The 72,089-nt window shown below is 39.2% G+C and overlaps 1 protein-coding gene across 2 annotated transcripts; it reads left to right on the forward strand.

Moving 5' to 3' along the window:
• The first annotated feature begins 10,193 nt into the window (after positions 1 to 10,193).
• On the forward strand, positions 10,194 to 14,639 carry LOC107781125 (pectin acetylesterase 7-like). 2 transcript variants are annotated; one of them, XM_016601772.2, is made up of 13 exons: positions 10,194 to 10,258; positions 10,354 to 10,505; positions 11,526 to 11,608; positions 12,324 to 12,439; positions 12,612 to 12,691; positions 12,800 to 12,886; positions 13,074 to 13,198; positions 13,289 to 13,349; positions 13,524 to 13,583; positions 13,667 to 13,744; positions 13,888 to 13,969; positions 14,105 to 14,250; positions 14,364 to 14,639. In XM_016601772.2, the coding sequence occupies exons 2-13, from the start codon at positions 10,452 to 10,454 to the stop codon at positions 14,454 to 14,456; spliced, it is 1,065 nt and encodes a 354-aa protein (XP_016457258.2). In that variant the 5' UTR covers positions 10,194 to 10,258; positions 10,354 to 10,451; the 3' UTR covers positions 14,457 to 14,639. The 2 variants fall into 2 exon arrangements, with proteins under 2 accessions (XP_016457258.2, XP_016457259.2); XM_016601773.2 differs by having other exon boundaries at positions 13,530 to 13,583.
• The last annotated feature ends 57,450 nt before the right edge of the window (positions 14,640 to 72,089 follow it).

Consider the following 72,089-nt stretch of genomic DNA (forward strand, 5'->3'; position numbering starts at 1 on the left):
AAGATACAAAAATTATAGTCAGATACTGACCCCAATGAAAGACGAGACGAACACCGCAAAAATCACCTTAATTGGATCTCTAGAACTCAAGATATGCTCAAAATACCAAAAGAATGCGGTCTGATTTTTTATTCATAGGGATTTCCGCTTTTATAACAAAAAAATACGCACTTGCGCATTTTTAGCTGTCATTTCTGTTTTTGCGGATCATTTCTCGCACCTGCAGGGTCACAAATGCGGACTCAAATTCGCATTGGCGAAACAACATCTCTCTTCTCCGACACTACAATGAGCATAACTCCATCATACGATGTTTAAATTCAACGATTCTTTTTGTTATGCCTCCGTAATTACGATACGTATCTAATGCTTCAATTAAATTGAAATTGGAGCTTATTTTCTTAATATGATACCATTTATGCTTGAAGAAACGATGTCAAAACATAAAAAATGAACGCACCATAACCCAAACCTATCAGAAACTCACACGAGCCCCCTCGGGACCCTGTTCAAACCTACCAATAAGTCCTAAGCACAATGCGGACCTGCTTGAGGCCTCAAATCACATTAAATGACATTAAAACTACGAATTTCATCTACAACTCGTACCGAATAATATCAAATCAACCTGGAAGGAAGTCAAATTTTGCATGCAAGTTCTAAATAACACAATGGAGCTATATCAACTCTTGGAATCTAAATTTGGACCCAATATCAATAAAGTAAACTCCCGGTCAAACCTCTCAACCTTCCAAACCGTCAACTTCCCGATTTTTGCCAGAATGCATCAAATCAACCTACAGACCTCTAAATCCAAATCTGGACACACGCCTAAGTCCAAAATTACTATACGAAGCTATTAGAATAATCAAAATATCATTCCGGAGTCGTCTTCATAAAAATCAAACTCCGATCAACTCTTTTCACTTAAACTTCTTAAATAAGAATTGTTCCTCCAAATCAACCTAAATCATTCGAAAATCGAACCCGGACACACACGCAAGTCATGATACACAATACGAAGTTGCTTGAGACTTTAAGCCACCGAACATAAAGCTAATTCTCAAAACGATAGGTCAGGTCGTTACAGTGACAACTTCATATGTTATATTTGTGTTGTTATAAGTTTTGATTGTGATTAGCTTGTTATGCTTCTTATGTGTACTCCCTGTTTTTTTTTGCTATGAATATGAGTTGCACTTGTTTGTTAAAGTGAGTACTTTTTTTATCAAACTCTCGCCACTACTTCATTGAGGTCAGTCAAAGTGCTTGCTGGTACATGTGGCCAATTATACTCGGAGTTGAGCTATTACGGAGTTTGAGAGGAAGCATTGGGGAACTCAATATCTTTCCAATTGTGAGCTATAGTTGTTCGCGGGAACGGAGAATCTTTATTTCCATTTTTGTATATTGAACATATGACTTCTTTTTAAAATTAGCAATGTATTCCTATCCTTAGTAGCTCATCGCTTGTGACACCAATTTTTGGATTAGTTTGTATTAAAATTTTGCACTTTAATCTTATTACTTATTACTTATAAGATGACATTCAGCTTGGGTTGTATTTGCGCTGGTTTGATTCACTTAGCAGGTTGGGTTAGATACTATTATGATTGGGCAATTTTGGGCCATGACAATTTTTGTGTTAAAATGGCATTTTCTTGTGCGATATAAATTTTGTTATGTTAAACTACAATGTATACGGTAAAATCGGAGGGTCCAATTTTTCATCGTTACGACGTCTCAAAGGCTCAAAACCACGGTCGAATTTCATCTCTCGAGGGTCATCGACGCCCGACCTCGGAGCAGTACGGACCGGTGGTTATGGGGAGAAAGTGGGGAGTTCCCAAGGCGTGTAGCTAGAGCCGACAAAGTCTGTCAGGCTAGTCTAAGCCCGCATTCATGGCAGTAACTAGCTGTCCCATCTCCATATCTTTGTAATAAATGTATTTGTACTATATTAGGGATTTTCCCTCCTATATAAAGGGGATCCCCATCATTTTGTAAACATCTATCACTCCATACAAAATACACAAGAACATTCTCTCTACTCTCTAACACATTCTCGTGATCCTGTTGCTTCATTCATTACTTATATTTATTGTGTTCTATTTATTATTCATCATTTATTGCTTATTATTGGCCATAAAAAGTCGTCATTGATCTTATTACAATTGTTAGTCGTCCATCTACTACCCTCGTTAGCTCCCAGCCGAGCATCCGACTCGACCTCGAGGCCTCGAATAAGCAATCTCGAGGCCCCAATTGACATCAATTCGGTTTGGTAATATCTCGTTTTTAAGCTCTTATCTCGCTTCTAAGTCCTTCACATAGCATCAACTGCCTAACAACTAGCATAAAAATAGATCACGTATTTTTAGAACCTCATAAAATCAAATTTAATTGTTATTACCATTTTCACGGTAAAAAATTTGGCGCCTACCGTGGGGCTAAAAATAATAGTGATTATTTTCTTGTTGGTTTAACTACATAACTCAAGTTATCTTTCACACTTTTTTTTGCCCAAGATCTTCGATTTCAGGCCAAAATGTCTTACTTAGTGAACAACAATCTTGAGAACCACGGGGAGAATGGCGTGGATGTTCCAGGTGTTGGTGTACCACCACAAAACCTCGAGAACGCACCAGGACCAATTTTTCTAGACGCGGTCTCACGCGACGCCCAACTTGTCGATGTAAGCTCCCACACTAAAATGAGCATGCACCAAGGGGACCAACAAGAAGCTCAGAAAACCCCAACTACGGAAGAACGAGAGGTTAGTCTTCACGTTATTTTTGAAATGTTACAGGCACAACAGCTGGCGATTGCTCAGCTGCAACGTCACCGGAAAACTCCTAGCACGATAGCACCAGGCACGGCCCCGCCAACCGAGCAGGTACCTGAGAGATCGAGCAACAACGGGTCGACAGCCGACCCGCCATTGTGAAGATGCTCGAAGACCTCACAAAGAGGATATAGTCGGGCGAGAAGAAGATAGAAGCCAACGACAAGAAGGTCGAGACCTACAACTCCAGGGTCGACCAAATTCCAGGCGCACCCCAAATCCTGAAAGGGATAGACTCAAAGAAGTTCGTGCAAAAGCAATTCCCACAGGAAGCGGCCCCAAAATCCATTCCAAAAAAGTTCAGAATGCCTGAGCTTCCGAAGTACAACAGAACCTTAGACCCCAACGAGCACGTCACTACCTACACTTGTGCAGTGAAGGGCAGTGACCTAAAAGACGACGAGATCGAGTCTGTCTTGCTAAAAATGTTCGGGGAAACACTCTCGAAGGGGGCCATGATTTGATATCATAGCCTAGATCCTAACTCCATAGACTCGTTTGCCATGCTGGTAGATTCTTTCATAAAGGCACATGTCGGTGCCATCAAAGCAGCAACAAGGAAATTCGACGTCTTCAAGATCAAGCAGAGGGAGAATGAGATGCTGCGAGAATTTGTATCTCGCTTTCAAATGGAACTTATAGAACTACCACCAGTCTCCGACAACTGGGTAGTACAGGCCTTCACTCAAGGTCTGAATGAACGAAGCTCGGTGGCTTCGAAGCAGTTGAAATAGAATCTGGTTGAATATCCGGCCGTGATCTGGTCGGACGTTCACAACCTGTACCAATCTAAAAACAGGGTCGAGGACGACCAACTAGGAGCCCCCTCGGACTCGGTATACCCAAGCAGGCTTCTGGCAAAGGAGCCAAAACCAAACAAAGAAAGGTACCAGTCATACACCGATGACAGGAGAAATGCCCCGAGGCGCAACATACCCCGTAACAATCTAAGGATGGACCGAGGCCAGAATCCTCGGGGACTCGTCAACAGAGCTGGGTTCGATAGGTACACAGGGCCGACAGAAGCACCCTGTTTGTCGGAGTAAAACTTCAATGTTGATGTATCAGACATCGTTTCGCCATCAGTAAAATTAGAGATGACAGGCGGCCTAGGCCTGTGCAATCAGATCCCTCGCAAAGAAATCACAACTTAGTGTATGAACTTCACACACACACACGGCCACAGGACCGAGGATTGCCACTAGCTCCGGGAAGAAGTAGCCTGACTACTTAGTAAAGGTCACCTTCGAGAATTCCTCAGTGACCGGGCCAAAAACTAGTTTAGGGAAAGAGAGGAGACCAAGAAGAATGAAATAAATGAGCCATAACATGTCATCCAAATGATCTTGGAAGGCATCGATACCCCATAGGATCCCACGATGAGAAGAACAAAAATATCTATCACTAGAGAAAAGCGAACTCGGGGTTACATACCTGAGGATGCTCTTACATTCAGCGATGAGGACATCGAGACCTTGTCTCAGCCACACAACGACGTACTGGTAATCTCTTTTCTTGTAAATACATTTCAAATTAAATGTGTACTTGTAGATCGAGGTAGCTCGACCAACATTATCAGGCCGAGGGTGGTAGAGCAGCTCGGACTGCTTGACCAAATCATACCCACCTCTCAAGTCCTCAACAGATTCAACATGGCAAGCGAAACAACAATAAGGGAAATCACCCTCCTAGTCAACGTGGCCGGCATAACCCAAAATGCCAAATTCCATGTCATCGAGGGAGACATGAGGTACAATGCCTTGCTCGGAAGGCGATGGATACATTGCATGAGAGCAGTACCATCCACCTTCGAAGGAACCGAAGGGTAAGCAAACAGTAAAATAGCTATAACAAGCTACACTCTCATCTATTACCAACTAAACAAAGCAGGGGACCGTACCGCATCCTCATCACGAGCGACTGAAATACATCAGGGCTCGAAACATCGTCGACACATTTTACACTAAGGTATGACTGTCTCCTTTCTCTTTCAATTACATTCTACACTGACCTGCGTGCAGGTATCCGATTGAAACGACCAAAGCACTCTCCAACTCGAAGGCCTTAGGTTTCAAAAGAATGTGTTGCACTCCAACTCGACCGGATTTTTATCCTAAAAAGGGTTTTACCGGCAAGGTTTTTAACGAGGCAACATCCATATGCTACCTAAGGAAGACTCAACAAGTATTCAAGGCTTCTTTTGCATTCAACCTCGAATACTAGGGGCATCCCCCCGAAAGGTCACCTACTCGGAGAAGGATATACACGCTAAGTAGGGTCTTGATAGAAAAATAATGTACCAGGCCAAACAGTCAAACAAACCGTATCGGCATAAGAACAACCAAGCCCGTAACAGCAAAGGCATGTATACTTGTACCAACTAATCGAAGAATACTTTTCATCAAAGCATTTCATGCTTCAAAAGAAACTCGGTATTTTTGCAAAAACGACTCCTTTGTCAATAGCGTCCCGAACACTCGGGGACTGGCGTCAACAATTCAAAACAATGTGACCCCCAGGTCGGAGCTCCTAACTCGTAAGCCCTCAATAAGGAAACAGCAAGATCACAAACAGCCCCATAGCCAAAAAATGTCTCGAACACTCGGGGACTGGCATCAAAAACTCAAGGCCGCATGACCTCCTTGTCGGAAACTGCAAAATCGTAAGCCCTCAATGAGGTAATACCAAACTCACATGTAATGGCTCCCAAGCTGAGAAACCCTCGATGACTCGGGGACTGCTGTCAATCCCCATCTCCATCGACTTATCAAAACCCGAGGCCATAAGACCCCAAGCGGGTAGACTCGGTCTCGTAAGACCTACATAAGGCAACAATAATATCTGTAAGACCTCAAGCAAGGCATGAACCATACTTGTACCAAGTATCCAAAACTGTAACACCTCAAAGGCATGTAAAACTTGTAAGACCTTACTAAAGGCATAAACTCGATCTCAAAGTTAAGGCTATATATCGAACTTGTAAGATCCCTACAAGGCATACCCTCGATATAGACGCCGAAACTACTTCACTCAGGACTAAAAATGGCTCCGGCCAAGCACAAATGACTACGTTCATAAGGCTGTACTAGCAAAACTAACGCGACTCGGGGACGCCCGACCGTCAGTACAAAAATCACAGGCCTTCAATTACTTCGAATCTACTTTGAAAAGAACCGGTTAAATAGGCTACCCTCGACATAGGCAAAAGAGCTTCGACTATGTTAGATCCTAAACACTGGCTTCGAGATACTCAGCCTCTAAGCCAAACCTCTCGAGGTGCTCAATCATCGCCATATAATGACTCACAATCGAGGTTTTATATTAAACCATCGAAGATTCAGGCAAACATTATTTCAAAAAATCCTTATCGAGGGAAAAATAAAGCCTATATAAAAGGTCGTATCGACCCAAAGTGTAAGAGCCACTGTCGCCAGCCCATACATAAAAGGTCGCATCGATCCAAGGTGTAAGAGCCACTATCGCCAGCCCACACATAAAAGGTCACATCGACCCAATGTGTAAGATCCACTGTCGCTAGCACATACAAAAGGTCGTACCGACCCAACGCGTAAGAGCCTAAGGGCCAGCTTTAAATTCAAAAACTTGAGGGTCGAATGAGCTCGAGTGGAAACCCGATTCGGAGACTGAACCCAAAACAGTTAACTAAATCTGCCTAAGAGCAAAAGCGTAAGAGCCGTTGTGGTCAAGAATCCTTCTCAGCTCCTAAAGGTCAAAGCCCCTAGCACAGATCTCCTCGAGGGTTTTCCTTCGAGACTTACACCGAGAATATTCCTTGCTCCTGTCCTCGTGGTCAAGACTCCTTCTCAGCTCAGCTTGAACATCGGCAGCGTCCTTCAAATAGACCGCCACCTTCTAGTCGGCCTTAGTTCGGCTTGTTACAGCTTTATCCCGGGCGTCCACAACCTCGACCTTTATCTTCAAAAGCTCAGACTCGAGCTTCTTAATAATGTCTGTTCGAACCGAGCTATTATCACGAGCTAAGCGAAGTTGAACCTTAAGAGCGGAAGGTTTAGCCAAAGCGCCCTTCTTGGCCGAAGCCTGAGCATTCGCCTGAGCCTTTAACTCATCATACTAGCACTTGGCTCGGCCAACTTTGTTTTGATGGTGCTCCAGGTCCTTCGTCTTCTTCTGCAACTGAAATAAACAAAACATGAGCCTCAGGAGCTAGAAGAAGGACCACACACTGCCTCGGAACAAATATTACCTGCCCCTTCAGGTAGCTCTCAAAATTCAAGCTCCGAGTCGCCTCATACCGTAAGCATGCCAACTCGACCTCCCTTTCGTCGCAAATGAGCCTAAGGGATTTCTCCCCATCCACAGTCTTTCCTTACCAACTCAAGGTGCTCCTCTCCTATTAAAGAAATGTACTTCGAGGTATAATCCCGATAACCTTGAATGTTGTGAGTCTCTTCTGGTGGGAGATTCCCTCCTAAAGCAAAGTGCCCAGAAGCGGAGCACTTTTCTCCTTGCCAAGGGATTTGGGTATAGCAGCCATGGCTATAGTAAAACGAAGAAAGGGGAAATGAAGAATTGGGCGAAAGCTTTGAGTTAAAGGAAAATTGGCGCAAGAAAGGAGAACTCTATAAAAGAGGATAACTACTCAGAATAGCAGAATCTCCAAAAGGGCGAAGACAACCTATACATGGAAAAAACGGCGACCACCCGCCTACCTCAAACGCCGATTAAAAATGTAGGCTAAAGCTTTTATCGCTTTGGAAAGATATGCCGGCGGAATCGCCACGGCCATTTCGTAACCATATCCTACACTCGACGTCACCATACGATGCTTCAAGGTCGAAAACCCCGCGTCAACCAAGTCCCGAGGGGGTACTCGACCTCGAGGACCTCCATCAGAAACAAGTTAGGCCCCAGGAAGCCATTGGCATCATTGCAAGTCCCGAGGTGGTACCCGACCTCGAGGACCTCCATCAGAAAAAAGTTAGGCCCCAGGAAGCCATTGGCATCATTGCAATTCCCGAGGTGGTACCCGACCTCGAGGACCTCCATCAAAAACAAGTTAGGCCCTAGGAAGCCATTGGCATCATTGCAAGTCCCGAGGTGGTATCCGACCTCGAGGACCTCCATCAGAAAAAAGTTAGGCTCCAGGAAACCATTGGCATCATTGCAAGTCCCGAGGTGGTACCCGACCTCGAGGACCTCTATCAGAAAGAAGTTAGGCTCCAGGAAGCCATTGGCATCATTGCAAGTCCCGAGGTGGTACCCGACCTCTAGGACCTCCATCAAAAAGAAGTTATGCTCTAGGAAGCCATTGGCATCATTGCAAGTCCCGAGTTGGTACCCGACCTCGAGACCTCCACAAAAGAAGACAGGCTCCAAGTAAACCATTAATATCACTATAAGTTCCGAGATGGTACCCTATCTCAAGGACCTCCGTCAAAAGGAGATAGGCTCCAAGAAGCCATTAATATCACTAGAAGTCTCGAGATTGTACCCCATCTCGAGGACCTCCACCAAGAGGAAGATTGGTTCCAAAAAGCCATAAATTTCATTAAAAGTCCCGAGATGGTACCTGATCTCGAGGATCTCCACCAATAGGGAGATAAGCTCTAAAAACCTACTCATATGGGTTCGGCCTCGAGGCATCCGAGCATATCGCCCCTCGAAGATTACCGCGAGGCCTAAAGGCTAAGTCTCGGTCTGAAGGTTCGAAGCCCTACTCTCATTCGACTCGAAGTCAGGGTCCCGACGACCCGAGTTTATCAGTCCGATCCGGGCTTCATCCAAGGAACGGTAAAGGGTTCTGCGGGGAGCCGTGTTAATCAATAAAAAGTCAGAAGAAATACCCGCACCAGGGCTCGATATTTGCACCAATCGGTGGGGTCATGCACTCAAATTCTTCACAAGTATAGAAAAAGGGGAGCATAACCTACAAGCCCAATCAATACTCTTTGAATAGCGTAACCGACAGCATCATCAATGTCTTTGAAAGACGTATCGGCAGGCGCAATCAATGCATTTTTGGAACTGAATCGGCAGCGATATTATCGCTTAGAAGGACGAGAAATGGTAGTACATTAAATGACACTGAAAAGACGAGTCAGCAAGATGCGTCGGTTGTCACAAAGGCTTATGTCATAAGTATGACATCATCACTATAACATTATCGCGGGAAATTCGGGAAGATGGTTATCAAGGTCGTTTCTTATCGTTCTACTCTAAGAAATGCCGGGACTATCTGTATGTGGTAAAATCGGAGGGTCCAATTTTCCATCGTTACGACGTCTCGAAGGCTCAAAACCACGGTCGAATTTCATCCCTCGAGGGCCATCGACGCCCGACCTCGGAGCAGTACGGACCGACGGTTACGGGGAGAAAGTGGGGAGTTCCCAAGGCGTGTAGCTAGAGCCGACAAAGTCTGTCAGGCTAGTCTAAGCCTGCATCATGGTAGTAACTAGCTGTCCCATCTCCATATCTTTGTAATAAATTTATTTGTACTATGTTAGGGATTTCCCCTCCTATATAAAGGGGATCCCTGTCATTTTGTAAACACTCCATACAAAATACACAAGAACATTCTCTCTGCTCTCTAATACATTCTCTTGATCCCGTTGCTTCATTCATTACTTATACTTATTGTATTCTATTTATTGTTCATTATTTATTGCTTATTATTGGCCATAAAGAGCTGTCATTGATTTTATTACAACTGTTAGTCGTCCATCAACTACCCTCGATAGCTCCCACCCAAGCATCCGATCGACCTCGAGGTCCCGAATAAGAAATCTCGAGGCCCCGATTGACAGCGATTCGGTTTGGTTAATATCTCGTTTTTAAGCTCTTATCTCGCTTCTAAGCCCTTCATATAGCATCAACTGCCTAACAACTAGCATAAAAATAGATCACGTATTTTTAGAATCTCACAAAAACAAATCTAATGGTTATTGCTATTTTCACGGTAAACATACCGGCTTACACAATGTAATCTACAGTAGCTCTTATGTATAGATTATTTTTTAAAATTTTCTACAGTAGCTCTTATGTATAGATTACTTTTAAAATTTTCAACAATATCTTTCGGGATTGTGGGATACTAATATAATTTAGAGAACAACGAAGCAGATCCTTTCAGGTAATTTTGGAATTACATGAAATTTAATCACCACGTATAAACGTTCGTTGCCCAGACAATAGACATTCCATATAACTACTCAACTAACTAAGTTGTTTACCTCTCAAATCTTGAGGTCTGAAGAAAATTAAGAAAACATGAGAATATTCAGACAAGTGTTGGGTTCTAGTGTCGTAGTCTTCTATTCTATGGCCTAATTTCCCGGTTCTCCAACTTAAATCGTTGGGGATCCTACTATATATACACAGTTTCGAAATTCATTAGTTAGGGTCAATACATCTTTTGCATCATATATTTACAAAGTACATCTGCAAATACTCTATTTTTTTCTCTTTAACCATATGAATTCTTCTTTGTCATAATTAACTAATCATTTCCTTAATTTTATGTTTTACAGGATGATGATGGTTACAAGATCTTTTCAACTTTTTGTCTTATTTATTTTCACTTTGACCATCGTCATAACCGAATGTGCAAAAGTAACCCAAAACCCAGATGTATACAATATCACTAAAACAATCATTCATAGTGCTGTATCGAAAGGGGCAGGTTAATTAATTTCGTCACTTATATGTACAAGGGTTGTACAAAGGAAACTGACAAACTGCACTAACCCAATAATCCGAGTCAAACCGAGAAAAAAACCTGACTATGATTTGGTGTTGGAAAAAAAAAAACCCGACCATAATTGGTTTGGTTCGGTTTTAACTAAAGAAAGTCAAACCGAAACCAAAAAAACCTGACATTATATATATAGAAAATTTGAATATATTTAATATATAAATATATTTATTGTGATGTAATTTATAAATATTTCTTAAAAAATTTCATAATTTTATCTTTTAAGGTATTATTTTAAGGTTGGACTTAGAACTTTTGATTGTTCCAATAAAGTTTTATAGTCATTAATATTAGTAAATTAAATAATGCTAACAAAAGCCCAAACCAAAATCAATTTAATACGAATGCTAACAAAAGACATTCAATTCAATAGTCAATACTACGAATGGGAATGTATTGATTATCTATTTTTTGTTTACAATAATTTAGATTTAAATGCATAACCTATTTTTATCTTTTCTTTAGCGTTTAGTCATGTAATTAATACTCCTTTATTAGTCTACTTACTTTAGCATGACTTAGTACTTTTAGATTATGTTTATTTTTATTATGATTTTTTAATTAGCAATATTTATATTACATAATTTTATTGTCTTTATTGTTGAATATTTTAGGATAATGCCATGAAACATCTCATATTTTGTATTGTTTTCTTGAAAAGTACTTTATATAGTTATATCTTACTAGGATTAAAGAAATATTTTGAGCACAAATTATATGTTTTGTCCTACGAAAATTTTACCGGAAAAAAATCCGAAAAACCCGAATTTTATTGGTTTGGTTTGGTCTTTAGATTTAATAACCCGATACAATTGATTTAGTTTGGTAATCGTAAAATCCGAACCAACCCGATCGATCTATGTACACCCCTATGTACAAGTTAAGCTTTGAATTTGAAAATCAAGTATTTTTAATTGAAGAGTTGTATTGACATAATCTATTCGGCAGTGTGCTTGGATGGATCACCTCCAGCATACCATTTTGACCCAGGATTTGGAGACGGAGTTGGAAATTGGCTTGTACAACTTTCGGTATAAGTCGTTTTTAACCCCAGATTGATTCTACTATTTTTTTTTTTTCTTTTTTTTACCTTGCGAGATGAAGCATTATGAGTGTGCGTTCTTTTTTCTCTAGATATAGGGTGTGTTTGGCACGAAAGAAAATATTTTTTGAAAAATATTTTCTAATTTTTCCATGTTTGGTTGGCTTAAATGTTTTGAAAAACATTTTTCTTATGAACTCATTTTCCTCCAATTGGAGGAAAATGTTTTCCTTATCAAGAGAAGGGAAAATATTTTCCAAAACTACTTTTCAACCTTCCCCACCCTCACCAACCCACCCCACCCGAAAAAAAGTTATTCAGTTTTAATTTTTTTATTTATCTGTTTAAAGGTTTAAAATTTCACAAGTTCCAAAATTATGAGTTCGGAAGTTTATGTGTTTGGAAGTTTACGAGTATAGAAATTATAAAGTTTACGGGTTCGAAATTCTGGGTTTTGAAAGTTTATGAAATTTGTGGGTTCGGAAATTTGTTGGTTTGAAAGTTTATGGTTTCATGTTTATTATATCTAAATTATTTATGAATACTCTTGAGAAGTCATTTTCCTTAATTTGCGTACCAAACACTGGAAAATGAATAAGATTACTACTTGTTTTTCAAGAAAACATTTTCCATTATACCAAACACACCCATACTGTTGTTTCGAAGATTTCTAAATTCTTTGAAAACTTTTACTCTGTCCTTAGGGAGGAGGATGGTGCACAAACGTCAAAGCGTTCCAAGTCCGACGTTGGTTCTTCAAGTTATATGCATCCACAACCATTTAAAGGAATTTTTAGCAAGAATCAGAGTGCAAATCCAGGTTCTCTTTGATTAATATGTCCTCTTGAAGTTTTAATGAATTTTTTTTATTTTTTATTTTTTATTTTTTTGTTGAAACAATAAATAGAAGAGGCATTATTGATGTTGCAGTGGTGCATTATTGTTCAGTTCTGGATTACGTATCATATTATTGCTGTATGTAATATATGCAGAATTCTACAATTGGAATAAAGTTTTTGTTAGATACTGTGATGGTGGATCGTTCACAGGAGATGTTGAATACGTTGATCCAGTATGTTCTATTTTAAGTTATAATTTTGAACTCCTATTTTAAATTACTTATTTTGTTGTAATTAATCTCAAAAAGAAATTATCACTCCTTACATTTTGCTTTGTTTAGGCTACCAAACTTCATTTCAGAGGGGCAAGGATTTTTACTGTAGTACTGGAGGAGCTGCTAGCAAAAGGATTAAAGAACGCCAAGAATGTATGTAAATTCCATTAAGATTAAGATAATTGACTGTAAATTATGCTAAATATCCTTCTAATATGACTTAGTGATAGACACATTGAATTTCAATGCCAAAAGCCTAGTAACCGTACAAAAATTTAAAAGAAAATTAATATTAAACGGAGTTTTTTTGTGTGTCTCAATTTGTACTTCACTATTGCAGGCTATTCTGGCTGGCAGCTCAGCAGGAGGATATCCAGCAATGTTGTACTGTGATGGCTTCCGCAATTCATTGCCAAATACCTCTAGAGTGAAATGTTTGGTTGATTCTGGCTATTTTGTTCATTTGTAAGATTGTAACAAGTTCACCTATATATGACCGTTCATTACAGAATGATCTTATGACCTAATTTTGAATATATATCTTTCTTATAATAGCAAGAATCCTGTGCTTGGAAGACCTTTTGAATCAATATATAAAGGAATCGCCACTCTACAAGTAAATCCTATCACCTTCTTATTATTCTCTCTTATTTTATATATAAGTTACTCCGTCAAATAAGTTTACATTCTATGAAACAGAAGGAGTACTTAAAGAAAAGGTCGCTTGATAGATAATTTTTTCCATATGTAGTTATTGGAGGTTGTTGTTTTGTAAACCTATTTATCTCAGTTGCAGGGATCTGCCAAAACGTTACCCAAATCTTGCACTTCAAAAATGAAACCAGAATTGGTACAAATTGTTCCTTGGCATGCATTCAGTTGTTTTCTTGAGTCTCTTGCCAATAAACTATAAAATCTTACAATTCATTGCAGTGCCTCTTCGCCGAGAACATCCAACAAGATATCAAGACACCAATATTTATTTCCATGTCAGCATTTGATAATATCATGGTAGGCAATTAGATATTATCAATTGTCATACTTTTGTTTACTCTGATGCAGAAAGGCGAAATTATTTCGCTAACAAAGCCTACTTAATTAGATTAGCTTTTACCATTTACTGTAGTGGCTTCTCAAAGTAAACTGTTTTGCAGACACAATATACTTTAGGAGGTGGAATATATGGCTGCATTCAAGAAGGGACATGCACAGCAAGTCAGAACAAAACCTTACAAGGTTGGTATACTTCATGACCTAAACAAGAAAAACTTTATTAGTTCCTCGTGGAATGATATTAATATAATTCGAAAGGTAGCTTAAAAAAATTAATATTTCATACTCCATCTAATATTTCCGGATTTATTATTCCAGAAATGAGGTCGGATTTCTTAAATGCAATACCCAAAGGAAATAATCCTAAATTAAGAGGAGTTTTCATAGACGTAGTCCATCATCATACCAGCCTTCAGAAGCAGACTAGGTGGTCTCCTGTAAAACCCATCGTGGTTCATAACCTGGTAAGAGACTATTTAATTTATATATTTATTTATGTTTTGGAAATGCAAATTTGAAATTCTTGCTGACTACACAATTTCCACCATTTGATTTCTTGATGGATTGTTTTGTGCAGGCCGCACCAAAGGCATTTGCTGATTGGTACTTTGACCGGAATTACACCTATTTGATAGATGAACGCAGCTTGCCACTCCCAAATGATTCCTAAAAGGCCGCCCCATTAGAAAGAAGATAATCTTTGATGACTTGTGTTAATTTATTGAAGAAAGTCCATTTATGTAAAACTTTTATTCAACACCATGTAAGCACATTATTAATTGCTGACAACCTTCTGATGTATATGTAAACTGTTGCCCATATATATCAAACCTAGTGGCTGTTTAACCAAAAATTGTAATTTCGGTCAAAGCTTTATTTTAGAAGAACTCGGGTTACTGATAATCAATATATAAAATGAATAAAAGAAATTGGCTTTGATAATAATCAGATGAACAGAAGAAAACAAAGTAAATCAGTATATTTTGGTGATATTCCGTGTCCTTACAAATGATCAATCTTCTCCTTTTATAGTTATTTCTAAGTGGTAAGTTTCGTTTCTTCCATAATTGAGCCATTATTGTCAATTAATGGCATTTAATAACATTTAATGTAACGTTACAATCAGCAATCATATTTGATTCAATACAGGTTCCTTAACGTTTCTGTATTTAATGCCCAATAGTTCGTATCTATTCCTTATTTTCTATCAGATTCATTCTCTTCCGTCATAAAGAGGTTCGAGCACCTTCCTTCCTTGCCTTTTATCTAAATGACTGCTCGTGCCTGTTGAAGCTCGTGCCTCTTTGATTATTCTTCATCACTTGTTCTTCTTTAACTGGTCCACGTGTCATGACGTGTCATCTTATAATGAATTCCATATATAAACTTAATTTTTCCCAATACAGATAGTCCCCCTACTTGTCATTTATTCATCAATAGAATATTTGGGAAGTGGGTCTTATTAAAGCGGGAATATTTGCCGCCATTTAATTTTTCCCTGGAACTGACGCTTCAACTATCTCTTCCATTTAATGTCCATGACACGTGGCGTCTCATGGTTGGCTTTGCAACCTTTCAGCGCCTTTTAAGGCTTTTTTACAGCTTCACCAATTACGAAGCGTCAGTTTTCATTATGACGTTTCCATCATTGCACCTTTTCCTTTGACGGTTGCTTCTAACTATAAATATAACTTTTTACCCTTGTCCTTTTCACAAAGTTCAGAATATTCAATTCTAATCTTCTTCTTCCTCGTACTACTATGTCTTCTTCAAACCCTAACCCTCGGAGAGTTCCCATTGTTGACAACCTTTCTCTTGCTCCTATTAGAAGTAGGAGAGGAGGAAGGCTTCATAGTTTAGGGTCTTCTTCATCACGAATCCCCTCTCTTCCTTCATCGAGTTCTACTCCTCCGTCTAGAACTAGAGGTTCCCTTTCTCAAAGGTCTTCTTCTAGAGGTAAAGCACCCTCTGAACCTCTTCGTGAACCTTTAGTAAAGGAAATAGTCCCTGCGAAACTATCTTTCTACAACGATAGAGAATCCCTTAGAAACCAATTGTCCTCTTTAGATCGTGTTGATACTTATCCGACTCAAATCACTGAAGGTCTGATTTCAATAGTTCGTAGAGATTTCCATTGGGGCCATGACTTTCCCATTATAATCCCTAATGCGAACCAAAGAATCACCTCCTACTTAACTGGGTTTTCTTTTGTTTACAATTATCCTTTCACATTGGGTTTTAAGCATGCTATTAACCCTGTTATACTTGAATTCTGTCATTTTTTGGACGTTTGCTTAGGTCAAATTGGCCATATTGTATGGAGGGTTGTTGCCTGTTTGAGGCATTTGACCAACATGGCTGGCGTGCCTTTTACTTTATCTCATTTAATCTACCTATATTCTCCTAAACTCTTTCGTCAAGGAGTCTTTACTCTAGTGGCAAAAAGCAAAAGAGATCAGGTTAGTCCAGAAGATGACAAATACCGTGGTTGGTACGCCCGGTTTGTTGCTGCCCCCACTGTTGGTTTCGTGGGTGATGAAAATCTTCCCTTCCCTGAAAAGTGAAATTTTGCACGTGAGTTTTCTTTTTAATAACTTTCTCGTACCTTTTTTCCTCAATTTTGATGATCATTATTTTAATTTTCCTTTTCTTTTCCAGCAACCATGGGAGTTGTTGATGAAATTCCCAATTTCCGTGGTTGGGTAGGAAAATTATTACGTACCGCTCCGATGGACGGTAGATCTTGGAAAAATCTCTCTTATTGTTTTGGCTGGAAAGTGAAAACTCACGGTAAGAGTTTTTCTTATTTTACTCATTGTTTTCTTCAGAAATTATTTTGATCCTTCATTTTGTCAGGATTTCCCATTCGAGGCGTAAGTGCTGAGGCTATCGCAGCTTCTAGAATTTCTATGGAAAGGGCCCAAGAGATAATTTTGGGTTCTTCGTCAAAAAGGAAAGCTTCTATTGATCAAGAATCTGGGGAGGAAGAAGAACAAGATGAGCGCTCTTTGATAAAAAGAACAAGGGCTAGAAGAAGAATTATTTCAAATGATGAAGCATCTCCCCCTCATTCTATTCCTTCCACCGAGCCTGTTGATGCCTCGTTGGTGATTTCTGATGATGATACTCCTGCTGCTGCTCATTTTTCTGCTAAATAGCTTTTTGCCCGCGAGTTTGGTAGTGAAAGTTTTGGGCCAATTTCTGATGTAGAACCTCTTGCTTCTTTTTCTACACCCGTTCCTTTGATACCCTCTTTCCCAGTCGTGACTGTTACCGTTGTTGCTCCTCCCCAGGTTGTTTCTACTCCCCATGCTATTTTTACTCCTTCTACAGTTCCTTATTCTTCAGTTCCTACTTCAACTATCCATCATACCGAGGTTGGTTCCTCAAGTAGAGGTGAAGCTATGAGGCAAGTTACCATTAAAGTTCCTGTTGAGGGTAACCTTTTGAGGAAATCAGGTCGAGCTGACGTGTGGTTGAAACCTTTGATTGGTCCAGTTGAACGAGCTAAACTTGATGGCCACAGTTCCTTGACTTTGATGGACGATATAGTGCATGCTTCTTTAAAGGTATCCCTTTTTCAAACTTTACTTTACCTTTTTTCTATTTTCAGGGTTCTCATCGTTCCCCCTTTTTTAGGTCAATCTAATTGGCACGGAGATGATAAAGAGGGTTTCCCTCTCAAATCAATTAGCGCGTGACTACCAAGTGGAGGCGAATAATTGGGAGGAACAGTTTGAAAGTCTTCAAATCGACATGGAAATATTAGAATAGAGTAAATGTACCTTAGAGCAGCAGGTAAAAGTTTTAACTTCAGAGTTGGCGGTTGAAAAGGCTTCATCAAATCAAGCAGGTAAAGAGAAGAATCTTCTTGAAACCTCTTTTTTCCGAGCAACTCTCCAAGGCAAGTGAAGAGATCAGAGAGTTTAAGGCTCTCTTAGGTAAGAAAGAAGCATATGCTGGTGAACTCGTGCGGACTCTAACTCAAACTCAAGAAGACCTCCGGATATCTTCTGATAAAGTTCGTTCCTTAGAAAGTTCACATACTTCTCTTCAAACTTCTTATGATTCTGCCTTGGCTGAGAATGAGAAGCTAAAAAATGAAATTGCTGACTGGGAAAGAGATTATGAGATTCTTGAAGATAAAACCGCAATTGAAGTGAGTTGGGCATTTTTAAATTCTCGCCATGATACCCTTGTGGAAGTTAGCCAGGAGAATTTTAACTTGGAATGTGAGTTAGCCAAAATCAAAGAGACTATTGAAAAGACTCATCCCAGCCAAGATTTTCCTTTTCCCGTGGCTGAAGCTTCTGGCGATGTTGAAGATGATATGGGTACCCTAATTCCTTCAAGTCAAATTGAGCCTGGTGCTGCTTTGGTTCCTTCTTCAACTCCTCAGTGACAAGTCAATGATGTGTGACTTTTTTTTTCTTTTTCTTTGGTGGAATGTGGTTGCAACTCTTGGTCTTTTTTGAGGGATTGAAAACATTAAGTCCCCAAACCTTTTTCGGGGCATTTTGTATAAGCAACTCTTAGTTTATGACTAAGTTCATACTTAGTCTAAACTTTTTAATACTAAGAAATTTTCTTAGCTATTTTTGAACTTCTGTCTTGCCTTTATATTTAAAGACTTATTCGATAATTTGCACTTTTATTTTGTAAAATGCTTTCTTAATTCCATGAATGTTTTTAATCAATCATGAATTTTATAAAAGAGGGCCCTTTTATATTCGATACTTAATGAAGAAGACGTCTCAGCTTCATAATGGTGTTAATGTACGATAAAAGAAATGGGAATACATATGTTTTTTGGAATAACCTCGACAAGTTTTTATTTGAACTTTGTCAATTTCTACCTTACATGTATTTAAGTAACTTCTATAACTTTTTCGTAACTATATTCCTTACAACAGATTTCAAAAAAGAAAATAACACACATGTTTTTATTTATAACCCGTTTTAGTACATTTCCTTTAACATAACTATGATAAGGTTTTTCTTTGGCCTTAGCTTGTAACTTTGCTCTGCACTTGACTCATTCAATGAGTAAACTTTTCAGGCTTGAACTTTGATTATCTCCCAATCTTCTTTTCCTTCTTTATACATATGTCCATGTATATTATATAGTCCCCCAAGTGTTTGAGATTTGAAGTATGAAGTCTTGAGCACTTGATTACTCCTCTTACTCGGTCCTTTTCCTGTAAAGGAATAAAATATATGGGACTCGGAGGTACGATAATAGATGAAGACTGCTTAACCCGTATCAATTTCTATCAAAATAGGTGTAACCCTAGACCAGGAATTTTAATTTATTCCACGTGCCTTGCAGGTCGTGATTCATCATTTAGTACAAGCTATCTTTTTGTCTATCATCTAAAATCGTTAATAAAATTTTACAATTCAAAAATAGAATTTTAAATTGAGGATACCTGATCGTGGGTACTCCTTAAAAATAGTATCTCTTCAAGTGAACGACATTCCAATGTGAAGGTAATATCCTGCCATCCATTGTTTCCAGCTCGTATGCTCCTTTCCCTGCAATACCATGAATCTTGTAGGGTCCTTCCCAGGTTGGACTTAATTTACCTGCATTGGCCGCCTTCATGGATTGAAAAACTTTCTTGAGTACGAAGTCCCCAATCCTTAAGTATCTTAATCGTGCTCTTCGATTGTTGTATCGTTTCATGACTTGCTTTTGTGCTGTCATTCTTATTAGTGCATCTTCCCTTTTTCCTTCAAGTAAATCAAGGTTTATGCGCATTTATTCTTCATTGGATTCTTCTGACGTTTGCGTATACCTCACGCTTGGCTCCCCTATTTCAACTAGAATTAAAGCTTCAACTCCATATACTAATGAGAATGGTGTTTCTCGCGTGCTTGTTTCGTTGTCGTGCGGTATGCCCATAAAACACCTGGTAACAATTCTGGCCAATTGCCTTTAGCTTCTTCTAATCGCTTCTTCAAATTGTTAACAATAATTTTATTTGTTGATTCAGCTTGTCTGTTACCCACCGGATGATAAGGCGTAGATGTAATCCTTTTGATTTGCCAACTTTGAAAAAATTCTGTGATTTGTGCACCTATAAATTGCGGGACATTATCACACACGATTTCCTTTGGTACACTGAATCGACATATGATATTTCTCCAAATGAAATGTCTGACCTCTTTTTCTCGCACCTATTTGAATGCTCCTGCTTCCACCCATTTAGTAAAATAATCAGTAAGTACAAACAAGAATTTGACCTATCATTTTGCTTGTGGTAGTGGACCCACGATATCTATCCCCCATTTCTTAAAAGGCCACGATGCAATGACCGGATTTAACGACTCCGCTAGTCTATGCATGTTACCGTATCTTTGGAATTTATCACATTTAGCCACGAAATTTTCCGCTTTTTCTTCCATGTTAGGCCAATAATAACCTGCCGTAATCATGGTTCTTACCAGTGATCTTCCTTCGGCGTGATTCCCACAATGCCCCTCGTGTATTTCTCTCATTACATATTCCGTCTGAGAAGGCCCGAGGCATCTTGCTAAGGGACCACTGAACATTTTTCGATAAAGATTGCCTTGCTTTAAACAATATCAATCAGCCTTTTTTCGAAGCGCGTGAGCTTTTTTCTTGTCTTCAGGGATGGTACCATACTGTAAAAAATCAACAATCTTGTTCCTCCAATCCCAGGTTAAGTTATTAAAATATACCTCATCTTTGTCTGGATCGAGTACTGAATGAAACAAACAAATTACGGAAGCATTTTCATTGCTTGCCATGTCTGCCGCAGATGCGAGATTGGCTAGGGCATCTGCCTCGACATTTTCATCTCTTGGTATCTGCGTGACCTTCCAAGTTTGAAATTGCCTAATCAAATCCCATACCTTCTCTAAATACTATTGCATTCGTGCTTCCCTGGTTGTATAAGTCCCCAGCATTTGGTTAACTACAAGCTGCGAATCGCTTTTGATTATAATCTGATTAATGCCGAGTTCCAGTGCCAGTTCTAAACCTGCAATCACAGCTTCATACTCTGCCTCATTGTTAGTTATAGAATGACATTTAATGGCTTGTCAAATGGTTTCACCTGTAGGTGGTACCAAAACAATTCCCAAGCCTGCACCCTTCACATTAGAGGAACCATCAGCGAATAAGGTCCAAATTCCCGGATTAGAGCCGTTGAACACTTGCAATTTGTTTTCTGCTTCTAATTTCATTCCTTGGCTAAAATCAACCACAAAATCTGCTAACATTTGAGATTTTATTGCGGTTCTAGGTTGGTATGTGATGTCATATTCGCTTAATTCTATATCTCATTTGGCTAACCTACCTGACAACTCATGCTTGTGTAATATATTGCGTAATGGATAAGCAGTTACTACGGCAATAGGGTGACATTGAAAATAAGGCCTTAGTTTTCTAGATGTCATGATTAGTGCAAGTGCAAGCTTTTCTAATTGAGGTATCGCGTCTCCGCGTCTAATCATGATTTACTGACATAATAAATTGGAGATTGTTTATCTTGGTCTTCACGAACTAAAACAACACTTACTGCTACTTCGGAGACAGCAAGATAAACGAGCAATTTTTCCCCAACCTTTGGTTTTGCGAGCAACGACAGATTTGACAAGGTCTTCAAGTTTTTGAGTGCTTGTTGACACTCCTCAGTCCATTCGAACTGATCTTGATTTTTAAGAGGTGAAAAGAATTTAAAACACTTTTCTGATGATTTGGAAATAAATCTCCCTAAGGCTGCAATTCTTCCTATCAACCTTTGCACTTCGTTTTTACTCGTAAGCATGTCAGGAATTTCTTCAATGGCTTTAATCTACGAGGGATTTACTTTAATACCATGGTTAGAAACAAGAAAACCCAAAAACTTACCTGATGAAACGTCGAATGCACATTTCTCCGGATTTAGTTTCATCTTGAATTTTTTGCAAGATCTGAAACATGTCAGACAAGTGCGATATATGGTCCCCTGAATGTTGAGTTTTGACGAGCATATCATCTATGTAGACCCCCATAGTCTTTCCTAAATGTTCTTGGAACATTTTGGTTACCAATCTTTGATATATTGCACTAGCATTTTTTAGACCAAAAGGCATTACTTTATAATAGTAAGTTCTCCTGTCTGTTATAAATGAAGTTTTTTCTTCATCTAGGGGATCCATTTTGATCTGGTTGTACCCTGAATACGCATCTAAAAAGCTTAACAACTCATGTCCTGCAGTAGCATCAATTAGTTGATCTATATATGGTAATGGAAAAGAATCTTTAGGACAAGCTTTGTTAAGGTCTGTGTCATCTACACAAACTCGCCATTTACCATTCTTTTTTGGTACTACAACAGTATTAGCTAACCAATTAGGATACTTTACCTCGTGGATAGACCCAATTTTTAGTAATTTTTGGACCTCATCTTGAATCACCTAATTTTTGAAAGTCTCTTGCTTTCTCTTCTTTTGTTTGACAGGTTGATATGATGGGTCTTCATTTAACTTGTAAGTCATTACTTCCGGTAGTATTCCTGTCATATCAGAATGGGACCAAGCAAAACAATCCACATTAGTTTTCAAAAACTTAATCAACTTACCTTTCATGTCGTGGCTTAGGTTAGCCCTAACGTAGACTTTCCTTTCAGGCCATTGTGTAAATAACTCTACAGCCTCCAGTTCTTCAATCGTTGTTTTGATATTTTTATTTTCCTCCGGTTCTTGAATGGAATCGGGCCTTGAGTCCACATCCGTTCGCCCTTGTTCAGTTGAGGCTTGTGTTGCGGTATCCTCAACTGGATTCTGTAACTGCTATTTTTCTTCGTTTCTTGTATTTGAATCTGCTACAGAGTTGATGCTCCTGGATGTCTGTTGATCCCCACGGATTTGAAGTATCCCCCATAGTGATGGAAATTTAATAACATGATGTAAGGTAGACGGAACGACATCCATCTCGTGTATCCATGGTCTCCCGAGAATCAAATTGTAAGCCATCTCCATCTCTACCATCTGAAACTTTGTATCTTTGACAACCCCTTCTGCGAATGTAGTAAGTGTTATCTCCCCTTTCGTCACAATGCTGGAATTGTTGAATCCAGATAAAGCATGCGCCTTTGGTACTAGTTTATCTTCAGCTTGCATCTCGTGCAGTACTCTCAGCAGAATAATATTCACGGAACTACCTAGATCAATCAAAACTCTTTCACATTAGTATCATGTACAACTAGAGATATTACCAGTGCATCACTATGTGGAGTTAACACGCCATCCACATCTGCATCATCAAACGTAATGTTTTCTTCCTCTAAGACATGTCGCACCCGCTTCCTGTGGGTAATTATGACTTTGTAAACTTTATTGGCTGCTGTGTACGTTACACCATTGATTTCTTCGCCCCCGCTTATAACATTAACGGTCCTTTTAGGAGAAGGAGGTTTAGGGGGCTGCTACCTATTCTTTATGTATGCTTGCTTACCTTTCTCACTGAATAATTCAGTGAGATACCCTTGCTTTAATAGACGATCAACTTCGCTTTGTAGCAATCTGCAATCTGTCATTTTATGACCATGATCGTTGTGAAATTCTCACCAGTGATCAGGATTGCGCCTGTTTGGATTTGATCTCATTTCTTTTGGCCAACGCACCTTATCGCCCATGCCTCTTAACACCGCTACCAATTCTGAAGTGCTAACATTGAAATTGTAACCGCCAAGTCTTGCCTTCAAGTTCCTATCATCATCTCGAATTTCCCGTGAGTTTCGATCGTTCCCAAATCTCGATGACGAACCTGACTCTCTATTTCTCGATCTACGATCGTACCTCGAATTATTCTGTTTTGATCGTGAGTCTTTTCCTGTTGGGCCCATATATGGTTCGTACCTATATTTACCGGACCTTTTTTCATTATCTGAACGTCTCGAACTCACCTTCTCCTCTTTCTAAGATCGGGAGATAGTGTCTTCCTCTATCTCAGCTTCATACTGTATCTGTTGTAAACATCGTTCCAGGTTGTTGTTGGAAATTCACGCAGACTTTCCTTGAGTCGTCTCGTGGCTTCTGAACTTTTCTCATTCAAGTTAGTGGCAAAAGCCATAGCTGCCCAATTATCTGGTATGCGTGGTAACATCATTCTTTTACGCTGGAACCTATCCACGAACTCCCTAAGCAACTCTGAATCTCTTTGCTTGATTTTAAAAATATCCTCCATTCTCTTTTCAACTTTTTGAGCTCCCGAATGTGCTTTGATAAAAGAATCTGCAAGCTTAGCAAAAGAATTTATAGAATTTTCGGGTAAAAGGGAATACCATGTTAATGCACCCTTGGTGAGTGTTTCACCAAATATTTTGACCAAGACTGATTCAATTTCTTGTTTGGTTAAATCGGTGCCCTTCACACCAGCTGTGAATGCAATCACGTGATCTCATGGATCAGTTGTGCCATCATACTTTGGAATATCAGGCATTTTGAACTTCTTCAGGATTGGCACCGGAGCTGCACTAGGCTTCCATGGTTGTTGTGAGTACTTATCCATGTCTATTCCTTTGATTACAGGTGGTACTCCAGGTATTTTCTCTATATGGTTGCTTTGCTCCTTGAGCTGCTTCTGCAAGGTTAGAACTAAATTTTGTAAATCAGAATTAACTATGTTACCTGGCTCGCCATTGCGAGATTCGCTTGGAGTTCCACCAGTGCCTGAGTTAACGAGCCCAGAACGTGGGTTTTCCAAAGTATTCTGATTTGGAGTTGGTGTTGGTGGCGCAATTGGCAATTGGCTGGTAAAAGCTCGGAGGGCATTGCTGACTTGTTCAACCCCATTATTTGTTTCAGAGCCATATAGAGTTCCTTCTCGTGACTGACGTTGTGAATCACTCAGTGAGGGAAGTGGTGTCCTATCACCCACATCATTCTCTTGATGTTGAGTATCTTGATTGTTGTCGTTGTTATTCGACATGGTAAGTTTTGATGAAAGAACTGATTAAGAAAGTAAACGATTATCAGATTCCCGGTAACGGAACCAATTTGTTTAGCCAAAAATAGTAATTTCGGTCAAAGCTTTATTTTAGAAGAACTCGGGTTACTGATAATCAATATATAAAATAAATAAAAGAAATTGGCTTTGATAATAATCAGATGAACAGAAGAAAACAAAGTAAATCAGTATATTTCGGTGATATTTCGTGTCTTTACAAATGATCAATCTTTTCCTTTTATAGCTATTTCTAAGTGGTACATTTCGTTTCTTCCATAATAGAGCAATTATTGTCAATTAATGGCATTTAATGACATTTAATGTAACGTTACAATCAGCAGTCATATTTGATTCAATACAGATTCCTTAACGTTTCTGTATATAATGCCCAATAGTTCGTATCTATTCCTTATTTTCTATCAGTCGTATCTATTCCTTATTTTCTATCAGATTCATTCTCTTCCGTCATAAAGAGGTTCGAATATCTTCCTTCCTTGTCTTTTATCTGAATGACTGCCCGTGCCTGTTGAAGCTCGTGCCTCTTTTATTATTCTTCATCACTTGTTCTTCTTTAACTGGTCCACGTGTCATGACGTGTCATCTTATAATGAATTCCATATATAAACTTAATTTTTTCCAACACAGTGACAAGAAGGTCCCTTTGACCAAAGTATTAGCAACTTCTTGCCTTCAATATTGTGATTTGTGACTTATGTTTTACTAATTTATTTATCTAATCTTTTACTTATTTACTTATTGACTTATATATTTTGTATTTAGTCCACGCACTTGAACTTTTGTACAATCGATAGTGATATACTTCAATGAAGTTAAAAAAGATGAACACAAATCTATTTATATTTATATTTATATTTTCTTCAATAATGACGGATGGAATACATGCCTAAACATCGGAATCACTTGCATGTAATGTGTAGTAGATTTTAATTAAACATAAAATTGATACTTATCTCTTGAAGCATGACCGCAATCGCAAAAAGAGTATCCGAGCAAAGACCTTCCATGGGGTCCTCCAGTTCCATGATCTTATACTGTGTTACCTGAATAATACTAGAAATCTGCAAAATTCGTATGGTCTAATTTCTTCCGAGAGAAAACATGTAGTAAAACCTAGCCTCCTTTATGGAATAAGACCCTTTATATAGGCTCAGATTTTATTGTTTAAAACCCTCTTCCTGACATGCTAGGTTTTCCTTTTCCATCAACAAATTGGATTTCATTTAATTTTTAATTATTCAAGAACAGAAAAATTTAATTAATTAAGCCTCCTATTAGAATTGATTCAAAATATTTGAATTAATCCGACCATAATAAATTACGAATTATTTCACTAGAAATTCGTAATTGTATGAAACGACCTGATCGATCGTTTTGAGCATTTGCATTCAGTTCGGTAGTTTGGAATCATGAGTAGCTTCATATGTTGTATTATTACTTGTGTGTATTGTTGTCTGTGGTTTTCGAGTAGTTCAGGATTGATTTGGAAGAATTATTCTCATTTTGAAACTTTAAGTTGAAAGAGTTGACCAAGTTGGACTTTTAGGTATTTGACCTCAGATCGAGTAGTTGATTTTGAACTTCAACGTAAGCTCGAATTTGCATTTGGATGTTCCTAAACAATTTTGGCTCTAATTAGAGAAAGTTGATAATTTAAAGGTTTGAAAAGTTCATAGATTTGACCGGGAGTTGACTTCAATGTTATTGGGTTCGAATTGTTGTTCCGGAAGTTGAAATATGTTAGTTATGTCATTTGGAACTTGTGTGAAAAATTTACAATTTCGAGTTGATTTGATATTGTTCGGCACGGGTTCAATAGTTCATTAAGTTTGATTTAGGGTGCGATTCGTGGTTTTGATGTTATTTTGTCTGATTAGAGACCCCAAGTAGATTCGTGTTGTATTTTGGGACTTGTCGATATGTTCGAATAGGGTCTCGAGGGGCTCGGATGGGTTTCAAATTGATTTCAGACACTTTTCCTTATGTTTGGATTGTTAGTCTTGCTGGTATCATGTAAGTATCGCGTTCGCGATGGTGGTATGATATTCGCGTAGAGTAAGTGAGGATTGATGGCGTTGTGCATCGCGTCCATGAGGGTCTATCCGCATTCATGATGGATCTTCACGTGCGCATGGCATATGCCTCGTTCGCGTAGTGAATTTAGGGACTAGAGCTTTGTTCTTCGCGTTCGCATGTGGTCTTTGCGTTCACTGTCTGTGGACGAGCTATTCATCGCATTCGTGTGTGTTGAGTCACGTTCGCGTAGAAGGTTTTTGGGCTGAGGCAGCGTTGTACTTCGCGAACGCGAGGCTCATACTGCATTCGCGAAGGATGTACCTGGAGCAGATCTATAAGTACTCTATTTCGAAGGTTTTGATTATTTTATCATATTTTGAGTTGGAGAGCTCCGATTTAGACATTTTGGAGAGGATTTTCACTACATGGATTGGGGTAAGTATTTCTGACTCGGTTTTGATTGTTCTACATGATTTCATCATCGATTTTGGCATTTAATTTGTTAAATCTAAAAGAGAAATTGGGAGTTTTTGTCAAAACGTTTTTTAAGTGAATAATTAGATTTTGAACATCGATTCAGAGTCGGAATTTGCTGAAATAAGTATTGTTGGACTCTTATTCGAATGGGTTTTTGGAATTTATGAGTTTTATCGGATTAAAGGGTGCCGACCTAGGTTGAATTTTTGTCACGATCCAAATTTCCCTCCATAGGATATCGTGATGGCACCTAGTCTCTAAGACTAGGTAAGCATAACAATCATACGGAATAATTGAAATAATAATTTAAAAGCTCAAAACGTCAACAACTGTATAAAGTAAAAACTACAGCTCAAAGTATATACAACTCCGAAAACCCGGTATATATAAGTCACAAGCTCAAGATACAAAGTTGCATAATCCTATACATCACTCTCTATCCAGAACATAAAGAAACAAGGAAAAGACGGGATAGAAGAGGACTCCGAGACCTTTAGACGGGGGCAGGTGTACCTTGAAGTCTCCGATGAGCAAGTCACTCCACACACTTAAATCAAGGCTGATAAGATGTACCTGGATTTGCACAAAACATGTGCAGAAATATAGTATGAGTACACCATAATGGTACGCAGTAAGTGCCAAACCTAACCTCGGTAGAGTAGTGACGAGGTCAGGTGAAGGCCCTACTGGAATTAATAAGAAATAAGGCAAGAGATATAATGATATACTAAAATGGCAGGAAAGTGAAACAATAAGAATTTACGAAAAGTAACAGGACATAAATAAAGAAAGTGAATACAAAACTGAAAGAAACATGAATCTTATTGATTAAGAAAAACAACAACAAACAAATACAGCAAATAGAAAAGAACAACAGGGCACTCACGAGGTACCGCCTCTCTGTCCCAAAAGTAAAATATCCCACAGTCTTTCCTTATATCACCGCGGGAGCCTTTTTATTTTGTTTTGAAAATTATTTTCCCGGAATAGTAGCCTGTGTTTTAGCTCACCTTATCATACTGCATGACTTCTAATAGTTCCCATACTAGTCACGCGTTTCAAGCCCACCTTATCTCATCGCATGCATTTCAACACCTAGACTTTATACCACCGCACGCGTCTCACTAATCACAATGGCACGACATAAACTTTGGGCAAACAATAACAACTACACGGCAGAAATCTCGTGCAACAATAAACACAACACATCAGAAACCTCGTGTAACAATAACATCCGCATGGCAGAAAGCTCATACAACAACAAAACAGTCATCACAATTTAATTACCCATTTTTATCATTTAAAACAAAAGTTTCCTTTTTAAAAGAACGAAATAAGTAAGATCTCATGCAACCGTATATACTCTTTTCTCAACAAAATACCAACGTGAGAAATACATCCACTGTAGTGACAGTAATGACAAGTACAAAAGTACATAAATGCTAAAATCCCCAAAACCGGTGCATTATAGTTCTAGAGATTATACAAAAATAATACAACTACTATCTGAAAGGTAATAGACAGAAATAATAAACAAGGTAGAGGGAGACTCCGATTCTGCAGATAGTAGCAAGATAGGTAGCTCACCACTAAGTCTCCATAGGAGTACGGCTATGCACCCGTGTGACCACTGGTATTACCTATATCAGTACCTACACATTCAGTGCAGAAGTGTAATGTGAGTATGGAAGACAACGCGTACCCAGTAAGTATCTACTCTAACCTCGAAGAAGTAATGACGAGGGATCGACTTGACACTTACTAGAGGTCAAACAGGAATAGAAATACATAACGAGACATGGTTAGTGTACAACAAGTAGCATCGAAGCAAGTAAAAGTAATTACAGAAATTCCACACATGAGTCTATATAAAATTACTAAACATGTCATAACCGGCCTTGAAGGCGTTAACTCAATTGTTACCAAACAAAATCCAGTCTCAAATATTAAGCACGAAGCTACCGAGATGAACGGCCCGATCCCATAGGAATAGTTGTACTCAGTATTACTGAGGCGAACAGCCCAATCCCATAAGAATAGTGTTACCATACTATCGAGGCGAATGACCTGATCCCATAAGAGTAGTGTTACCATACTGCCGAGGCGAATGACCCGATCCTATAAGAGTAATTTATTTCATTGCTGATGTGAATGGCCTAATCCCATAAGAGTAGAGAAATTTACTTTGCTCGCGGAAGCACATGTGAGACGAGAAGACACAGATCTATAGTTTATTAAATATTTCCCAATTTTTCCAAAAGAAGAGACTAAGTCGGTATCTTTATTAAAATCCTCAATCTTAGTAAAAATCAAGAAAATTAATATACGGGATAGATATAAATAGCACAATTAAAGGCATGCTGTGAATCTATGTCTACCTGGACATATCATGAATATAGCTACGTACGGACTCTCGTCATCTCGTGCATACATAGCTCCCCACAACAAGTAACACACAATATTTAATACACATAAGGGGATAAGTTCCCTCTTACAAGGTTAGGCAAGAGACTTACCTCGCTTTCAAGTCCACTAACCAGCACTTTAACCTTATTAGAATTGTCACGACCCCAACCCCTCCATAGGATGTCGTGATGGCACCTAGTCTCTAAGACTAGGTAAGCCTAACACATGTTGATTTAATAAAAGAATTAAACTATTTAATCATTAATCATAAACTATTAAATGGAATACATATCTGCAAGCAGCTAATAGTTATACATTTTTCAAAATTGTACGGAGTCATAAGCACTACTGAAACATACTAGAATTTCTAAATACAATACTGTTTTGATTTACAATTTAACAGTAGCATAATGAAGTAAGATGATGACTCTGAGGCCTGCGAACATCAAACAGGTATACCTTGAAGTCTCCTGCCGCGTAGACGCAACTCTTAACAACATGATCAGAATACCTGGATCTGCACAAAAATATGTAGTAGCGTAACATGAGTACACCACAACGGTACCCAGCTAGTATCAAGCCTAATCTCGGTAGAATAGTGACGAGGCCAGGTCAAGACACCTACTAGACATAGAAACATGTTCAAGATATAGAAAAGCTAACAATGGGAAGAACATCAATGTAAGACGAACGACAGAAAGATTATTGATTTACAACTAATAATGAAATAACAGAAATACAAATGGCAGCAAGTAGTAAACGAGTATTAAAGAAACAACATAATCAGAATACTGACGAGATGTAAATGAACTCAAATAAGAAGAAAAAAAGGATGACAACTCAAATAATCAAATCGTTCCAACGCATGGATTTACAACAAGAATTACCCCAAGGCACCACACCTCATAAACTACAAGTCATGAACCACAATTTTTAAATCTTACACATATGGAACCTCGTGCCCACAATAATAATCACCTTCGCACGCCAAACCCCACGTGCTACCATGTACATTGCAACTGTGATAAATATCAATTTAAATGAATGAAAGATACATTTAAACACCATAAAACATAATAACAATTTTGAATAAATTAAGGTGTCAAATGAAATAATAGTTTATTTTAGAAATCAAATAAAGTAAAATAATATACCACTTATATGAAATAGAGAACCAGATGAGATTAGTTCAAAAATCAATAAAATTGAGTAAAAGTATCATTTTTAAACAAAGCAAAATATAAGTTAAATTAATGAATTAAATATAGAATTTGTTAAAGAAAAATATGATAACAATTTTAAGTAAGGTAAATATCTAACAAGGTGATGAGTATAATTTGAGAACCCAATTATAGTAAATGTGTGATAACCATTTAGAAAATAAGGCACTGAGTGAGACAACGAGTTCTATCTTAAGAGGCACATAGAATAAAGCATGTTAATAATTCTTTTATTTAAATCATTATGTTACCAACAACTCAACAAAATATGATATAGTGACTCCACGTAGTTAAATTCACATTGACAATCAATTCCCCAAGTGATAATGGAGGCACAGATTGGAATGTTAAAGCAACACACCAAATCAAGTAAAATGCATGATTCACACAATAAACCACGATCGTTCCAACACCAAGATAACAACGAATAACCAAACACAATCAAACCGCTGGTGAATGATTGAAGGAAGAACAATGACCATTCAAATCAACAAGTTGTTTTAACATGGAATGTACAATGAAAATTACAACCGAGGTACCGCCTCGTATTCACATTTCACAATTTCAATCACAATCTTTCCTTATATCGCCGCATGAGCTTTATATTTGAAATAGATTTTGAAAATATTTTTTCCGAAATAGCTATACGCACTTTATGTCATGCCCCGAAACTGGAGTAGGACATGATGGCTCTCAACCTACCTAACCTGTTGAGAGAACCCCATTCTCGCTGGCTAATAATTACTTAAGCACTAAGCAAGTCACAAGTTATTGATAAAGTCTATAAACATAATTGTCTGAAGGAAATTGAATCACAAACCAAATGATAAATATCTATACAACTAAATCCATGGTCAAGTCATGAGCCTCTACTGAAAGCTAAATACATGAAACTTTCGGACATTCCCCTGGAATAACATATATACCTAAAATAAATAATATCCTAAGAAAAGATTTACTACCGCTGAAGTGAATCAACAGATCCTGCACTTCGAGTCTAGAAAGCTTGCCTCTAGTCGTGGACTTTATCACCTGTGCACTCAACGCGTGCCATACGATATGGCAGGCGCAAACGGGCTAAGTATCTCCAAGGATACCCAGAAAGTCTCATTGCTAACTCCCTAAGCGAAGGGCAAGACTAGTATGGGCTATATAAAAATATAATAAAGTGTAGCAAGTAGAGTAGACATTTCACATGACATTGCTGAATAATTTGAAAGCTGAAACTAATTCTGAAAATTGATAAAAAAACTGATAACTTAAAGTTGAAGCTGAAAACTGAGTCTATATCTGATAACTGAAACTAAAACTAAAAGCTAAGTCAAAAACTGACATTTAAAAACTGAAGTTAAAAATTGAGTTACATTAACTTTTAAGAAATAACTTTCTAAAAAGTGCTGCACATAGTGGCCCTGCGTACGTGAGCATCTAGGAACACACACGAGGGAATATCGGCCTATCTCCCCAACAAACAATAGTCCAGCGTGGGATAGCTAACCCTGGCCTTTGTGGCACTCACACAAGGGGAAGTTGGCTAGCTTTCCCATTTGAATGTGATCACATTAATGTCAGTCAGAACTAAAAGTCTCAGCGATACAAGCAAATTGCACATAAGTAAATATTGATGTACTTTATTCTGAAAATAAATGCAAGTAAACACATAATTTAATATTCACATTCTATCTAGCTATCGACCCAGGGAAGAAAACTTAACTCACCTCGAGTTTTAAGAGTAGCCTCAACTTCTCGTGTCGTCGAGCTAATCAAATTACCATTCACACTTTACCTTGAATAATCTGATTTGTAGCCTCACTTGATTTGCAATGTCTTGCGTTATTTAAGTCCCTTAAAGCCTTTGGAGGATTTAAATGTATTTTACCCAAGACATCACGTGAATTTCTAGGAGATTTTATTTTATGTCTCACATGCCATGTCATACTTATGTGAGGCTTCCTTATTTCTAGACTGTCATGACTCCGGTTCGTCCTCCGTGAACCATCGTGACGACACCTAGTCTCTACGACTAGGTAAGCTTAACAATGCGAAAAAAAAAATAATTTGCAGAAGAAATAATAAAAATAAAATAGTGAAATAAAACAGTATTTAAAACTGCCGCTCGGCATACACAACAACAACTCTCGAAATCTGAATACATTTCCCAAAACCCGGAATCTCATGATCACAAGCCTTTGAATGTCTACAAGTATCTAACTCCAGAATATCTAACAAAAGAAAGAAAAATACAGAAGGACTAATACTAAAAAGGGGGAGTAGAAAGGGACTTTTCAGTCTGCGGACGCGGCAGATATACCTCAGAATCTCTACAAGCGCCTCGTCTCAAGCGTGATGAGTCTGAGTGGAGGTACCTGGATCTGCACATGAAAAACATGCATAGAAAGGGCATGAGTACACCACAGCGGTACTCAGTAAGTGCCAAGCCTAACCCTGGTCAGGTAGTGATGTGGAAGATCAAGGCCCTACTGAGATTAAATGAAATATAAGGTGCGACAGTATAAGATAAAGCAGTACAGTTGAAAGATAACAATAAGAATCAATATAGGATAATAAAGATAACTATAACTGAAACAGAAACAGGAACAATCACCAGGAATACCACTCTTCTCAAAGATAATAACCGGGGATCTCTCAGTATCCCGAGGATCTCTTAGTACCCTCAATACATGCCAGGGATCTCTTGGTATCCCGAGGATCTCTTGGTATCCTCAATATATGCTAGGGATCTCTTGGTATCCCGAGGATCTCTTGGTCTCCTCAATATACGTGAGAGGGATCTCTCGGTATCCCGCACCTCAACTCAGATCATAAATACGTACAGGGGGTCCCCCGGGATGCTGTCCTGTAATTCCAAAGTAAAACACACAGTAACAACACAAAGAATACTCAATTAAGCTAAATTTCGTACCAAGTAAAACAGGTAATTCTAACCTAACATGCTTCACATAATACAATTACGGCAGTTTAAGCAATAAAGCAATTAAGTAAATTAAACATGCCTTTCTAAGCTAACAGCAAATTTAAATTTCAAGTAGAGTAAGCAGGAAAAGAAAACACAATTAAAGCTACTTAAGTGAAAATAAGATTTTCAACGATTAGCACAAGTACGCACTTGTCATCTCACGTACAAGGCATTTCAATTACCACAATAGAAAATCCTAAAGGGAATGTTCCCCACACAAGGTTAGGCAAGTCACTTTCCTCGAACCGGCTCAAAAGTCAACCCGAAACCGCGTTCTTGCCACGAGTACTCGACTCCAAATGGCCCAAATCTATTTAATTCAATTGCATAATGTAAATAACACTTCAAGTAATTGATTCTACAATTAAATTCTGAGCTAATACGCGAAATAAGGTAAAATAACCAAAACGCCGCTCGGGCTCACATCTTGGAATTGGGTGAAATTTATATTTTCAGAATCCTCATATTCTCACGAGCCTATACATAACAAGAACACTGAAATTGGAGTTCAATTGACCCCTCAAATACCCATGTTAAGGTCTCTTAATCTCAAGCCCTAATTACCCATTTTTTCCAAAGTTTTCACCACTAATTAGACCTTTAATCACATATAAACGAGTTATGAAGTCAAAAATATTACCTCCAAGTGATTCCCTTTTGGTTTCATCAAAAATCACCCTCAAAAGCTTTAATCCCGTTCAAAAATGGTGGAAAAATGAAGAAGGGTCGTGGATGGGCTATTTAAATACTGCCCAGATATCCCTTCTTCGCGAATGCGGAAGGCCCCTCATGTTTGCGAAGTACAAATTCTCTTCGGCCCAGATTCCTTCATCGCGAACGCGATACACAGGATGCGAACGCGATGCAAAGCCTCCTCCTCCTACACGAACGCGGGAACACCATCGCGAACACGTAGCTATGAAACCTCCAAGCTTCGCGAACGCGGAAGAACCTTCGCACACGCGAAGCATTAACTCTCCCCCAGCCCCAGCTCCTCTTTGCGAATGCGAGACTCTACTCGCGAACGTGAAGAAGGAAACCAGAACTGGGTTGCTGTAATTTTTCTGAAATTTTAACAAGTTCTAAAATGCCCCGTTGAGCATCCGAAACACACCCGAGGCCCCCGGGACCTCAACCAAACATGCCAACCAATCCTAAAACATCATTCAAACTTTTTCCAATCTTCGGAACGCTCAAAATAACATCAAAACACCAATTTAGCATCGGGTTCAAGCCTAAGAACTTCAAAAACTCTAAAAATACGCTTTCGATCAAAAAGTCTAACAAACCTCGTCCGAATGACCTGAAATTTTGCACGCATGTCACATTCAATACTACAGAGCTACTCCAACTTCCGGAATTCCATTCTGACCCTCAGATCAAAATTTTACTATCGAAAACTTCAAAAATTCAACTTTCGGCATTTCAAGCCTAAATTAGCTACGGACCTCCAAAACACAATCCGAAATTCCCGATCAGACAACGGAGCTAACGGAACCATCGAAATTTCATTCTGAGGTTGTCTTCATACTTTTCTGACTACGGTCGAATTTCTAGAACTTAAGCTCTCATTTAGGGACTAAGTGTCCCAAAGCTCTCTGAAACTCCAAATAATTCCTCCCAACAACTCGCAATAGCATAAACAAACACGAGGAAAACAGTTTATAGGGGATCGGGGCGTAAATTCTTAAAACGACCGGACGGGTCGTTACGTCCTCCCACACTTAAACATCTGTTCATCCTCAAACGAGCATGGAGACATACCTGAAGTAGTGAAAAGATGAGGGTAACGGCTGCGCATATCCTGCTCAGTCTCCCAGGTTGCCTTCTCGACCGGCTGGCCCCTCCACTGAACCTTCACTGATGCAAAGTTCTTTGACCTTAGCTTTCGAACCTGCTTGTCCAATATTGCCACTGGCTCCTCAACGTAAGATAGATCCTTGTCCAGCTGGACTGAATTGAAATCTAACACGTGCGATGGATCCCCGTGATACCTTCGGAGCATAGATATATGAAATACCGGATGAACTCCTACCAAGCTGGGAGGTAAGGAAAGCTCATAAACAACCTCCCCAACACGCCTCAATATCTCAAAAGGTCCAATAAACCTCGGACTCAACTTTCCCTTCTTCCCAAATCTCATAATGCCCTTCATAGACGAAACCCGAAGCAGAACCCGCTCTCCAACCATATAGGAAACATCACAAACCTTCCGGTCTGTATAGCTCTTCTGTCTGGACTGGGTTATACGGAGTCTATCCTGAATCACCTTAACCTTATCCAAAGCATCTTGAACCAAGTCTGCCCAATAATCTGGCCTCACCCGGCTCAAACCAACCCACCAGGGATCTACACTGCCTACCATATAAAGCGTCATATGGTGCCATCTGAATGCTGGACTGATAGCTATTGTTATAGGCAAACTCCGCCAATGGCAAGAACTGATCCCAAGACCCTCCATACTCAATCACACACGCACGTAGCATATTCTCAAGAATCTGAATAGTGCGCTCAGACTGTCCGTCCATCTGAGGGTGAAATGTTGTACTCAACTCCACCTGAGTACCCAACTCATGCTGAACGACCCTCCAGAATCATGATGTGAACTGAGTACCCCCATCGAAAATGATTGAAACTGGAATACCATGCAGACAAAAGATCTCCTGGATATACATCTCCGCCAACCGCTCCGAAGAATAAGTAGTACACACAAGAATGAAGTGCACGGACTTTGTTAGTCGATCCACAATTACCCAATTAGCATCGACTTTCTCAAAGTACATGGGAGACCAACTACAAAGTCCATGGTGATCCGCTCCCACTTCCACTCCGGGATCTCTATCTGAAGCAACCCACCCGGTCTATGGTGCTCATACTTCAACTGCTGATAGTTGAGGCACCGAGCTACAAATCCAACTATATCTTTCTTCATCTGCCTCCACCAGTAGTGCTGTCTCAAATTCTGATACATCTTCGTGGCACTCGGATGAATGGAATACCGCAAACTATGGGCCTCTTCTAGAATCAACTCCCGAAGCCCATCACATTGGGTACACAAATCTGACCCCGTATCCTTATTACCCCGTCATCACCAATGGTCACATCTCTAGCATCACCATGCTGAACCTTGTCCTTGAGGACAAGCAAATGAGGGGCATCATACTGACGCTCCCTGATATTATCAAATAAGGAAAACCGAGAAACCACGCAAGCTAGAACCCAACTTGGCTCCAAAAGATCCAATCTCACAAACTGGCTAGTTAAGGCCTGAACATCCATCGCCATAGGCCTCTTCGATGTTGGTAAATAAGCCAAACTCCCCAAACTCTCTACCCGGCGACTCAAGGCATCGGCCACCACATTGGCCTTGCTCGGGTGGTACAAAATAGTGATATTATAGTCCTTCAGCAACTCTAACCACCTCCTATGGTGCAATTTTAGATCCTTTTGCTTGAACAGGTGCTGTAAGCTCCGATGATTGGTATAAATCTCACAAGGCACATCGTACAAATAATTGCGCCAGATCTTCAGGGCGTGAACAATGGAAGCTAACTCAAGGTCGTGGACAGGATAATTCTTCTCATGAACCTTCAACTGTCTGGACGCGTAGGCAATCACCCTACCGTCCTACATCAAAACCGCTCCAAGGCCAATCCTCGAGGCATCACTATAGACAGTGTAAGACCCCAAACTTGTAGGTAATATCAAAATTGGGGTTGTAGTCAAAGCTGTCTTGAGCTTCTGAAAGCTTGCCTCACACTCTTCTGTCCACTGGAACGAAGCACCCTTCTGGGTCCGCCTGGTAATAGGGGCTGCAATTGATGAAAACCTCTCCACAAAACAACGGTAATAACCTGCCAAGCCAAGAAAACTGTGGATCTTTGTAGCTGAGGATGGTCTAGGCAAACTCTGCACTACCTCTACTTTCTTCGGATCCACCTGAATACCCTCATTCGACACCACGTGGCCTAAGAATGCCACGGAATCCAACCAAAACTCACATTTCAAGAACTTAGCATATAACTTCTTTTATCTCAAGGTCTGAAGCACTGTCCTCAGGCGATGCTCACGATCTTCCCGACTCTAGGAATACAACAGAATATCATCAATAAAGACAATAAGGAACGAGTCAAGATACGTCCGGAGCACACTGTGCATCAAATGCATAAAGGCTGCTAGGGCATTGGTCAACCCAAATGACATAACAAGGAACTCATAATGACCATACCGAGTCCTGAAAGCAGTCTTCAGGATATCTGGCTCACGAATCTTCAACTGAGGGTAACTTGAGCGCAAGTCAATCTTAGAAAACACTTGTGCGCCCTGAAGCTGGTCAGACAGATCATCAATATGAGGCAAAGGATAACGATTCTTCACTGTAACTTTATTCAACTGGTGATAATCAATACACATACGCATAGAACCATCCTTTTTCTACACAAACAAGACAGGAGCACCCCAAAGTGATACATTGGGCCTAATAAAATCCTTATCAAACAATTCCTGTAACTGATCAATGCCAAAGTCAATATCTCTATCAGGTGGCATGCCCGGAATATCAGCTGGAAATACATCAGGAAAATCCCGTACTACCGGGACTGAATCAACTAAAGGGGTATCAATACTAACATCTCTCACATAAGGTAAATACGTGTCGCACCCCTTCTCAACCATTTGCTGAGCCTCAAGGAAACAAATAACTCTATTGGGAGTGTCATCCAAAGTACCCCTCCACTTACCACGCAGTACACCTGGCATAGCCAGTATCACGGTTTTGGTGTGACAATCAAGAATAGCATAATGGGACGACAACCAGTCCATGCCCAAGATAATATCAAAATCTACAATGCTGAGTAACAATAAATTAGATCTGGTCTCAAAACCACTAAGAACAACCAAACACGACCGATAAACGCGGTCCACAATAAGAGAATCTCCCAAAGAGTAGAAACATAAACAGGGGAACTCAAAGAATCCTGAGGTACACCCAAATGCGAGAAAAATAAGAAGACACATAAGAGTAAGTGGAGCCTGGATCGAATAGAATCGATGCATCTCTGTGACAAACCAGTATAATACCTGTGATGACAGAATCGGAGGCAAAAACCTTGGTAGGGGCAGGAATGGCATAGTATCGGGCCTGGCCTCCCCATCTAGGGCGACCTCTTCCTCCCTAGCCTCCACCTCTAGCTGGCTGAGCAGGTGGGGTAACAACTAGAGCTGTAACCATAGCCTAAGAACTCTGCGGGGCACGCCGTGGTTGAGAAGTCTGTGGAGGCACACTCCTCCCAAGTCTGGGGCAATCCCTCACCACATGGAGTGTGTCACCACACTCAAAACAAGCTCTGGGAGGACGTGGTGGCTGTGACTGGATCGGGCCAGGTCTGCTGGACTGACCTTTGAAAGTACCCTGCGCAGGAGGCACGCTAGATACTAGAGGTGCATAATAAGGCTCCTGAGGCCTGGGAGGAGCTCGAATACCACTGGCTACTGGAAGAGCTGAATGAACAGGCTGACTCATATAACCCCTACCATGACGACCTGCAGCTAGGGCACGAGCACCAAAATAATGGCCCGACACTCGAGACCTCTTGGCCTTCCTCTCCTCTCTCTCCCTAGCATGCATACCCTCAATCCTCCTAGCAATGCTCACTACCTGCTAATAAGAAATATCCATATCCAACTCACGAGCCATGCTAGACCTGATGCTGGGAATAAGCCCCTCAATAAACCAGCGAACCCTCTCGCGAATAGTAGAAACCAAGGCTGGGGCATGTCTAGCCAAACTGGTGTAATGGACAGCATACTCCGAGATAGTCATAACACCCTAGCGCAAATGCTCAAACTCTACATGCCATGCATCCTTGAGGCTCTGAGGAACAAACTCCCTCAGGAACATATCTGAAAATTGAGTCCAAGTTAGTGAAGCTGCCTCATCTGGACTGTCTAACTCATTTGTGCGCCACCACTCATAGGCGGCTTTTCGAAGCTGGAAGGAAGTGAAAGAAATGTAACTCGATCCTAATATACCCATAGTGAAGAGGATATGTGACACCCCTCCAGAAATCCCAAGGCATCATCTAAAGCTAACCCGCTGAATACAGGAGGATCATACTTCTTGAACCTCTCAAGCCTCCGCTGCTCATCCTCTGAAATCGCTGCCCTGTCCTCGGGATGACCTGGGGCTGCTGGCGGTACAGGAATAACCTCTGGAACCTGATCCACATGCATTCACTGCTCAGGAGTGCAGGCGGCAGGAGTCTATGCTCCTCCCCTAGCCTGAGATGTAGCTGCAGCAAGGAGAAGCAACCCTGCCTGAGCAAAATTGGTGTACATGCTCATGAACTGTGTCAGAGTCTCCTGAAGTGCTAGAGTAGTAGCAGCAGTAGGCGTGTCAGGTGCCTGGACTCCAGTTGGAACTGCTGGTGGTACCTCGGTGGCAACTCGCGCAGGTGCTCTGGTTGCACCACGTGCACGTCCTCGGCCTCTACCCTTGCCCTAGCCTCTGACGGCTGCAGTAGGGAACGCAGGTGCCTGATCATCTCAGGTAGCACGTGTCCTCACCATATGTGAGAAAATAGAAGATAAAAGTTTAGAATTGTGATATCAAAATCTCGCACGATAAGGTAATCAAATGAAGTAAAATTTTCCTAACAGTTACATAACATCTCGTAGATAAGTACAAACGTCTCTGTACCGATCAGCGACACTCTAATAAACCGGCTTGTGATTCATGACTCCTATGAACCTAGAGCTCTGATACAAACTTGTCACGACCCTGGTTCGCCCTCGTGAATCATCGTGACGGTACCTAGTCTCTACGACTAGGTAAGCCTAACAATGCGGAAAATAAACCAATTTGCAAAAGAAATAATAATAACAAAATAGTGAAATAAACAGTGTTTAAAAGTGTTGTTCGGCATACACAATAACAACTCTCGAAATCTGAATACATTTTTTAAAACCGGGAATCTCATGATCACAAGCCTTTGAATGTATACAAGTATCTAACTCTAGAATATGTAACAAAGGAAAAGAAAATACAGAAGGGCTAATACTAAAAAGGGGGAGTAGAAAGGGACTCTTCAGTCTGCGAACGCGGCAGATATACCTCAGAGTCTCTACAAGGCCTTGTCTCGTGCGTGATGAGACTGAGTGGAGGTACCTGGATCTGCACATGAAAAACATGCACATAAAGGGACCACAGCGGTACTCAGTAAGTGCCAAGCCTAACCTCGGTCGGGTAGTGACGAGGAAGGTTAGGGCCCTACTGAGATTAAATGAAATATAAGGTGCGACAGTATAAGATAAAGCAGTACAGTTAAAAGATAACAATAAGAATCAATACAGGATAATAAGGATAACTATAACTGAAACGGAAACAGGACAATCACCAAGAATACCACTCTTCTCAAAGATCATAACCGGGGATCTCTCAGTATCCCGAGGATCTCTTAGTACCCTCAATACATGCCAGGGATCTCTTGGTAACCTCAATATATGCTAGGGATCTCTTGGTATCTCTAGGATGTCTTGGTCTCCTCAATATACGTGCTAGGGATCTCTCGGTATCCCGCACCTCAACTCAGATCATAAATATGTACAGGGGATCTCCCAGGATGCCATCCCTTAGTCCCAAAGTAAAACATATAGCAACAACACATGGAATACTCAATTAAGCTAAATTTCGTACCAAGTAAAACAGGCAATTCTAACCTAACACACTTCACATAATACAATTACGGCAGTTTAAGCAATAAAGCAATTAAGTAAATTAAACATGCCTTTCTAAGCTAACAGCAAATTTAAATTTCAAGTAGAGTAAGCAGGAAAAGAAAACACAATTAAAGCTACTTAAGTGAAAATAAGATTTTCAATGATTAGCACAAGTACGCATTTGTCACCTCATGTACAAGGCATTTCAATTACCAAAATACCAAAACCTAAGGGGAATATCCCCCACACAAGGTTAGGCAAGTCACTTTCCTCGAACCGGCTCAAAAGTCAACCCGAAACCGCGTTCTTGCCACGAGTACTCGACTCCAAATGACCCAAATCTATTTAATTCAATTGCATAATGTAAATAACACTTCAAGTAATTGATTCTACAATTAAATTCTAAGCTAATACGCGAAATTAGGTAAAATTACCAAAATGCCCCTCGGGCGCACATCTCGGAATCGGGTGAAATTTATATTTTCAGAATCCTCATATTCTCACGAGTCTCTACATAATAAGAATACTGAAATTGGAGTTCAATTGACCCCTCAAATACCCATGTTAAGGTCTCTTAATCTCAAGCCCTAATTACCCATTTTTTTCCAAATTTTTCACCAGTAATTAGACCTTTAATAACATTTAAATGAGTTATGAAGTCAAAAATGTTACCTCCAAATGATTCCCCTTTGGTTTCCTAAAAATCACCCTCAAAAGCTTCAATCCCATTCAAAATTTGTGAAAAAATGAAGAAGGGTCGCGGATGGGCTATTTAAATAATGCCCAGATATCTCTTCTTCGCGAACGCGGAAGGCCCCTCGCGTTCGTGAAGCACAAATTTGGTTGGGCCTAGATTCCTTCATCGCGAACGCGATACATAGGACGTGAATGCGATGCAAAGCCTCCTCCTCATACGCGAACGTAGGAACACCATCGCAAACGCGTACGTATGAAACCTCCCAACTTCGCGAATGCAGGAGAACCTTCGCGAACGCGAAGCATTAATTCTCCCCCAGCCCCAGCTCTTCTTCGCGAACGCGAGACCTTACTCGCGAACTCGATGAAGGAAACCAGAAATGGGCTGCTGCAATTTTTCTGCAATTTCAACAAGTTCCAAAATGCCCCGTTGAGCATTCGAAACACACTCGAGGCCCCCAGGACCTCAACCAAACATGCCAACCAATTCTAAAACATCATTCAAACTCGTTCCAATCTTCGGAACGCTCAAATACATCAAAACATCAATTTAGCATCGGGTTCAAGCCTAAGAATTTCAAAAACTCTAAAAATACGCTTTCGATCAAAAGGTCTATCAAACCTCGTTCGAATGACCTGAAATTTTGCACAAAGTTACATTCAATACTACGGAGCTACTCTATCTTCCGGAATTCCATTCCGACCCTCGGATCAAAATCTCACTATTGAACTGGAAATTTCAAAAATTCAACTTTCGGCATTTCAAGCCTAAATTAGCTACGGACCTCCAAAACACAATCCGAATATGCTCCTAAACCCGAAATTACCCAACGGAGCTAACAAAACCATCAAAATTCTATTCTGAGGCCGTCTTCACACTGTTCCGACTACGGTCAAATTTTTAGAACTTAAGCTCTCATTTAGGGACTAAGTGTCCCAAAGCTCTCCGAAACTCCAAATAATTCCTCCCGGCAACTCACAATAGCAGAAACAAATATGGGGAAAGTAGTTAATAGGGGATCAGGGCGTAAATCCTTAAAACGACCCGACAGGTCGTTACATTGACAAATGGACTCACGGGTCCCACTTGCTTGCTTAATAGATAAAACTAAAAAAGGTAATTTAAAAGTTTATACTTGTCCTAGTTAAAATGCTTAAACTAAGGACCAAAATAAGTACCAAGATAATAATAATACTATTTGGTAATAAAATATTTGCAATGAGAAGCTTAAGGTTTTTTTCCCGATCGTCACGTCCATTTAATTACTTGTGTTGCAGAAAAAGAAAAGCAAAATAAACTTTTTACTCACGGAAATACCATTTGAACTTTGAACAATAAGGTAAGACTTTAATGTTTTAGAATTGCATTTAACTTACTACATATTTTTTGAGCATGCATATTGTTTTAGAGAATGATTATACTTAATTTTATCTATTTATTATTATTATCTATGTGTAAATAGAATTTAATAGACTCTAAGCTAGTCACGTCGGAAAAAAAAAAAGTGGCAACCTATTGTAAACGTTAAGCTTCTCAATGCAGATATTATTATTATTATTATTATTATTATTATTATTATTATTGTTGTTGTTGTTGTTGTTGTTGTTGTTGTAGTTGTTGTTAATTTTTTATTACTTATTTTGTTCCTTAATATAAACATAAAAATATGAACTTTTAAGTTGCCTTTTTAGTTTTATCTATTAAGTAAGCAAGTGAGACCCATGAGTCTGTGTAAAGCAATATAAAGCCCCACATAAGCATGACATGTGTCACAATCCAAAATCCACTAGTCGTGATGACACCTAACCCAACCCGCTAGGTAAGTCAATTAACAATTATCCATTTCCATTTAACTTAATAATCAATTAAACAAAAGAATTGTTTAAATCTTATATATTTCCCAAGGACTGGTAGTACAAATCATGAGCTTCTAAGAGTAGAGATTTCAAAACTGATAGGAAACAAATACATCTTCTGTTTGAAAAGTACATAAACAGAGTTATATAATCTAAGGCTACCGTGAACAAGAGGCAGCTACAGCAGAAACGCAGGTACGCCTTCAAATCCAGCAACCATCGAATGCATCAACATCGACATCCAGGATCTGCACGCAATGTGCAGGAAGTGCAGTATGAGTGCAACCGACCTCATGCACTCAAAAAGTAACTAACCTAACCTCAGGTTGAAAGAAGTGACGAGCTAGAACATAGGTCGGGTCCAACACAAATAACCATCAACGGTTCGTACAACGTAAAGCAGATAAACACGGAAGTACTCTCAAAGGTAAAAATGTTCAACTTTTACAAAGTTTCCAAAATAGTTTCGCCAAATCCTTTATCAAATCATCGAAGTATCATGAGATAGTTTGAAAACGGTAATTTATCCTGAAAATCCTTTCAGTTGGCCCAAGAACAGGTGAAGTTTTGAAGAATGACAAATGAACTCAGTCATGGACCAGGTCCATCTTGTGAAGCACAATCATGATCAACTTATACATGTGAGATGCACGTGAATGAGATAAGTCCTACTAATAAAGCAGCAATATCTCCTGATCTGATCAAAAAGGTTGCATATTAGATAAGGGAAGAAAGTCTCCTTATATGAAGAGAACAGAATCTGGATAAAAGATAGTGCTAGAGTTTGAGATCTTTATGAACTCTTCTATGATAGAAGATCAGCAATTGAGTCCCAATCAAACTCTGATTACTAACCTATTAAATGATAGTGATTGTTCTCTTTTACAGGAAATGCACATACACAGAAGTTAAACTAAATTGAGAGGAAAAGAGCAAGGCGATTTTGCAAGCAATTTATATGTGATTTGAGTGTGCACTCCTGAAGCTACTTGAACGAGATAGAAGAATCAGTTCCATTGTGCCTATATTTTATTCTAGTTCAATTGTAGTAGGTGGTTTAAAGTTGTACCTTTCAGCTTTCATAGAAGCAATTGTATTAGGTACCTAGAGTGTTCATGTAACAGCTAACTTGAAGTTGTTGCAATAGTGGATGAAGTTGTTGCAACAGTGGATGATGTGTGCCACAACGGGATTAGAGTTAATCCTTAGGTTTACAAAGAGTTTTTGTAAATGTTGTTTTGGCTCAGTGATTTTAGTGGAAGTTTGGGAAAATCCTACTGAATAGTAGGTCGTGGTTTTCTCACCTTTTGAGCCAAGTGTTTTCCACGTAAAAATCTTTTTGTTCTTTATTTTATGTACTTATTATTCCACAAACAGTAGTAGTTAGAACACCAAGAAGAACCAGGTTCTTCTATAGAAAAAATTGGGTACCACACAAATCACCCCTCCCCCCTCTTGTGTGGTATTGACGCTTAAAACAGCAATTGGTATCAGAGCAGGTTATCCTTGAAGAGGCTAACACATTAGAAAAAGATCAAAATGAGTGCACCACCTGGGAACTGGGAAGGGCAATCCACTGCTAGGCCTCCACTTTTTAATGGTCAGTACTATTCTTGGTGGAAGAACAGGATGACGGATCACATCATAGGAGAAGACTATGAAGTCTGGGACATAGTAACTGATGGTCCTCTAGCAACCACAAAGAAGAATGTTGTAGGAGTGGATGTGCCAAAGACAAGAGCTGACTGCACTGCTGAAGATTTGAAGAAACGGGAGAAGAATGGCAAGGCCAAGAAATGGCTTGTGTGTGGACTAGGTCCAGACGAGTACAGTAGAATTCAAAGTTGTACAACTGCTAAGGAAATCTGGGACACTTTGCCAGTGACCCATGAAGGAACACCTCAAATGAAGAGGTCTAGAGGAACACTACTATATTCTCAGTATGAGAATTTCACCATGAAGGAAGGAGAAGCCATCCAGGAGGTGTATACAAAGTTCACCACACTGACAAATGAACTTTCTCTTGGAAGGGTTATTCTTGAAGAAGACAAAGTTGAGAAGATCTTGACAAGCGTTCTGTCAGTCTCTTGGAAAATCAAAATCACTGCTATTAAGGAATCAAAGAATATTGCTACCCTCAAGCTGGATGAACTGATCGGAAACCTCACTGCCTATGAACTGAGAAGGCAAACCATGAAAATGGATGCACCCAAGAAGGGAAAAAGTCTGGCTCTCAGAATAGCTGAAGGTTCATATATGGAGGATGATGAAATGGCCATGATTACAAGAGATTTCAAAAAGTACTGATGAGAGGAAAGGGTTCTTCAAGAGGTACAACCTTCAACAAACCAATGGCTCCTGAGAAATAGACCAACGAGGGCTGCTACAAATGTGGTAAGACTGATCACATGATCAAGAACTGTCCTCAAAGGGAAATTGAGTGGACGAAAGAAAGGGCTGAACAAAGGAACAGGAAGAAGGAACAGGTTCAACCAAAAAGGAACAAAGGATCAACAAAGGCTTTGGTTGCTGCTTGGGGAGAAACATCATATGAGGACTTAGAAGATGAAGCTGGAGATGAACAAGCACTTATGGCCATCGGAGAATCATATGATGAACAAGAGGTAAGTATCCTTCATCTCAAAGACAAGATTAAATTCCTGTCTAAAGAAAGGTTGTCTGAGCTATTGCTAGACTTTATTGATGAGTTTGAGATAATTAACAATGAGAAGGAAGATCTGTCCAGAGAATGTGTGATCCTAAAAGCCAAGTGCCAAAATCTAGAGTCTAGGGCTAATGAGAGTGATAGTAAAAATGCTAAGTTGAAGAACCAGGTTCTTGAACTTGACACCAGTGTCCTAGAACTTAGGTCTAAGAACTTAAAACTGAAACTAGGAACATGTAAGAAGAAAGCTGATCACACATATCTCACTCTAGAAGAAAACTTAGGAAAAATAAAGGATGAGTTGTACAGGAAGGATGAGCAGATAAAAGTCTTAAAAGAAGATCTAGGGAAGGTAAAACATGAACTAGACAGAACTTGCAAATGGAACAAGGCTTCTGATGCACTTTTCTGGCTACAAGAACATCACAGTAGCAACAAAAGAGGACTTGGCTATGGGACTCAAGCACCTAAGTGGGACCCTAAAAGCAAGTACCTCACTCTTCCTGAGAACAAAATCTGCACACATTGTGGCAAGACTGGCCATTACAAAATGAATGTAATGCAAAAGAAAAGGCCAGTCAAAAGAACAAAGCTTTTGTTCAAGAGAAAAATAGGCTGCCTGGGTGGGCTAAAAGGAATTTGATTTATCCCTTTGCCTATAGAAAGGGACCCAAACTAGTTTGGGTTCCTAAGACTAACCCTTGATTTCTTTTTGTAGGTCCAAGTGAAGGGAAGTAACCAAATATGGTACATGGATAGTGGCTGCTCAAAATATATGATTGGAAGCAAGAATCAGTTCCTTTTCACTTGAGGACCTAAAGGGAGGTAATGTCTCCTTTCGAAATGGGAAGAAAGGTGAGATTATTAGGGTTAGAAAGGTTGGTAAGAAAGATTCTCACTCCATTGAGAATGTCTACTTGATATATGGCTTGAAATACAGCCTGATCAGTGTGTCACAATTGTGTGACAGAGGTAACCTTGTAGCATTTACCTCTACTAAATGCTTTGTGATTAACGTTACCACTGATAAGATTGTTTTGTAGGAAAAAATATTTAACAATATTTACATTATAGATTTGTCAACTCTTTCAGAAAATGAACTCACTTGTCTAAGTGTGTTGGATAATGATCCCCTCCTGTGGCACAAAAGACTTGGTCATGCTAGTCTGAATCAGCTAAACAAATTAGTCTCTAAGGACTTGGTAATAGGGTTACCTAACATCAAGTTCAAGGAAGACAAAGTTTGTGAGGCATGTGCAAGGGGGAAGCAGGTAAGATCATCCTTCAAAAGCAAGAAAATGGTAAGCACAACCAAGTCATTGGAACTGGTCCATATGGATCTCTGTGGTCCAATGAGAACCATAAGCAGAGGTGGAAAGAAATATATAATGGTACTTATTGATGACTATTCTAGATTTACCTGGGTACTATTTCTAACATCTAAAGATGAAGCATTTGACATGTTTACTGCTTTTGTTAGAAAAACTCAGAAACAATTAGGAAATCAACTTGCATCCATTAGGTTTGATCATGGAACTGAATTTGAAAATGCTAAGTTTGTTGAATTCTGTGATGAGAATGGTATAGATCATAACTTCTCTGCCCCTATGACTCCTCAACAAAATGGAGTAGTTGAAAGAAAGAACAGGACTCTTGAAGACATGGCTAGGACTATGCTTCTTTCTAGTAAACAGCCCCACAGCTTCTGGGCAGAGGCTGTGAACACTGCATATTACATTATCAATAGATGCATGACTAGACCTCTAGTAGAGAAGACTCCCTATGAGCTACTTAAAGGGAGGAAACCAAATATATCCTATCTTAGGGCATTTGGATGCAAGTGCTTTGTGCACAATAATGGAAAAGACTCACTAGGTAAGTTTGATCCCAGAAGTGATGAGGGAGTATTCTTGGATATTCTTCACATAGCAAAACATATAAAGTGTTCAATAAAAGAACTTTGTGTGTAGAAGAAAGTGTGCATGTAGTGTTTGATGAAACTAGCATTCTTTCTGAGAGACAAAAATATGAAGATGAAGCCATTAGATTGGTAAAGGATTTGATTGAAGCCTCAACACAAATTAAAGTGGCACCAAAAGAAGGAACAGGTGATGGAACAGGTTCTTCCATTCAGGGCAACCTGACAGGGGGAACTGATCGAAGAGAAATTGAAACAACCCCTCTAAAAGAACCTATTTATGACCATGTTCCTCAGCAACAGAATATGGGAGAAACATCTAGCAGAAACCAGTTGGTTGTGAAACCTCACAAGTATCAAAGTTCTCATCCTATTGAGAACATTATCACTGATCCAACATCTGGAGTCAAAACTAGATCACAATTAAAGAATCTGTGTGCTTTTGATGCCTTTTTATCTCTTATTGAACCTAAAAATATTGTTGAGGCTTTGCAGGATGCAGATTGGGTGAATGCAATGCAAGATGAACTCAATCAGTTCGAGAGAAGTCAAGTTTTGGCATCTAGTTCCAAGACCCAAGGACATATCAGTTATTGGTACAAAATGGGTCTTCAGAAACAAACTTGACGAAGATGAAACAGTTACAAGAAACAAGGAAAGACTAGTGGTCCAAGGTTACAGCCAAGAGGAGGGCATAGATTATGATGAGACTTTTGCTCCAGTTGCAAGACTAGAGGCAATAAGACTCCTCATAGCCTTTGCAGCACACATGAAATTCACTTTTCATCAGATGGATGTCAAAAGTGCATTTATGAATGGTTACCTGAAAGAATAAGTGTTTGTAAAACAACCTCCAGCAAGGAATGACCTGAGCATGTGTACAAATTAGGCAAGACTCTCTAAGAACTCAAGCAATCTCCAAGAGCATGGTATGAACAACTGTCCAAATTTCTGCTTGAACATGCGTACAAAAGAGGTAAAATCAATAGTACCTTATTCTTAAGGGAAAAAGTTAAGGATCTCCTTGTGGTACAAATATATGTTGATGACATAATCTTTGGGGCCACTACTGATAAGCTAAGTAAGAATTTTGAAAAATTAATAGGGAGTGAGTTTGAAATGAGTACGATGGGTGAGCTTAACTTCTTCTTAGGCTTACAGATCAAACAAAGCCCAAATGGAACCATGATCCATCAGCAGAAGTATGCAAAAGAGCTTATCAAAAAGTTTAAAATGGAGGAATCAAAGGAAATAGACACACCCATTGCAACTGCCACAAAATTAGACATTGATGAACCTTGTTCATCAGTTGATCAAAAGTTGTATAGGGGTATGATTGGTTCACTCTTGTATCTTACTGCTAGCAGACCTGACATAGTATTCAGTGTAGCGCTTTGTGCTCCCTTCCAAGCCAATCCAAAAGAGTCTCACTTGACTGTTGTCAAAAGGATACTAAGATACTTGAAATGCACCAGTGATTTGTGTCTTTGGTATCCCAAAGGTAGTAATTTCAATCTAGTAGGATATGCTGATACTGATTATGCAGGTTTCCTTGTTGATAGGAAAAACACCTCAGATATGGCTCACTTTCTTGGTTCATGTCTTGTATCCTGGGACACTAAAAAGCAAAATGCAGTGGCCTTATCCACTGCTGAGGCTGAATATGTTGCTGCTGCATCTTGTTGTGCTTAATTGTTATGGATCAAACAGCAGCTGGTAGATTTTGGCATTGAAGTTGGTTGCATTCGTATATTTGCGATAACACTAGTGCTATAAGTATGACAAAGAACCTTGTTCATCATAAGAGGACTAAGCACATAGATATTAGACACCACTTCTTAAGAGATAACTATGAGAAAGGATTGATCTCCATAGAATTTTGTGCTACTGATAAGCAAATTGCTGACATCTTCACTAAAGCAATGAGTAGAGAAAATTTTGAGAGGAACAAGTTGGAATTAAGAATGATTAAGATCACCTAATAGGTCCAGCTCAGAATGCACAATGAAAAAAAATTGGCTAAGAATTCTGAACTTCTGTAAATATCTAGATTAATTCTTACTCAACTTCATACTTTAATTAGTATACTCCTGTGATATGTGTTTATATGACTCACTGATCTCTTATAAAATTTTCTCTATTATGGCATTTGAGGCATGTTCAAAAGAGTTCTAAATAAAGAACCTGGTTCATCAGTATGGGTTTGTCACACCTCCTTTTTACACACCCGAGAGGTATATGGAGAGTTTTTCCAATTTAAGTGACATTATTCGAAATGGAATTATTTTATTTAATTCAGAGTCGCCACTTGGAATATTTTAATTGGTGTCGCAAGTCACCAGTTCAAATCCCGAATCGAGGAAACAATTGACTCTGTTTAACAGTCCGCAAACCAGAAATCCGGGTAAAGAATTTTGTTAACCCAGGAGAAAGTGTTAGGCATTCCCGAGTTCCGTGGTTCTAGCACGGTCGCTCAACTATTATTATTGGCCTAATTATCTGATTTTCAAACATTTTTCAAACCTGTGTGCATTCTTCAACTATTAAACCGCTTTTTAAATCGCTTAATTTATTCATAAATATAAAATTGAGTTACGCGTACGTATACTCTTTCCCTTTGGCATGTCAAAAATCATGTCACGCGAACGTGTCCACAATTAATAACGCTTTGTTTATTTATTTAAGAAAAATTTGATTGAGGTTGCGCAAACGCATCCCTCGAGTCTTTTTAGAGTTAAATTTGCAATTATGTTACACGAACGTATACATAATCACAATACTAATCTAGATCGAGCCTAAAGCAAACTACGAATATTATAATTCTCCTTCGAAATTTCCGACAATGTGAAATAGAAGGGGCGAAAAATAAAATATCAGACGCGGATGGAACATTACTAAGGATGTAATTCTTTTCCTTATCGAAGTTGATGGCAAATTTTTTTAGGCTTCTTTTAGTATTAGTAACTCCATTAGCTGAATTTCTATATTTATTTCATACCCGAACCAGCAATCCCTATAGATTCCTTTTATATATATATATTTTATTTTTAAAAAAAAAATCACTTGCTACCATGAAAATCTTCAATATTTGACATATAAAGGAAGAGCCACTAAGTTTGTGAATAAACCTGAAATTCTTGTTGATGAAAATACAAAACAATACCAAGTAGACCATTCAAATCAAAAATATCAAACCATATGTTTCAACCAAAATACTTTCGCAAAAAAAAAAAAAAATTCAACCTTCATCAACTAGTGATAAAATTTAGATGCATTTCGCATGGAATAAAAGTAGACATGTATCATCTTTAATAAACTTAGACCAATTTCATATCCCACAACTCGTTTCGTCCTAAAGCTAATTTGAGATTGTTTGTTGCGAGCATACAAATATGAGCTAAAAAAACTAATAGTTGACTAATAAAGATGAATAAGCTAAATGATTAAGGGCTAATCTCAATTAAACAAATAACAACAAATTCTCATTTAGATACATGGGAAGGGCAGTCAAGTAGCTTAATGCAAATACCAAAACATGGTTATTACTATAAAATTCAAATAAAACAAGAGGTGCTATAGTACTTCCCCATTCTTGAACTACACAATGAGCTCCTTTCTTTTAAACTAATAAACTCAAATAACTTGAATCTTCTCATGGATACTTTATGCATAAGCACACTTAAAAATAGTAAGCTTCTAATTAATTACAATTTCCGATGACATATGACGCATTACTACTTAATAAACATTTGATCTACCAAGGCTATAAGAATAAAGAAGCACTCAGTTCTTAGTAAATTATTCAAGACACATACTGCCAACTGGACATTTCACCCTTGGATTTTACTTAATACATCACAAACAAACCAAACAAATGCCTTGAGATCCAAATGTACTCAACAGGCCATCTGTTCTTACCCCCCCCCCCCTAAAAAAAAAATAATCCAAGATTCCATCTTTACTAACAAAATTCCATATACACTGCACTTTTAAGGAAAAACTTTCAATTACTATAACTTTAATGAACATCCACAACCTTCAGTAATGATAATGATCAAGACGAAACCGCATGGTAAAGTTATGCTAAACAATCCATACATCCAAGTTTATTATGCATAATTTAAATTATGAGTTCGAGCGAACAATTCCCAATCTATCACAATCCTAAATTAAATGCACTAATAGAAACTTATACATTTCGAGCTAAACCTGACTAACTAATACAATACGTCACATTTAACAAACAAAATTGAAACGATATTACACAAATCGTCCTAAACTGAGTTTATGCTTTAAGATAACTTCTCATTTTTATTCTGCAAATCCATTACATAAACCAACTAAGGTTCAAGAATGTGTACCTGATGATAGTACAGAAAATACCAAAGAAAATGAAGGCTCAGCAGTCAGCAGAAACAAGAAAAACAGCCCAGTTTTAACAAAGAGAAATCAGAAACTGTTTCAAAATGTCAAAAAACCTCCAGATTCAAAGGAAGATCAATGGAACAGTAGTTCCTTTGAAGTATACTGTATTTTCTGGGAATTTTTAACTCTCTCAAAATCTCTTCAGTATTTTTTTTAGTATTCTTCAGAAAATGTTCTTCTTCATTTCCAGTATTTTTAGAATCTCTCTTGTTTTTAAACTCAGTGTATGTGTCTGTCACGACCCAAACTGGAGGGCCATGACTAGCACCCGACCACACTTGCTGAGCACCAACGTACATTTCATCTAACCTTCATTATTATCTTTTAGGGCTGACGAGATCAATATAAATGGTAGACCTAGATTATGGATAACCAGCAATAAAATATGACGGCATGAACATACATAGCAGGGGATGACCAGACAATCAAGAAACTACATATAAGGTATGAGCTACCACGCTACTATGAAAGACTATACAACAAAAACTAGCCGACAAGGCATACCAAACTATACATGAGCCGACACTTATCTATGAGCCTCTAAAAGAACATAAGTGCTGCAACATAGCCGGAACAGGGCCCTGACATACCCATAATGTCTATAACAAAAATGCATACCAAGACCAAGGCTAGTCCGGAGAAGGGATCTAGCCAATCACTGCTAAACTGGACAACCTACTGTTGTGGGGGAGCTGCACCTGCTTGTCTATCAGGACCTGCAGCACGACATGCAGCATCCACAAATAAAAGGACGTCAGTACGAATAAAGTACTGAGTATGTAAGGCAGGGAACCATAAATACGATTAGTAATGTAAGCAAGGATAGAGAATATACAACCTGTAACATCTTAGTACCTCTAAGGGCTACTTACATGAAATGCATGATACATATGTATAAATACATAAACCCTTAAAACATTCGCCTCTGTGGGCATCATCATCATCATATCGTACCCGGCCATAATAGGCTCGGTAAAAAATGTACCCGGCCATCATAAGGCTCGGTAGAATCGTACCCGGCCACGTGGAGCTCGGTAAAACCCAACTGATCAGTGGTTGCACAATAGGTGCCGTACCCGGCCAACTATAGCGTGGCTCGGTAGAGTAAAATAGATACATATATATAATGCATGCTTGACTCATGGAATCACATTCTAAACCTTTCGGAGTGACGTAAGGTCGGTATCCTCTGTACACGTTATTAGGACTAACTCTTCACTATGAACCTTATAAGAATCAGGAAGTACCAACAACATTGATAACATAATAATAATAGAAGCAACATTAACATCAATCGTTCCATAAGAGGGAAAGCAATGTAAGTATTGCTAGCTTCTAAGAGTAGAGTATCTTTGGAAGCTCGTTCATTACATTATGTACAATCGGAGTCGTGCAAAAGAAGAAAAGGGATAGCCTCACATACCTTGTATATACTGCCCCAATCTCAAGCTATGCAATTGTCAAAACTTCTTAGTCTACAATAAGAGAAACGATACTATCGTTATCATTTAACCGTCATAACTATTATGTATCGACCACAACCTATTTTATGATGAAACGGACAGCACCTCCCCTATATATATGACCTCACACCATTCAAAACAGTCACCAAACAGCCCAAACAACATCAATAATAAATATTTTGAGCCTCCCAAAATAGTCCACACACAGCCTAATCACTCCATACATACGACGACCACCGTAGTCGTGTCAAACAACCTGGAAATGTCACGAAAAACTATCAGCCCATAACCCTACATATATATGGTGTTTCTCCACACCCTTCCTCCTCCAAAACTCCACAAAACACTAGTAAAATACGCAGCCCAGCAGCAACGCAAAACAGTCCACAAAACAATAACATTACTACCAAGCCTTTCGATATATATTTCACAAGTTCTAGCTTCAATGGCTTAGCTGCAACTTGGATAATCTTAAAACATATAGAGTAAGAGGTTCCTTACTTTTATACAGAAATAACAACTCCAATTTGACCTTAAATTTCCATGAAATATCCCTCCAATGCTGCCATAACAACAAAAAAGCGAAACTAGCGATCAATTAGTATTTTCGGCACTAGAATCACTTTAGAAGCCTTGAAATCACCTAGGATTGATATTAAGAACATGATGGAGTATTTACAAAACATAAACCACTTTAAAACAACCTCCCACACGAGCTGGAACGACACAAAAATGAGCAACAACAAGAAGAACAAGAGACTTACTAGCGCCACGGAATTCCCGATACTTGATTTGTGTTGTTTGCCCTTTTTTTGGGTCTTGAATCTTGAGAGAACCTTGAGAGGATGTTCCTAGGGTTCTAAGGTCTGAAAATAGTGAGAAGAAATGACTTAAAATGGGTTGGAGGCATCCTATATAGGTCCAAATATCTTAAACCGCCTTAGTGGGCCCCATAGAGAGGTTCTTGGCGCAGTCTTGCAAAAACGCGAATATCTCTCTACTCCGAGATCGTATCGATGAACGGTTTAATGAGTTGGAAACTAGACTCATAGATATTTAGTTTGGTTGGTATATCACCCCGTAATTCCTTGTAAATTAGGAGAAATGATTAGAAATATTTGACCTAATGTTTAAGTAAAATTATGAACCTAAGTTGCGACAACTTTTGTCGACTTTTGTTTCATAAATCGTTTGACTTCAAGACTTATGATACGGATATTATATGATTAAAATACCTTAATAAATTACCTCTTGATTGTATTAAGAACCGCTCGATTACCTGAAAATACGAGTTACAACATCCTTGATTCGTTTAACTTCTAATACTTGTTAATCAACCTTATACACTCTTGTATCACTTAAGACCAATAGGATTGACTTCTTATCATCTCAAAGATAATTCCTTCTTGGATTTATGTTAACTAATATATGGCATGAACTAACACATGTGGATATGGGTTGTAACAGTGTCTCTCCGAATGTCCTCCTTCTGTGATTTTCAGCCCCCTTAAATGGTCATTTAATTAGTGCATTTTCCACTACAACTTATCTTTTCCATATTTTAAACCCAAATCAAATAAGAAAAACTCAAAATATTTTGGTCCCCTCCTTTTTCCCCAAAAATCTTCATTATCTCTCAAAGTATTGTTCCCCACTTTCTCTTTTTCTAATCTTTTTTTTTCCATATCTATATCGTGTGTGTATATATCTTGCACAAAAAGCAAAAGATAGGAATAATTGTGTGAACCACATGTGCTTGAACTATTGTCCATTCATGTGCACTGTATTTTTAATTAAATATGTATGGAATGTGTGGACCCCTCTAGATTGTTGTTGGAATATTTTCATAAACACGCGAAGATAACTTGGAAAGGAACACTTTGAAATTTCATTTTCTAGCATTTCTACTTTGTGCTTCGTTACTCTTTTTTCAATTTTCATTGTTTTTCTTATTTTGTTTCGCCTCTTTTTTTATTTTATTTATTTTTTGGTTAAAGATAGACCAACATACTAATTATTTAAATAGTAAGAAATAATTAAAAATGAAAATAAAATATCCATAAAGAATTTTAAAAACTACTCAATACTTATTAAAGGCTTTCAATTTTAAACTAAACTAAGTATATATATATATATATATTTGAAATCCTTCTTTTAATCTTTTTGGAAATTAAAATGCAAAGACTATTTTTATATTTTCAATTTTATGAAAAGTAAGAAAACATTAAAAGCTTGATATTAAAACCCAATTAGCTAAAATAATATTAATTAACTTTAAATAATAATTATCATAAATAATTAAATACTAAATTAAAAGTAAAATCACACAATTTGACTAAAAATACAAAAATATGTTATTTTTTGTGAATTTTCATTTTTGTAAAATAACAATTTACTTAATTAATCTAAAAATGTTAAACTAAATTCTAAATGCAGATGCTATATTTTTGTATTTTCAATGCATTAATAAAATTAAATATGCACAAAATATGCAAACACTAAAGCAAATTGCACAGTAATTCCTAATAAAAAAAAATCTAATTTTGGAAATTCTTTTTGGAGTAATTCATGTGAGGCAAAAATCACGTGCTCACAGCTGCCCCTCTTTGTCCGGAAATAAGAAGAGTTTTCGTGCAAAGATAAAGTGAGCGGATACGAGTGATTTTTGCCTGTTTGAATACTCTGTGGGAAGCATTTTTTGAAAGATTTAACCGAACCTCTGCTTCAAAGGTTTCCTATATATCCTTGGCTATAAAGGAATCAGGTCAATGTAGTTCGGGAAATTTTGGTAGCTGGGACTACCATGAAGCTGTGGTTTTACTGTTACTGTTGTTGCTGCTGATACTGCCTACTGACCTCCTTATTACACCATGACAAAAATGAAGAAGCTAGACTAAGCTATAATCTATGCTTTACAAAGATTTATTTTCAAACTTGATCTTGTGACTGATGTTGCCTCATTGACTTGTATTTTCCTTAGAAGTTCCTTTGTGGCTGACTTGAATGGTATTTTTTTTGAAATGCTTTCCCTTCTTCTCCAGGCGGGCACCTGATTGTTGAACCTTTTAAATGTCTTCCTTTGACTATTGTTTCCTTTCCTCTGTTCTCCAGGCGGGCTCCTGATTATTTGAAATTTGAATTGTATTCCCTTGCTCTCCAGGTAGGTGCCTGATTGCCGAAACTTGAAGTGTATTCCCTTGCTCTCCAGGTGGGCGCCTGACTGTTGAAGCTTGAATTGCATTCCTTTGTTCTTTAGGTGGGCTCCTGACTGCTAAAACTTGAAATTTATTCCCTTGTTCTCCAGGTGGGCTCCTGATTGCTGAAACTTGAAATGTATTCCCTTGTTCTCCCGGTGGGCTCCTGATTGCTGAAACTTGAATGTATTCCCTTGTTCTCCAGGTGGGCTCCTGATTGCTGAAACTTGAAATGAATTCCCTTGTTCTCCAGGTGGGCTCCTGATTGCTGAAACTAGAATGTATTCCCTTGTTCTCCAGGTGGGCTCCTGACTTCAACAAAATAGACAAAACAAAGAAAATTTTCTGCCCCAGTTTGGTAGCTGGGCACATATGTGAACGTTAACCCGTCTCATATTACCAAATATCAATAAGAACTTGAGGGCTGAAACTGGAATTGTACTCCCTTGCTTTCCAGGTGGGCGCCTGATTGCTAAAACTTGAACCGTTGTTCCTTGTTCTCCAGGTGGACACCTGATTGCTGAATCTTCAACTGTTGTTCCTTGTTATCCAGGTGGATGCCTGATTGCTGATATTTGAATTGATTTTCCTTGTTCTCCAGGTGGATGCCTGACCGCTGAATCTTTAACTGCTTTTCCTTTGGCTTGTTTTCCCTTGTTCCTCCAGGTGGGTGCCTGATTACCAATACTTGTGCCAATCTTCCTTGAAACTTGATTTGTTTTCCCTTGTTCTCCAGGTGGGCTCCTGATTACTTGATCCTGAACTGCTTTTAATCCTTAACATTCGTGTTGTTCTTCCCTCTTCTTCAGATGCGCACCTGACTTCAACAAAATAGACAAAACAAAGAAACATTTCTACCCCAGTTTGGTAGCTGGGCACATATGTGAGGGTAAACTGAATCATGTTACCAAATATTACTAAGAATTTGAAAGTTAGGTCCAATTATCCAGGGGGATCCTGACAACTCTTAACTACGACAATTTTAAATCTAAGTTATATTTTCTAAAGGTGTGGCTTCCGCTAAATCTTGTTATCTAAAAAGGTCTTAAACTATTCCCTATTATCCATGAGGGTCCTGAAAATCGAAAGTCAACTTTTATCCAAAGAGTGACGTTTCTTTACAGCTGAACTATATTACCCTATAACAGAACTTACGCTAAATTTCGTTATCTAATGGCAATCTTAAAACTAGGTCCCATTATTCAGGAAGGTCCTGACAACTCTTAATTAAACGATAATTTTTCATCTAAATTATATCTTCTAAAGGTATTACTTACGCTACATCTTGTTATCTAACATCAATCTTAAAGCTAGGTCCCATTATTCAGGAGGGTCCTAAAAACTCCTAATTGAATCCTATCTCCGACATGCGAACTTTAAAACCATCTTATATTCCTTGGGGTATATTTATGCTAGATTTTACTACTCATGACTGTTTTAAATTTTAAACTAGGTCCCATTTTCTAGGAGGGTCCTGAGAATTCTACGATCAAACCTGCATGGTACTTGCTTTCCTTACAGGGTGCTTCCTGAAACAAATGTCATCTTTGCCCCTGTTTCAAATCAAAGAAAATCTTGTCAGTTTAAAATGTGGCGATTAGTTGTGGCATTCTTGCTAGGGGTGGTTTTCTCTTTGCTAGGCTTTGCTTAATTCTGACTGTCTTGAACATGGTCGAAGGATTGTTTTGACCTTCTAACTGATCCTTAACTGCAGGATCCCCAACTGTTGTTCTCCATTTCTGACCTTTCTGTCTGAACTCGTATATATCCTATGACATTACTGAACCATTCCACCGATTCAACTTAAGCTTACACCCTATGTCTCATTTTTCATCATATTATCTCTGGAATGTCCTAGCCACATCTTGCTTTGTGCAATTTCGAAACTGGTAGTAAACTTTGAAATTCCTTCTTATTTGTTGAAACAAGGCTAAACTTGGAAGAGCTTTAGAGGAGTAAAATTAACAACAATGAAATGCAATGATTTTGAGAATTAAGAATAAAGAAGAGAATCCAAATTTGGATGACTGTTGGAGATAGGAAAAAGGAACTTATCTGAGTGGAGTCACTGGAACCAATGATCATGGTATGCATTTTGGAATAATCAACCCAGTCTATTTAACCAATCTCTTTTCTAATTGGTTTACTTTGTGCTACAAGATCTCCACAACCCAATTTACTTTCCGCCAACTTACGGATCTTGTTCGACTTGCAGTGCCTTGAAGGGATTTCATCGACAAACCTCTCTCATTTGTTCATTCCTCAATTCCTTGTCACCTCATGGCAGCCGTGAAGGTTTTCACCGATAAGACTCTCTTATTTTTACTTTCTCTCAGCTTTCGTCGCCTTATGGTGCCCATGAGGGTTTTCACCAATAAGACTCTCTTATTTTCATTACTTTTCCTGCTTGGACCAGAGTGTTACCCTGATATGAATCACCTCTATTTGCTCGGCTCGGCATCTCTCGAAGACTGATCGTAAGGTCTTTCTTTGGACCGTAATGTGGGCTTTTGGATGGGGTTAGAAAGAAAGAGTATCAAAGGCTCAAAACAATTTGACATGGGTTTAAAATTACAACTTTTGGAATCACATTTCTTATTACAAATCACAACTTCTTCCCCAGTTTCTTGCTTGGGGATCTTTTGATATTTTATTTTACTATGACTGAACCATGAGGCTGCCTACGTATTCTTAACAGGAATCAGGTCAAACGTAGTTCACAACATGAATTTCCTTGTTGTTATACTTTTTTTCTTTTCTCTTTTTCTTTTCTTTCTTTTTCTCTTTTTTTTATTGATTCCAAAAGAGGGGCATGAAAGAAATAAATAAAGATCAAAAGCGGGAACAAAGGGTAAAATGTTTAGATAGCAGAACGAATTGCCTTCATCATTTCAATCTTCAAAACAATACCCGGTACAAACAATCAACAATTATAACAAAGAAATCATACATAATATCTCTTGACTGCATCGGAATTGATGGTCATGTCTATGCATTTTCCTTCGATATCTGTTAAACATAGAGAACCATTGGACAATACTCTGGTTTAAATGGCCCTTGCCAATTCTTGGCGAACTTGCCTTTTGCTTCAACCTAATGTGGATGGATACGTTTCAGCACTTGCTGACCCACTTCAAACTTTCGAGGACGCACCTTTTTGTTGTATGCTCTTGCCATTCTCTTTTGATATAACTGGCCATGACATACTACTGCCAATCCTTTTTCATCAATCAAGTTCAACTGCTCCAAACGGGTTTTGACCCACTCATCATCATCAATCTTAGCCTCAGCGACAATCCGAAGGGAAGGGATTTCAGCTTCTGCAGGTATTACTGCTTCAGTGCCATATACCAACAAATAAGGAGTTGCACCTACCGAAGTACGGACAGTAGTGCGATATCCCAACAACGCAAATGGTAATTTATTGTGCCATTGCCTCGAACCTTCTACCATTTTACGAAGTATCTTCTTTATGTTTTTGTTGGCTATCGCGACTGCTCCATTCGCCTTGGGACGATATGGGGTAGAATTGCGATGTGTAATCTTAAACTGTTGACATACCTCTTCCATCAAGTTACTGTTAATATTAGCACCATTATCTGTGATGATCACCTTTGGGATTCCGAATCGACAGATGATATTTGAGTGAACAAAATCGACCACTGCTTTCTTGATCACCGATTTAAAAGTTTTGGCCTCAACCCACTTGGTGAAATAATCAATGGCTACCAGAATAAACCTGTGCCCGTTGGATGCTGCTGGCTCAATTGGTCCAATGACATTCATGCCCCAAGCAACGAAGGACCATGGTGCCGACATTGTGTGCAATTCCAATGGTGGAGAATGAATCAAATCTCCGTGTATCTGGCACTGATGACATTTGCGCACAAAATTGATACAATCTCGCTCCATGGTAAGACAATAATAGCCTGCTCGGAGAATTTTCTTTGCCAACACATATCCGTTCATATGTGGTCCGCAGACTCCCGAATGTACTTCGGACATGACAGTTGTATCTTGTCTAGAATCTATGCATCTTAATAATCCAAGGTCTGGTGTTCTCTTATACAAAACTCCTCCACTTAAGAAGAATCCATTTTCCAACCATTAAATTGTCTTTTTTGATCCCCCGTGGCTTGCACTGGATATATCCCCATTCTAATGTACTCCTTGATATCGTGGAACCATGGTTCGCCATCAAGTTTTTCTTCAATCATGTTACAATAAGCATGCTGATCTCGGACTTGAATATGCAGAGGATCGACATAAGCTTTGTCCGGATGGTGCAACATTGATGCCAGGGTAGCCAAAGCATCAGCGAACTCATTATGGACCCTTGGAATATGCCTGAACTCCACTGATCGAAACCGTTGACAAAGATCATGCAAGCATTGTCGGTACGGTATGAGCTTCAAATCTTGCGTTTCCCATTCTCCTTGAATTTGATATACCAGAAGATCCGAGTCTCCCAAGACCAAGACTTCCTGGATATTCATGTCTGCAGCTAGCCTTAGACCCAAAATATAGGCTTTATACTCAGCCATATTGTTGGTGCAATAAAACCGAAGCTGAGCTGTAACAGGATAGTGATGCCTTGTTTCAGAAATAAGCACAGCTCCTATTCCGACTCCTTTCATGTTGGCAGCCCCATCAAAGAAAAGTTTCCAGCCTGGTTTTTCAATTTGCTCCAGTTCATCAATATGCATCACTTCTTCATCGGAAAAATAAGTTCTCAATGGCTTGTAATCTTCATCGACCGGGTTTTCGGCCAAATGATCAGCTAATGCTTGGACTTTCATCACAGTCCGAGTCACATAGATGATGTCAAACTCCTTGAGCAAGATTTGCCACTTCGCAAGTCTTCCTATCGGTATAGGCTTTTGAAAGATATACTTCAACGGATCCAAGCGCGAAATGAGGTAAGTAGTGTAGAATGACAAATAATGTTTCAATTTTTGAGCCACTCAAGTTAGGGCACAACATGTCCTTCCAGATGAGTGTACTTAACCTCATAAGCCGTGAACTTCTTGCTAAGATAATAGATGGCATGTTCCTTTCTGTCGGTGATGTCATGCTGCCCCAGTACACAGCCAAATGAATTTTCCAAGACTGTCAAGTAAAGAATCAAAGGTCTTCCTGGTTCTGGAGGAACCAGCACGGGTGGGTTTGACAAGTATCCTTTTATCTTATCAAATGCTTCTTGACACTCATCAGTCCACTTGACCGCAACATCTTTCTTCAACAATTTGAAAATAGGCTCACAAGTTGTCATGAGCTGAGCAATAAACCTGCTGATGTAGTTCAACCTCCCTAACAGACTCATCACTTCAGTCTTGTTCCTTGGAGGTGGCAATTCTTGGATGGCTTTGATCTTTGATGGGTCCAACTCGATGCCTCGCCGGATGAATATGAATCCCAACAGCTTTCCGGATGGAACACCAAATGCGCACTTGGAAGGGTTAAGCTTGAGGTTGTACCTGCGAAGTCTTAGGAAGAATTTCCTCAAATCCCCAACGTGGTCGGCTTGACGCTTTGACTTTATGATCACATCATCCACGTATACCTCAATCTCCTTATGTATTATATCATGAAACACCGTAGTCATTGCTCTCATGTAAGTTGCCCCGACGTTCTTCAAACCAAATGGCATTACTCGGTAGTAATAATTTCCCCATGGCGTGATGAATGCCATCTTTTCTGCATCTTCTTCATCCATTAGAATCTGATGATACCCGGCATAGCAATCCACAAAAGATCCTATCTCATGCTTGACACAATTATCTATCAAAATATGGATATTGGGTAGTGGGAAGTTGTCCTTCGAACTTGCTTTGTTAAGATTGTGGTAATCGACGCATACTCTGATCTTGCCGTCTTTCTTTGGCACAGGCACGACATTGGCCAACCAAACAGGATATCGAGTGACTCGAATGACCTTTGCATCCAACTGTTTGGTGATTTCTTCTTTAATTTTCACACTCATATCAGTTTTGAATTTCCTCAACTTTTGCTTGACGGGAGGAAACACTGGATCAGTGGGCAATTTGTGGACCACTAAATCAGTGCTCAAACCCGGCATGTCGTCATATGACCATGCAAAAACATCTTTGAATTCGATGAGTGCTTTGATTAACTCTTCCCAGATATTTGGCTCGAGGTGGACACTTATTTTAGTCTCTCGGATATTATCTATGTCTCCTAAATTGACGGCTTCTGTATCATTCAGGTTGGGTTTGGGTTTTTCTTCGAAGTGAATTAACTCCTTACTAATCTCTTCGAAGGCCTCATCCTCATCGTATTTTGATTCGTAATCACAATCTACTTCTTGAACTATTATTTTGGAATCAGATTGATTTTTAAGACTGGGCTGAGGATTCCTTATGCATGCCATATCATTAGAGCCAGCGTAAAAAGAACTGTACAGAAAAGAAAAGAAAAACAAAAGAAAAACTATCAGGAATGATAAAGAAAGGGAAACTGCATTTCATTGAATGATGAAAGATAACAAGGTTTGCACACTTCAAATAGACTGAAAGATAAAAATCTGGATTACAACCCTGGAATAATCCAGACAAACTGAAGGAAAATCAAAATAAACTACCAAGACTCCTTTCGAATGGGGAGAGGAGTGGCTTTCCAATTATTAAGCTTTGTTTCTGGCCCAACGAATTGAATTTCTGCGTTGCTAGGACCTTCACCACTTTCCACCATGTTCACACTGTCAAACAACTTTTCAAATCTTTCAATTAACTCTTCATCAGGATTAATCATAGAACTGAGAATTGTTGTTACTGGGCGACTTCTGGTACTGGACTTGACAAATGATTTGGAAAGATGTGGGACTGGCTTTGGAAGGACCAATGTCTTCTGTTTTAGCTTTTTGTCCTTTCTTATGTCTATGACAGTGGGCTTGAATCCCAGACCAAACATTCCCAAGTTTTCAGGAAGGGACACCGGTTGTATGATGCCTTGCAAAGATGAGCCCAAACCTTTACCGAGTACAAAACCATTCTTCAACATTTCATATGCTACCATGACTGATGCGGCGGTTATCTTTGGATTTGGAATGTATTTCCCCTCCGGAACTTTCTCTACTAATATCATGTTAGAAACCTCGTAGACCCATGGTCCCTGTTCATCTTCCACTTCAATGACCGGTACAATGGCATTGCTGCTAGCACTTAAACTGTTTTTCCCATGCAGCACTATTTCTTGTCTATCCCATTCAAATTTGACTGCCTGGTGTAGTGTTGATGGGACTACTTTAGCGGCGTGGATCCATGGTCGACCCAACAGCAAATTATAGGAAACAGCTATATCCAGCACCTGAAACTCCATTGTGAACTCAACTGGCCCTATCGTCAGCTCTAGCACTATGTCCCCAACTGAATCTTTACCTCCGCCGTCAAATCCCCGCATGCAAATACTGTTCTTATGGATCCTCTCATCTTATATTTTCAACTTGCTTAGAGTGGATAGAGGACAGATGTTTGCGCTTGACCCGTTGTCAACCAATACCCGGGTCACAACAGAGTTCTCACATTTTAATGTGAGGTAAAGAGCTTTGTTGTGCTCAGTACCTTCTACAGGCAATTCATCATCGGAAAATGTGACTCTGTTTACTTTGAAGATTTTGTTGGCTATTTTTTCTAAGTGATTCACGGAGATCTTATCGGGAACGTGTGCTTCATTCAAGATCTTCATTAAAGCTTGACGGTTCTCATCCGAATGGATCAATAATGACAATAGGGAAATTTGAGCAGGCGTCTTTCTTAATTGTTCCATGATAGAGTAGTCATGTAGCTTAATCTTCCTCAAGAATTCTTCTTCTTCTTCTTCTTCAGTTACGGCTTTCTTTACTAGCGCTAGATTATTTTTAGCTCTTCTTAACTCCTCGGGAGTAAAACACCTTCCCGAGCGAGTCAAACCCTGTACTTCACAGATTTTTTCTTTGACTTCCTTCCCTTTGTACATCACTGTTACCCGTTCATAATTCCATGGAATAGCCTTGCTGTTAATTATTGGTAACTGGGTTACCGGCTTGATGATAACATGGTCTACATGAGCACCTTCCACGATTATGACGGGTTTGCTGGCCGCTCCTTGTACAATCACCTTCACCCCTTCCTGTTTTGTCGCAACTTTGCTTAAAGACCCCTTTTCAACTGCCAGAGATGGCTCAACACTCTTTTTGCTTGGCTTGATCACCAACTTTTTACTTGCTGATTGTTCATCTATCTTGACTCCACTAGACCAAATCATCATGACGGTCTGTGATGGCTTCTTGGGCTTTCCTTCCGCATGCACTATTTCGATCATATTTGCCTCCTGGTGGGCTGGCATTGGATTCTTGTTAATATTGGGTGCCTCGGGAGCTTGAACTTCAATTCTATTGGTATCAATAAGCTCCTGTATTGCACTTTTCAAGTTCCAGCATTTTTCTATATCATGACCCGGAGTACCAGAACAATACTCATAGCTGACAGTATAATCAAGATTCTTTGGAGGAGGATTTGGCAGTTTGGACTGTATCGGCCTTAGCATATCTAGCTGTTTTAGCCTGTGGAACAGATTGGTGTATGATTTTCCCAACTGAGTAAAGGTTTTCTTTTTCTGCAACATTTCACCCTTGAATGCTTGACTAGGCCGGAAACTTGGTCCGGGAGTGCTTTGGTAGGCTCGTAGATGTGGATAAGTATTTTGTAGGACGGGAGTACGCCATTGAGTGTGGGCAGGAGGTTGGTTGTATGCTTGTGCATGGTGGACGGAAAAATGAGGTTCTGGTGGGGAATAGTAGTGTTGGGGTGGACTGTGGTGATAAGTTTGTTGGTGGGATCGAGGTTGATTGTAGTGGTAAGGAGAACCTCTGGATCCGGACCAAGTTCTTGAATCAACCATTGCTGTTTCCTCTCTCTTCTTCTTCCCAATCCCTCTTATGCCGCCCTGAATAGCCTGAGTAGTCGCTTTGATAACCAAATAGCTCATGATTTTATTCGACTTGAGGCCTTCTTCTACCATGCCCCCCGTCTTTACTACTTCGTTGAATGACTTTCCCACAGCTGAGACCAAATGGCCATAGTAAGTAGGTTCCAAAGCCTGTAGGAAGTAATCTACCATCTGACTTTCCTTCATTGGGGGGTCTACTCTTGCTGCTTGCTCCTTCCATCGGAAACCATATTCTCTGAAGCTTTCATTGTGCTTCTTCTCAAGTTTAGTCAAGGACAGTCGATCTGGAATGATCTCAAGATTGTATTGGAAGTGACAAGCAAATGCTTGCACCAGATCATCCCATGTGTACCATCTCCCATGGTCTTGGCGGGTATACCATTCCAATGCTGATCCACTCAAACTCTGATTAAAGTAAGCCATTAACAATTCATCTTTTCCTTCAGCTCCCCTCATTGTGCTGCAAAAACTCCTCAAGTGGGCTACTGGATCACCGTGCCCGTTATATAGATCGAACTTGGGCATCTTGAAACCTGCCGGTAATTGCACATTCGGGAACAAACATAGGTCCTTGTAGGCCACAGTGACTTGCCATCCCAACCCCCGCATGTCTCTGAATGATTGTTCTAAACTTTTAACTTTCCTGAACATCTCCTCCTATTCGATATTTTTGACTGGTTTATCAGCTTCTATCGGGAGGTCAAAGCGAGGAGTATAGGAATGGGTTTCTGGAGCTTTAAAAGTGGGCTCTGAGGGGTAGTATTGATTGTCCTGGGCCTGGAACATAGGCTCGCTAGGAGATTTGTGGAGTGTAGCTGGTGGAGGTGCTACGAAGACAGGAGTTACCGGTGGAGGAGGGTATGGAATTGGTTTAGGGGGTAGAGATTGTGGAGTATGAGAAGTGGTGCCCCAGTAGTGTTGGTAAATGGGCAAGCTCGAGGATAGATCGGTGGTAGGATGATCCTAAGTTTGAGCCGGTGGTGGAGTGAAGGTAGGGTTAGCCGGGTAAGCAGATGGTGGTTGTCCTTTAGCCCAAGCCTGATACATTTCGGCCATTTGTTGTTTTAATTTGTACATCTTTTCTTTTATGGCGTTAACGTCCAACTCTTCTCCTTCAATGACACTGGTGTCTACATCTGGGATAGACATGATTATTTCTCCTTTGGATCTAGTTTGGTAGGGGTGGGTTGCCAGTATGCTTAGGTGTACTAACTGCTTGAATTCTGAATAACAACAACCAAACTTGTTAGTGATCAGAGTTTTAACAAATAAACAACCACACATAGGGATGCAATGCACCTAGGCAATTAGTCATTTCTACCATGCATTTGCTCGGTTGCTTGTGTCATCCCAGCTTTTCCTGACCCTTCCCTTTTATTGTCACTCATGCCTATCTTTTATTTCCCTCCCCTTTTTTCATTTTATTCCTTTCTTGCCTACATATCATGACCCTGCATGAATCAGACCGAGCGTAGTTCTGGTGAAAACAATTATTATTATCTCTATTTATTTTAACAAACAAAACAGTACAATGACAGAAATGACATAACATTTGGACAACACTTTAAGAAAATGGTTTAAAAGACTCGACATGGACTCAAACTAAAACATGACTATTATATGAAAAGTTCCAACAACTATGACTACGCTTCACTCCACAATCTTTTACTTTCAATCACTGGAACATCTGCTCACAGTGGGGCATGACCCGGCTGTCCTCCTAGTGTACTGTACATCCTCTCTAACTCCATTGCAAGATGACGGGCAAAAATAGGTGCATGCTCTAAAAACCTTTCATAATACATCCCTTGGCAGTTTACATAACTTTGAGAGGTGTAAACAGCCAAATCATGGAATTGTGCTCTGAAGTCCTGGAGATTCTGGTCTTGGTTTCGTAACTGCTGTTGACGAGTGGTGGTTATATCTCTTATGTGGCCCTCGCGATCCAAAGCCGACTCTAATTGAGCCCGAAGTCTGGCCTAATCGAGTCTTGCATGTGCTCTCTCCCTGTCAATATCCGCATGCTGATGTTCTCTATTGTACCTTCTCATTTCTTCCAACTGTGCATGGAGTTGAGCTTCTGAATGTATCCAGTGGTCCGTCTCTCTCTCGAATTGAGCCATTTCTTCTTCAAATCTCATTACTTGGCGTTCCTCACTAGATTTGGCCTCCTCATTTAACTGTATGATTTTTTCCTTAGCTTTGTCTAATGCCTTTTCAGTCTTTGTCAAGATGGAGTCATAATCTTGCATTTTTTCCATTAGATTGGCAATGATTCTCTGATCTTTTCAACTTCTTACTGGCGCTTCAGAGGCTTTCTTCATCTGTTGAAGCTGAGCACGGAGAGTTTTATTCTCGCAAATCAGAATCTTCTTTTCGCCTACTGCTTCTTGTGCTTGTAAGTCTTTCTCAAAATTGAGGTTCCTCGGGCTTTTTTCTAAGGCATGAATAGTCGCTTTGTACCCCTTTTCTTTTTCACCCCAAGCCAACCGTTCTTGGATTTTGTCATCAAAGGCTTGGATATGTGGTCTTTTTATGGGCCTTCTGGGATCGGGTTCTGGCTCATTATCCACACGAGATCTTTTCTCAAACCACCTAGCATAACCTGGATCTACCTCACCTTTTGCAGGATCTGGAACTCGGGTATCATCTTTCAAGTATCGACAACCATTCCAAATACGCTGGATTAAAGCCTTAGGGAGTGTGGCTTCGGGGTGTAGCTCAATCACTTGCACACTCAAATCTTCATCATAAGGCACCACTTGGTATCTCCCTAGCTGTCTTAGAACTCTTTGTGGCGCATACGGCTGGACACTTCTTAAACCCAACAACAGCAAATAACTTTTTAAGGTTGACATGTGTATCACCTCTTTTGCCGGGAGTCATCCCAAAGTCCACTCAATTTGACTTGCCATTAAAGATCTTAAATGGGATATCCAGGCTTCCACCCCTTCTGGAGATTTATAATCTTTTATTCTTTCTTCATAACTCTCGATGAAATTGTCCTTGCTTGGACCATACTGCATGAACTTGGGGTGATGTCGGAGATGTTCAGTCAACCACATTTGCAATAAAATATTGCACCCTTCGAAGAATTTTGCCCCGGACTTACACAAAGTCAACGCCCGATAAATGTCTGAGAGAATGATCGGGGAAAGAGTGTGATGTTCCTTGGTAGTGAAGACTTGTACAACTCTGGCTATGCGAATATCAATCGTCCGCTCTTTGTTTGGGAAGACCATGATTCCCAGAAAAGCCACTATGAAAGCGAAACGACGGTGAATCTGTCAGGTGTCCTTGTTTTGTTTGTTAGTAAGGCCCTTTTCATGAATTTCAAACCCATCCAGCTTTCGGAACCTTGAATATAGGAAGTTGAAAGAACAACACCCTTTGACAACATTGCTTTTTCTGATTTGATTACTGATATTCAGAAGACCAAAGAATCGGTGTACAGAGGGAGCTTTTGGGAATATAAGATTCTGGTTTCTCAAATCTCCGTCAAAACCGGAATATCCAGCTATTTCTTCTAAAGTGGGAGTAAGCTCAAAATCAGAGAAGCGAAAGACATTGTTAACAGGGTCCCAAAAAGTCACTAGTGCTATAATCAAATCATCGCGTGGTTTAACTTTCATAATATCTGTGAGAGCTCCCAAATACTTAATGACCCATTCCTGACCATCTCCTCCTAATTCATACCACCACATCTGGAGCCGAAATAGAAACTCATCTACATCTGTGAATGGTGGGTTCTGAATGGTGCTCATTTTGTACTTGTGAGTGCTTTTAATTTTAAAAACAAAAATCAAGACTCGTTTTGACTTTAAAAAAAATCATCACTATAAAAACAATTCATAAAAATATCTGTCTTTGTCAATACGGCCTTTTAGTACTTCGATGAAGAAGATTTAAAGGTTGTATTTGCTAACCGGCCCGAAATTTTGAAAAAAAAAACGACCAAAGGCGGTTGTTCTTGCAAAAACGGCCTTCCGGCGCCCTTTTGGGGACATTCGGCATATTTTGGACAAGAATGACATCGCCTTACTTATGACAAAATGACGATATTTATGTATCCACATCTTTTGTGATTATTATTTTTATTTACTTATTTTCCCCTCTTATTTTCAAAAATAGCTAGGCCCGATGTGGGTTGCCTACGTATCTCACATCCGGTGAGAATCAAACTTACGTAGTTCGTAAAAAGACCACTCTTAAAAGAAACACATTTTTATAAAAAAAAAATTCAGCAGAATTTCAATATTATTTTGGAAATTGGTTTTTTTCAAAAACAGACAATTTTCTCTCTCGGTTCTCACATTGATTTTCCTTCTCTAACTTTCCCTTTATAAGCTGGTCAACATGCAAATCCGAAACAAATGAATGCACAAATAGCAAGTAAGATGCATCAGGATGGTCTTTTTGTTTCGGGAACACCTGTCCTAGACAGACCCAACCCCTGTGTTGAGTCTCCAAAGTCAAATGCACATGATGCAATCAAACGTTCCTACTAGGGATCCGGCATGAAGTTGAGCTATTGTAAGTGTAAAACCTGGGGTACATTGTTCTAAACCCGGCTTACCCAAGCGGACAGCTTGAGCCGAAGTGGGGGCAATGTACCGAGAGCACAAAAGTCTACCTGGCCTAGTTACTTGACCCAACCTCGTTCTATTTGGTATGACTTCTAACAGAAAAGTGGGCCACACACACGTGTGCACCATAAATTCAGAAAACTCAGAAAGAAGAAGGGTTTCGTAGCAGTTTATATATACAGTTCAGATAATATTAAAACGGTAAAAAGCAACGTTTAGCACATTAGGCCCAAACATGTAAAAATCAGATAATAAATAAAGCCAAATATAACAATTTATCCAAGTTTGAATTCTTGAACCCTGAACCAGAGATTGTGGGTTCGTTCCCCAGCAGAGTCGCCAGAGCTGTCACACCTCCTTTTTACACACCCGAGGGGTATATGGGGAGTTTTTTCAATTTAAGTGACATTATTCGAAATGGGATTATTTTATTTAATTCAGAGTCGCCATTAGAATATTTTAATTGGTGTCCCAAGTCACCAGTTCACATCCCGAATTGAGGAAACAATTGACTCTGTTTAACAGTCCGCAAACCAGAAATCCGGGTAAAGAATTTTGTTAACTCAGGAGAAGGTGTTAGGCATTTCCGAGTTCCGTGGTTCTAGCACGGTCGCTCAACTATTATTATTGGCCTAATTATCTGATTTTCAAACATTTTTTCAAACCTGTGTGCATTCTTCAACTATTAAACCGCTTTTTAATCGCTTAATTTATTCATAAATAAAAAATTGAGTTACGCGTACGTATACTCTTTCCCTTTGGC

The sequence above is a fragment of the Nicotiana tabacum genome, chromosome 8 (assembly GCF_000715075.1).
Source record: "Nicotiana tabacum cultivar K326 chromosome 8, ASM71507v2, whole genome shotgun sequence".
Classification (NCBI taxonomy): Eukaryota; Viridiplantae; Streptophyta; class Magnoliopsida; order Solanales; family Solanaceae; genus Nicotiana; species Nicotiana tabacum.

What these genes read in the sequence shown, in the direction of transcription:
- LOC107781125 (XM_016601772.2), top strand. Translation starts at nt 10,452, where the DNA reads ATGTATACAATATCACTAAAACAATCATTCATAGTGCTGTATCGAAAG. An exon ending in ATGTTGAATACGTTGATCCA is followed by an intron (nt 12,692 to 12,799) that starts GTATGTTCTATT and finishes TGCTTTGTTTAG; the next exon opens with GCTACCAAACTTCATTTCAG. An exon ending in AAGGAATCGCCACTCTACAA is followed by an intron (nt 13,350 to 13,523) that starts GTAAATCCTATC and finishes TATTTATCTCAG; the next exon opens with TTGCAGGGATCTGCCAAAAC.